This window comes from Pagrus major, chromosome 15, assembly GCF_040436345.1.
Source record: "Pagrus major chromosome 15, Pma_NU_1.0".
Classification (NCBI taxonomy): Eukaryota; Metazoa; Chordata; class Actinopteri; order Spariformes; family Sparidae; genus Pagrus; species Pagrus major.
In genome coordinates, this window is record NC_133229.1 from 2,421,101 (window position 1) to 2,493,189 (window position 72,089).

General features: G+C 39.7%; 2 protein-coding genes across 3 annotated transcripts; both read left to right on the plus strand.

The window, feature by feature from the left end:
* Positions 1-21,418: 21,418 nt before the first annotated feature.
* Positions 21,419-49,172, plus strand: LOC141009627 (rap1 GTPase-GDP dissociation stimulator 1). Its single transcript, XM_073482307.1, has 14 exons — positions 21,419-21,431; positions 29,735-29,839; positions 30,631-30,753; positions 31,341-31,466; positions 31,664-31,792; positions 32,922-33,047; positions 33,576-33,719; positions 40,894-41,025; positions 43,213-43,347; positions 43,778-43,903; positions 45,769-45,908; positions 46,070-46,196; positions 48,209-48,337; positions 49,045-49,172. The coding sequence occupies exons 1-14, from the start codon at positions 21,419-21,421 to the stop codon at positions 49,170-49,172; spliced, it is 1,683 nt and encodes a 560-aa protein (XP_073338408.1).
* A 4,839-nt stretch (positions 49,173-54,011) lies between these two features.
* Positions 54,012-70,147, plus strand: galm (galactose mutarotase). 2 transcript variants are annotated; one of them, XM_073482122.1, is made up of 9 exons: positions 54,012-54,078; positions 54,533-54,720; positions 55,939-56,093; positions 58,256-58,369; positions 58,825-58,917; positions 60,689-60,770; positions 67,239-67,389; positions 67,502-67,676; positions 69,699-70,147. In XM_073482122.1, exons 2-9 carry the CDS (start codon positions 54,534-54,536, stop codon positions 69,774-69,776), a joined length of 1,035 nt encoding a protein of 344 aa, XP_073338223.1. In that variant the 5' UTR covers positions 54,012-54,078; position 54,533; the 3' UTR covers positions 69,777-70,147. The 2 variants fall into 2 exon arrangements, with proteins under 2 accessions (XP_073338223.1, XP_073338222.1); XM_073482121.1 differs by lacking the exon at positions 54,012-54,078 and adding an exon at positions 54,116-54,201 and having other exon boundaries at positions 69,699-69,866.
* The last annotated feature ends 1,942 nt before the right edge of the window (positions 70,148-72,089 follow it).

Below are 72,089 nucleotides of genomic sequence, written 5' to 3' on the forward strand. Positions count from 1 at the left end.
TCAGTTCTATTATAAGTAATCCTATGCATTGTTGTCAATAAACGTATAGGTGCTATGTCAAGGCTGATCAAATAGTAGGAGAAAAAGTCAAGTTGTTTTGTTTTTATAACAGGAACAAAATGCATGATTTAGTGATTTAGTCACTATTTACTGATTTAGTCACTTTATATGGAAATCCAACCTGCTGTGCAATGTAAAGTAATATGAATGTTTCACTAAGCTGGAACTCTTTTCTTATGCAAGGTACTGCAAGGTATACAACAAAAAGCTCAGAAAGTGGAGCTGCTACATACTAAAGGAGGACAAGAGCTATAGCTACATCACAGGCAATCTAAGCACCCAGGAGCTGTTGCAGATGAAAGTCAGCAGAGGGCATGGTGAGTAGGCTTACAGTATTGTAGCTTGGGCATGAAGTGGTGTCATGCTCCTGTGAATAATCTATTTTATAATCCATCACTCTGTTGTACAAAGTTAGGTTTGTATTTACAGATTCTGAACCTTAGAATTAATTATGATTTAAGGTAGTTATTTAGATAAAGTCATGGCTCATGAAAAGTAAAACTTCTGTCAAAATGCATTGTAAAAAGAATGAAAACGTGAAACTAAGTAAATTACTCTGAAAGTGAAATCTTGCTAACCCACCCAAAAAGTAGAAATGGAAATGAAATGACTGTAAATGGTGCAATTCTGATGTAATGGAGGCTATTTCTGGTCAATGTAAAATATGGCCAAAAAGATATAATACTACGACATTGAAGGCTGTTCGAGATATTTGTCACTGCATACAATGAATCCAAAGTTGTGGTGTTATATTGTTTTGAAAGTAAGTTCAAGGTCCTGAAATGCTGTATTTACTGTCAGAGAAGTAATTGTGTTATTCTTTCTACAGGACAAGAGGATTGCGACAGTACTGACATCAACAGCCTGACCTGTTGGCCAACACTGATCTGTCAAGAAACCTCTGAACATCCTTCCTGTATATAGTTGGTTATGGTAATTGTACTGTATATTGTCTAAACAATAAACGGTATACTACTGTTGTAGTGTTTTTTATTTACATGTGTTCCAAATAAATCAATAAACCCACTTAAAGCGTTGTTACAGTTCTCTTACAGGTTAAACCCTACTTGGTATGAAACCTTTATACTGTCAATTTGGATCAGAGAAATGGTCACGAATCTTCCACACACAGCAACTGTATACTACTTGACGTATGTCATCTTGTCTGAGAACATCTGCTCCTTGGCCTCTCGCACTCAGACGTCTACGGGCTCTGCCTCCACTTCCTCGGACACTGCTGGTTGCCCTCCCTCTTGCATGACCACCTTGGCTTTGCCCTCGACCTGGGGTCATCCTCTTTTATGTGATTTGCTTGGCTCTGGCATGTACTCATAAACAGAGTCAACAATGCTCTCATCGTGGAAGCTCTTACATGGAAAACATCATATTATAATAAGTCCAATAAAATATTCACATTTATCTGTGAATCACTGAGGGTAACAGAAACAGAATTTTTAATAGGATACTTTCCAAATCTAGCCTGAACTTGACAGTTTCTCCATATTACCAATCCTAGCTTTAAAGGTGCTATTTGCAAGAAAAGATTTTTGAGTCTCATTCCCAACTCGTCAAATAATGACGCTGTTGGAACCCACATATGAAGTCGTTCATTATGGATTTCAAAATGGACTCTGAACTGAACTCCGTTCCCCAGAACTCCCCAGTTTTAACACCTAGGTGAAAAGACTGCCAAGATACCCAGTTTTGAGCTACTATTGGTCAGGGTGACAGACCCCCTGCTGACCAGATAGTCAAAACTCCAGCTCCTTCCCTTGTTCTTGCTCTTCTCTACCTCTTTCCGTACGGGGCTGCCTGCCCCCAAGTTATCTTCTCTTGGATTCTTCTGGGACCAACAGCTGCTGAGAGGCCCAAAGAACTTCTCCTCACAGCAGCAAGGTCCTGCTAGTATTCCAGCTCAGTTAGCACTAGCAGTTGCGATGCAAAGCTTACTAGCTAACTCCACAATCCAAGGAACGCGAAGCACGTTAGCACTGAGCTGCTATCCCTGTACAGGAAAGGAGCGACCAGTTTCCTCCACCCGCTGTCTTTCATCAGACCTTGCACAGCAAGAACTGCAGTTCAACATTGGGATTACAACCTTCTCCTGCTTGGCTCATCAGCCAAGGAACTCACCAGCACCTTTTCTTCAAAGACTGGTAACGTTAAACTGGACCTATATAGCACACGGCATAGCATAGCAGGGCCAAGCACAGGACTTTTTAACTCTGGTTGATGTAATGCACATGTGTTCAATCAATGTGTTTGTTCACTGTTTGGGTGTTATTGTGATCTCAGGTCACGTTATTGGTAGTTTGCTTTGCTACATGGCTAATCTGACATTAGTTGAAGTATGGTTCACACAGACTCAGGGTCTTTGCATGCAGCTAACCATCTTCTCTAACCTGGCAGCACATCACACACACACACTCCTTCAGCCTGGACCATATCACACCTACGTGTGATATCAGTGAGCTAATGGTGTGAGCACCACCATTGTTTCTTTGTTCTCTCCTATCAAAGAAACAAATGGTGATCCATCATTTTGGGCCTGAGTCCAACCCTTCAATCAGCCATCTTGTTGTCCCTTTTGATCAGCCATTTTGTTTGTAGTCTACCTTTGTCCATGCCATGTAGCGTGGCACTTTGAACCCTAGCCACCATTTTGCTTTTGTTCTTCCAGACACACACACACACACACACACACACACACACACACACACCTGTATATAGTACATGTTACAACAACACAGTTAGATTGTGTGTTTTCATCTTTGTGTTAAATAAGACTTTTGTACCTACATTGCTGTCTATTTAAAGCAACACTAGGTAGTTTTTCGACCTTAAAATAATGTTTCTGAACTCAGTTAAGTGGTAGAAAAACAGTTAATAGGATGAATGGTGACGTCTCTGCAGCCTGAGGGGGGTCGCGCCGGCAGAAACTACACTGTGTAACTTCCCAGAGCGGGTAGGAACATATCTGACGTAAAGGCGTCTAGTGCGACCTGCTTTACGGCATACGTCACACGTTTATTCGTCGGTGGATTTAGCCAGCAGCTACTTGGATTTTTCGTAAACCAACGCCATGGCCGAGCCAACTAAAAAAGCCTAGAAGGTATTGTCTGAGGAGGCGAAGAAAAGAAAAAGAGAAAGTGATAGAACACGAGCCCGGACCAGCTCACACTCGGTGGCGCGAGCTGAAAGAAGAAATGGGTTTCAAGACTGATGGCGACCTAGCCTTGATGCTACTGGATTTGTAAGTCATATATTACATATATACATATTTATTATCTTACCGACTTTTACTTTGAGTTGATTTGTTGTTATGTGGTGTTCATTGGTACAATGTAATGATATTTTGTAAATATAGTGTAACGTGCTACTTTACCTTGTAGGTGGACATGTTTCCAAAAGAGGCTTCGTGATTCGTGTATTCTTTTTCCCCAGGGATGCTCATACAGCGACAGTATTTACAACACTGATAACAGATTATTGCGCTTCTCAACCAGCTGGGGGAAGTAATGAGTCCAAACTACCTAGTGTTGCTTTAATATTGCACAAGAGTGAATGTCGCCAACCCCTACTGTGTCAAGGACTCCAAAATCCTTCGACCATTACTAGCTGTTATGGTAATTTTGGTTGTAGTCATGAAGTTAATTATTAGTCAGAGTTACAAACTGACAGTTTAGTACATTTTTATGAGACTGGTTTGGTGAGTTGGCTATCTTTTCCCTTCTTCAAGGGTGGTGTCCCAAGGTGATCTAATGTAAATTGGATCTTATTATTTATCATAATTAATGATTATCCCTGATAATCATTAATTATTATTGATAGCCAAATTTAACCCAAAATTCCCTATTAATGTGGCATGAAACACTAACGCTGGGTCGGCAGCCTTTAAAGTTTGACATAAGTTTGCTGCTGATCACATGGTCAAAGAAAAAACCTTCTGGAGGAAAACTCTGTGGTCAGATGAAACAAAAATTGAGCTGTTTGGTCACAATGACCAGCAATATGTTTGGAGGCAAGAAGGTGAGGCCTTTGACCCCAAGATCACCATACCTACTGACGAGGATGGTGGTGGTAGTATTATGCTGTGGGGTTGTTTTGCTGCCAGTGGATCTGGTGCTCTAAAGAAAGTAAATGGAATAATGAAGGAGGATTATCTGCAAATTCTTCAGGAAAACCTAAAATCATCAGCCAGAAGATGGGTGAAGTTGGGTGTTCCAATGGGACAATGATCCCAAACACACATCAGAAGTGGTAAAGGAATGGCTGAATCAGGCTAGAATTTAGGTTTTGAAATGGTTTTCCCAAATCCTTGACTTGACTTGAACCCCATCGAGAACATGTGGACTGAAGAAACAAATCTGTGCCAGGAAGCCAAAAGATTTAGTTGACCATCACCAATTCTTACCAGGGGTGGTTAAAAATTCAGCCAGAGGCCTGCTGGAAGCTTGTTGATGGCTATCAAAAGCACCCAATTGAGCTTAATATGGCCAAGGGACATTTAACCAAAAATTAGAATTACTGTATGTATATTTTTGACCCAGATCTGGCCACATTATCAGAAGACCTATAATAAATTCATTACTTAACCAAACTTCATGAATGCTTTTTGTGACAACGTAGTATGTGCTCAGCTCATTCCATCACAGCAAAATGTGAGCTGTAGAAATCATCTCAGCCTTCCTGAATGTGATGAGCCTCCTTCTAATGATGTCTGGCATGTCTTCTCTTCTCAATGGCTAAATTGCATTGTGGGTAGGAGGAAGAATGAGTGGAATAAAAAAATGTAATACCTCTGGTTCTGCTCTATTGATTTTGTTTTTAAAGTCCAACAGTATTATAGGAGTGCAATGCTAGATCAGTGGACTGCTTTTCAAAACCTATGGCCTACATTAGCCACAATGCAATTTAACCACTGAGTGACATCACTGGAAGAAGTTTAGAAGATTATATGCAACTTCCTCTAGAGCCACAAAAAGCTTTATACTTTTCACATATGCAGCAGTACTCCCTGGGTAGAGCTGTGGACATAATTTTATGTGTAAAATGAGTGGAGTTACCATTTAAGTAAAAGTACTTCAACAACAATGTAAAGATACCCCGTTACAAGTTTTTAATAAGCCTACCGAAGTTAAAGTAGTATTCTATACTACTAAGTAGTATAGTTATACTACTACTTTGGAAATACTCAACCAAAGTACAAGCACCTCAAAACTGTACTGAGGTACGGTGCTTGAGTAAATGTATTTAGTTACTTTCCACCACTGAAGCTATGAACATATTGTGAGGCATGAACTATCACGCATACAAACTGTAGTCTATATTTTATATACACTAGGGGACAAATCATCAAACCTCAAAAATGAAAATGTATGTGCAATGTATGTGAACCCCTGTTATTTTAATCACTTGAAGTTTAATCTATCAGATATGCTTTATTTGAAATTTAGAGCATTGAGCAATTATATACAGTAAGTCTTAAATGTACTTAAACTACTCACTCAACCCATCACTCGTTGAGGAGTGAGGAATTTTCTACCTCTTCCCGGTCACAGTCCATTTAAGCTCCATGGTACTTGCTCGTCTCTATCCCATCAAGCTCCTAGTAAGGGATTTGTCTGTTCGCTTAGAAAATAAATGGAGTCGGGACCCTCACACCTTAAAATCTTTACTCGTTTATTAAGTATGGTCACTTTTATAAGTCCAGCATATTCCAGGTCCACCTAACCTTAGCAGAATTCTAATTATTAATGATAATTGTAAACACCGGTGTGAAAGCTCAAAGCATTTCATATAAGAATATTTAGGGCATGCAATGCATTTTTTCTGCACTAATAATTAAATAATAGTCTTTATCTAATATCTTTATCTAAATGGCAGTTTTTTTTTTTGCCTTGTTCAGCCTGTAAGAAGGTCCAGTCTCAGAGTTTTCAGAGAAAGGCATTTGCATCATTCGATGGATTCACATGCTCATCTGTTGATGCATTACCTCACCTGTAGTGCTCTAATTTAAAAGGAGCTGCAGGATTTCGTCATGCCATGGTACACTGATCTCCAGATGATGAAACTGGATGTAAGCCCAGTGCTGGTGTCTGGGTTTGTAATGCATGAACCAGTCCTGTTAACTGTCCTCCATGAGCAGTTAAAGGTACAAGCACTCCCCCTGCTGTATAGAGAGCACAAACAGCAGAAATCAGCCACTGCCCTTCCTCTCTTTTAGCCTCCTGTGGTTTTTGCCTCCTCTGGTAGTGAGCACTGCTTAATAACTTCACTGATGACTTTGTGAATTTTTTTTATTTAATTTAATTATTTTTTGTTTAATAGTTATATGATTTTATCTCAACTGCATTGATATGTTTCTGTGGGTATATATACCAGGGTTCGTGTTACATGGGAGCCAATGGAAGCTGAGCTCCCATAAGGTAGGGTCTGAGCTCCCATGAAAGCAGTAAAATCATATATCTGTGGGGGTCACTAATACATTACCAACAAACATAATTATTATTTAATCACAAATAATGAATTTCTTAATGGTATGAGTATTTTTTTTTTTTTTTTTACATTAATGATATAAATAGGTTAAAAGAAACATGTTCTCCAGAGGAACTACACACCATATTGTTATCAGGCTCAGAAAAAAAAAAAGAAGCTATTACTGTATTTTTTCTTTGCATAAAGAGGAAATAATAAACAGGTATAACAATAAACAATGGATTTCTGTTCCTTTTTGAATAGAATCACTCACACTGTATGACCAAATACCACTTAAAAAACAATAGCATTAATTTACAGCGCATGGCTTTATGTACGGCATGAACAAAAGTAACACAGAACCAATTAACCAAAATTAGCACTTTCTAAACTATTTAACAGTTCACAAAGGTTGAAATAAACTAATTCACTCACAAAATTAGCAATAACATTCACTCACCAGACAAGGTTCACTCTTAGGCACGCACTCCAAACTTGTGAAGGAGCAAGGCTCACAAACTCCTGGTTTCTGTTCATTTTGCAGAGACAGGTGGCATGGGAACAGAGTAGATATCGTTTTAAATATCTAGCCTCACAAAACAACTGCCTCACAAAACAACTAATCTTGCTCGAATTTATGCAGCTTATTGACTGCTGATAGCAAACATAGCAGCTAATAGTAGGTTACTCATGTTTTCCCTGCAGCTCCAACGTGCTTGATAGCTTGTTTTAGATCGACGTACTGCCAAAGAAAGGGGACTTTCTCCACCACACTCTTCATGAAATCACAGTATCTTCATTAAACAAAAGTTAAAAAAAGTGTGTCTGCTCTGGTCTTGTTTGCGCAGAGGAGGAGTATCAATTGCGAATGTGAGTGAGTTAATTGACACAGCAAGCAGCAGTCTGATTGGATGATGCAGTATATCAGCCCAGTATCACATGTACATCACATAAACTTACCTATTTCAGTGCTGTCCTACTCCCATGTAAATGGAATCTTTCCAAATATTGCAAACCAAGCACATTAAGCACATTCACCTCACTTGAAATTACTGTACATAAAAGATTTTTAAATTAAAGATCTAAGATCCTTTTTCAATGTATTTATTTATTAATGCACTAAGTTTGTCTTTTTAATCAAGTCCTCTAACTTATCTCCTGTATGGAAAAGAAAAAAAAAATGACCATAATTTCTTTGCTGACTCTTCCTTCACTACAGTCTCATGTTTAAGGCCTAATAACATGGGTTACACCCTCCCCCCTTAAAGGTGTGTACTTGCTGTTACACCCACTGACTAAATACTGCTTTAGGAGTTGCGTTAAGGACATCATCATAGTTATAACTCTGACTCGGAACAGTGACTGAGCTATAGACAGCAAGGGGTGTCCTAATTGAATGTACTGTGGTCTTTCAGGTTTCTCTGTGCCTCTGAGAACGTCTGGGAGTGGTTTTACCCTCAGTTTCTTGAGTGCTTGTTGGGGGTATTTTTCTTCCATCAAGAACCTTAGCTTCTGCACACTCGTGGCTCCTTTCCACTGATACCTCTTGACCAGGTTCACTGCCAAGCGATCTCTCATCTCTGCTGCTGTCAATAAATGACAGGTCTGAGAAAACAGGAGGCCCTTCATCCGTGATATTGGATTCATCAGAGGGAGACTCTAGCATACTTGGGTGAACAGGTAAGGTTTCATTCCATGTCCCTTGAATGTCAGGAGGGGTTTCAAATGATTTCCCAGAGGATACTCTTCTATACACTTATTCTTGTTTTAGGAGAAGCTGACTCTCCTGATTCTGGGACCACCTCAGTCTCTCTTTCAACAGCTGCTGAGCTTTCTTTCCAGACCAGAGAGCTCTCAAGTCTGTTTGGACTTAGCTCTGTTGAGTTGTCATTTCTCAAAAGCCTCTTTTCACTCTTCAGTTGCCTTGTGATGAAGTATTCCTTCTTTTCTTCCAGATTGACAAGCACAGGATTCACATCAACTGGAGATCCTGTATTTCAGTTTGTCTCTTTGAGTTGTCTTTCCTTGGATGGTACTGGTTCTGACAGGGCCAAGACGCTTGTTTCAAGGCTAGACTGCCTCTTTGTTCTAGGTCTGTTGACAGTTTGCTTCGGGAGCTCTTCTGACTCAGCAACAGGTATGAATCCGCAGGGCAGCAATAGATCACGGTGTAGCGTTTGACATGGACCTACAGGAAAGTTACGCCATGTCTGACCACTAGCTGAATGTCAGGCTCTCATTTGTCAGCCAACTTGGGTTTCCCCCTAATTCAAACGTTCCTCACAAGGAAGCGGTCACGTGCCCCAAGGGTGGAATCAACAACTTGCTTGTCAAAGCGGAGCTTGTTGTGTTTGGCTGTCTTTGAGGCATTTTCAGTGGCAATTCGGTAGCTTTCTTCTAGGCAGCCTTTTAGATCATGTTCATACTGGGAGTGTGACTTCAGTAGACTGTTGGCAGGTAGACCAAATGCCAAGTCGACCAGCAACTGAGGTCAGCCAAACATCAGTTTATATGGGGTGAACTGAGTCACATCACATGCACTAGAGGTTTGACAAACTCTCGCCAATGAGACTTATCTTTGTTTTCCAGAGTGCCCAACATCTGGAGGAGGGTCCGATTGAATCTTTCCACCGGATTCCCCCTTGGATGATATGGTGTGGTCCTCACCTCTTGGATACCAGCGATCAGGCACAACTCTTGGTCACTTCAGGAAAACCATAGTGCACAAGGAAGTTTTCCCATAAACACTTTGCCACAGTCTGTGCCTTCTGATTTCTAGTTGGTATAGCAACTGTGTACTTGAAATGGTCTGTAAGCACTAGTATGTCTTTTGTGTTACTCTGGTTAGGCTCCAAAAATCCATGCAGACCAATTCTAAGGGTCTACTGGTCTTGATGTTCAACAAGGGGGCTGCTCTCTCAGGCAGGGTCTTTCAACGCACACACCGTTCACACGTCTTGTTCTTCTGCTCCACATCTGTGCAAATCTTAGGCCAATAGAATCAGGACCACACAAGGTCCAGAGTCCGCTCTATGCCTAGCTGACCTAGATTATCATGTAAGCTACTCAACACAGTGGCTCACAGTTCAACTGGCAGCGCTAACTGGTGTGTGACCCATGGCTGCGGGAAGTGGGGGTACTGCAGCACCCCCTAGTGGCGAGAGAGAGATTTTTAAAAAATGTATTAAAAATATTTTGCACAATTTAAAAATTCCTTATGAATATTTTGGGAAATGATTTTGACACATGTAGGCTATTACGTGAATTTTGGATTTTAATTTAATTATTTTCAGGCCTAATCAACACAGGTTCACGGAAGTTACGTTGTCAACATCAGGCAGGCTAGTGGTCGCCGAGTAAAGACGTTTCCCGCGCGCCCAATGCTTGGGCCAAGTATCGCCAAGCAGCTTGCCGATGTCACAAAAGACAGAGGGTCCAAGTGTGTTACAGTCCAAGATGTAGTATCATGTATGACAAAGCTCCAGCCACAAACAAGAGCCATGTTTTCAGAGGCAGAAAAACTGATCGAGTTATGTCTGTGCCTACCCATCTCCGTGGCCTCATCCGAGCGCACTTTCTCCGCCTTGCGTCTTTTGAAGACGTGGGTATGCAGCACCATGACCCAGAAAAGACTCACTTGCAAGGTGGCGGGGATGGAGATGGAGAGTGTTATTTTGATCGTGTGTTCTGTGCATAATGGATGTGGAGAGCTGTTAAATAACGTGCTTAAATAGTCAGAGATTATTTCCTTGTGGTGCGCGTAAAAGGATTTTGGAGCTAATAGAGTCACGTGGAACATAAACGTAGATGGTGCAGTGACTCAGGTTCATGTCAGCTGACCAAATCTATTGCATTGTTATAGCGTTATTGTGAAGTTTAATTAATAGCGCATATATTCATCTGAGAACTGATGATGTCTGTGTGTTACAGACCCTGGCTTTGTGCACTGAAGTGTAAATGACAATAAAGTAGTGAATCTCAATCTATTTATTTGTTTTTAAAATGTATTTTAAATAGGCCTATAGGCTCATGGGTTTTTTGTCCAAAAAACAAAACAAAACAATTTTTTCACAGCACCCCCTGTTCAAAATTACTTCCAGCGGCCCTGGCATGACCTGTCCATTTTCTTGTCATGTTCTGTATAGCACTCCATCCCTTAGCTCCAATCACTTCCATTCTCAAAGCCACAAAGCTAGGTCTGGGAGTTCTTGTCTTAATGAAGGAGAAGACTTGTCTCTGGACTGAATCACTCAACATGAAAGTGTTGAATAACTGCTCTGAGTCAGTTCTTTGTTGGTCTCGAAACTCCTTTTCAGTTAAGTGACAGACCACAGGGATTCCATCATCATCTTCCTGCTGGAAGCTGCTGGGTAGAGCGTCAGGATGGATGGTCAGCAATTCCACAGGAGGGACTGATGGATCTGAGGCTGTAGCATCACGATGAGACCAATGGACATTGTGCCTTTCACAGATAGATAGATTATTGCATCAGGAAGAACAACATCTTGAGAGTGAACTGTTTGATTCTCCAACTTTCTTTCCTCGACACAGAATCATTATAGAGCTCTCCATGTGGGCGCCATGAAAGCCCATCCGCATCACGATTTTGAGTCTCTGCTCTGTATTGGAGCTTGAAGCTGTACGTTGATAGAGTTGATAGCCACCTGTAGTTTGTGGCTTCCAACTTGGTGGAGGGCAAAATGTAGGTCACTGGATTACTGTCGGTGACAACAGTGTCTGTGCCATAGAGGTAATCACTGAACTTGGCGGTGACAGCCCACTTTAAAGCCAGGAACTCTAACTTGTGAGCAGGGTACTTGGCCTCACTTTTTGCCAGTCCTCTGCTCGCAAATGCAATAGCTCTTATCCTTCCATCTTGTTCTTTTTACAAGGCGGCACCAAGCCCTGTTGTACGGGCATCAGTATGGAGGATAAACAGGAGCTTGGGGTTTGCAAACGCCAAGACAAGGGCAGTAGTGATAATAGAAGTTACCTGTTTTATTTCATGTATTGACCTATAACCTTATGGTTTATTACACCTTTGTGCACTGTGAATTATGACCTGGCCTAACTATGAACTGTTTGACTTACTTTTATAAAGTGACCTCGCTGATTTATGTGAAAGTGTTTGTACACAGTAGCACTCTGTGCTCCCCGGACGCATGTCAGGTTTGGTGTAGATACATCCAAGGCTGTCTGGCCAGCTGGATATTGTTTTGGGAAAATCTCCCTTTCTCAAGGTATCTCTGAGTGTGCTATAAACTGTAACTTTGTCTGTGACTCTTTGTCAGTCTCTGCCAGGGTTTGTTTGGTGGATGAGGCTGGCCTTTCAGCTGAAATTGGTTAACTGTTTGCTCTTTGCTTTCACCACTTTATTGGATTACTCAAAGACAATCTTGTGTGAATCATCTATTATTTGTTCACTTCTAAATAAGAATTTCCACCACAGATGATCTCATTGAATGCTCTCTGACATTCTGGAGTCCACCTTACTCCAAATGAGTCCTTTGGATGGTAGTACTTGGTAGTCTCTCTCTCTCTACTGCTCTGTTTCCTGAGAGGGGGGTACCCTGCCGAGAGATCGTTGAGAGACTTGATGATCTTGGAATAATCTTTACAAACCGTTGGTAGTATCAAGAAAAACCTAAGAAAGACCTCAGCTCCTTGAGGTTCTTGGCTACTGGCCAGGTCTTGAGGGCTTGTCTTTTCCAGATCAGTCTCGACTCCATGTTGGGACACGATGTGACCCAGATATTAGATATCTTGAAATTTTTTTCTGGAGACGGTTTCAATCTGTACTCTTTTGGTTGCATCCTTTATGGACTGTGAGTTTAGTTTCCTGAAGTCGATGCACAAACGCACAGAACCATTCTTCTTCTGAACCAGGACAGAAGATGGGAGATGCAAATGGGGACTCTGATTCACGAATAATACCGGATTCCGGAATCTAGCAGCTCTTGAAGGTGTTGCCTGACTGCATCTACATCCTCTAGATAGTTGGGTCTAACTCCCTGCTTGAAGGGAGTATCATCTTTGAAGACCTCAGGCATGGAATTGAGCTGTCCCTTGAACTGAAGTGGTAAGGGGGAGTCATCATAGTCAAACTCCACATTCCTGGTTTCAGGGGTATTTGAGTCTGCAGAATGCTCTTTTGCCATCCCCTGCTGAACAGCGTGGATCTCAGCCAACACTGTCTTGGGAGGAATTGTGATGTTATTTTGAGTCTCATTTCTTAGCAGAACTGGCACACGGTAAGGGTGCTTCACAGGCGAGATGCACAGGGAGCTAGTCACTAGCAACCCACCAGGAAGGGAAGACCCAGAGGGAGCCTCCACAGGAAACCATTTTTAACCATGAGCACTGCTCACATGGACTAGCCCGTCAATGACGACTGTACTACCTGCTGGCACCACTTCTGGGGCATTTCCTTGCACCTTCACCCATCCGAGGGAATCAGTGCCTGCTTTTCTTCTTCGCACTTTCAGGATTTTCCAGAACAACTCTGTAGCCAGGAAGTGATGATTGAGGGCGGCATCCATTTTTATTTGACATAGTTGGAGTAGAGGTCATTGGTGCCAATGAGGATTTGAGGCATATTATTAACATCAGGGACCACCAACACCAAAATGGGCACCTTCAGTCTCTTTGCCCAAAAACTCATTTAGGAACATCAGGTTCAGTTCTATATACCCAAGGTAGGGCACTGCAACTCCATTGGCACCCTCTACTTCTAACTCTACATCCAATAGGCCATCCAGAGATTTCAAGCAATGATGAGGTAAATGAAGTAATAGAATGACAGTGGAACAGTGGTGACTTGAGACCCCATGTCTAGAAGACAGTTGAATTCCTTCCCTTCAATAATAATTTGAGCAATGCATTTTGTTTCCACTAGTCCTGGTGGCCATCTGGTGGATGATTTTTTAGCATAAGCACACTTGCTAGTCACTCTCTTGGTTTCTCTATGGCACTTACTTTGTTTCCTAGTCCCTGTTTGCCCTGTGACAGGGGCTTCTAGCAGTTCAACCTCTGTTACCTTATAGGAAGGTAATATTGTGCAGGAAATTACACAAAAGGAGGAAATGTAAAGCAACAGGACACATGAGGGGAAAACTTCAAAGTAAAATAGGAAATCACATAATACAAACAGAAATATGACAATGGAAGATTTAAACCAACCAACCACAAACACAACATGTTACCAGAATTCACACCTATTATTCAGACGTAAGCGGTTTCTTGACTTTGTATATTGAGACAGAATTGAATTTTGAATGATCTGTAGTGCCAAGGCTACTTTGGAGTCACTGAGTGGCTACTAATGGTCATGCACATGAAGGCATTCTACCATAGCTTCAGCTTTCAGCCATGGTGGTGGTGCTTTGTTTCAAATTAAACTCTTTGTTGTGATCTGTATTATATGCAGTACATATCCTCATGAGAACAGCTGGCTGCAAAGACTGTCCTCACAAGGATAGCTACTCCAGTTGCTCCCCTCCTGCCCACACAGACATAGAGGCACAGCTTTTCACATTCACAATGGTGTTCTTCAACCCTACCATTCATTTATTGGCTTTTGTTCTGAAACATTGTTACATTTTCCTGTCACAACCCACAGTAGAGTGTGCAAAGTGTGTTTGAGTCACCACTCCCTGCTTTGTATCTTGGCTTCAGCTTATCTCTGCAACTGATAATCTACTGATGAGCTTTGAATAGATTTAGAGTATTAAGGAGGGAGTGAAGACAGGCAGCACAGGGGGAGAGAGAGTGAGAGAGAAATGTGAGTGAAAAGGGAGGATACAGAATTTAAATGGGATGGGGATAAGCGATGACAAGAGTTAGAGGCAGGAGGTGAGACAGCAACAGATCGAAGCGAGATCGAGATTCATATAAATAACTTTAAGGCTATACCCCATTTAAAAAAAAAATCATAATTAATCTTTATTCCTTTTTGCCTTCCTCCAATGAGTTTTGCTTGCTTAATCTTCACAAAGTAGTTGGTATGCAGTTCGAGACTACCTCTTACCCTACATTGTACATACCTACTGTACTCTTACCTTACCCCACCCTACTACTGCTTCTACCAACAGGTATGTTTCAGTCAATTTGGGCAATTTCGCATCCTTCATAGCTGGTATCTCCTCTATTTCCTTAAAGCTAGGGTAGGAAGTTTTTCTTGAAGCATTTTTGTTATAACTGTTGAAAATCTCTTAACATTCTGAGAGCAATCAAAAATGAGGAAACCTCAGGAAGAGCCACAGAGGAGGGATCCCTCTCCCAGGACGGACATGCAATAAAGTACAATAAGGTACAATAAAGGGGACAAATAAAGTATTTTCAATTGAATTGAATTGAATAGATGTCTCATATACAGAACAGAACAACAAAATCACATTTTACAAATTTCATTGACAGAATATCTGGTACATTTTATATAAAAGATGTAAAGTGTGGATCCAGGAGGACGACTAAGCAGGCCGAAGCATTGCCAAGTGGTGCCCGGGCCACACGACCTTCTCTCCACTGTGGTGACCTGGAAGAGGGCAGGCCATACAAGATAATTAGCAGTAAAAAAGAAAACATCAGAGTGAAGAGGCATCACATTTTACAGAAATACAGATATAAAGTAAAACAAAGTTAGTAAAACAGGAGAGCAATGATCCAGTGGAGACCAAGGTATGATGATCCAGATCCGACAATATTTGAGGCAGCAGGAGCCAGGAGAAATAGATGTTCCCAGGGGCCCATGGTCCATCAGAAGGCTCTAGCTGCAGCATTCTGAATTATTTGAAGACTTTAAGTGCTCTCACGCGGCAGACCCGAAAATAAGGCATTGCAATAATCCAGCCTAGACGGAACAAAGGCATGGATCTGGATTTCAATGGCTTGAAGCTCATGTGAGCCCAGGTAATCAGCTCTTCAAGGCCCCTCAGAATCCACCTGCTCCGTGGGACAGATGTTGTTGTCACTGTCAGGTCATCCATGAAGGCCCTAATGGGTGGCTGTCTCACACTGGACTTAGTGAGGGGCCCTCTGCACTGAACCTCAGCAGACTTTACCAGCATTTTAATGGCGAGCGCAAAGAGGATCACTGAAGTAGTACATCCAGTGATTATTCCCTTCTCAAGCTTGTGCCACTCTGAGGTTGTAGACCCAACAGAGACTCTCAGACTGAAGCTGTTGTAGTTGTAGTTGTTCAAGATGAGGTCCCTGAACTTGACTGGGATATGGTGCTGATTCAGTGCCTCTTCGACCAGCTTGTGGGGTATGGACCCATAGGTGTTTGTGAGGCCCAGTGGCAGCACAACCAGGTCCCCCTAGTTCTCCCAGGCTTCCCTGGTCAGCTGGATGATCACATCTGTGTGCTCCAGACACCCCAGTACTTTCAGGATCCCTCCTTTCGGGACCATGGCGTCAATGTTGGAGGTAGTCTTTCAGATGCCTGGCAAAATGCTGAAAAATATCTTCCCCTCAACACTGAAGAGCAAGATGGTTCTAAACTGATTGATGTTATTCAACTCTTCCTCCCTCGGAATCCACACCCCATCTGTATACCTCCACTGATGGGCTACCTTGCCCCTTCTCCAGATCACCTTCAGGATCCTCCAGAGCCTGTGAATTAACTTTGGGCAACTTTAGATATCCTTTAAGGTACCCCACTCACTGAGCTTGCTCTTGCCTTCTTCAATACTTCCTGGACCTGGATCAAAATCCAGTGTTCAGATGGCTTAATCAGGGTCTTACAGTGGCCTAGGTCTTGCTCCCTGGATTTATCACTGAAGGTGTCTCTGAGGTAGCAGTCGATTTCAGCTCTGGAGCAGGTGAGCTGGCCACTGGCCACAAAGGTAGTGCACTTCCTGGCCCTCTCCTTTCGCCACCTCCTATGCCACTCAGCTTTCCTCAAGGTTGTGAGTCTCTTAATAGAATGCTGCACAACTCAATGAAAGGACCCCTCTACTTCTCCCTTGCCTCTTTGAATTGCCGACTCAAGCTCTTCAGCGCCTGCCTGAGCTGGTGGATCTTCCTCACCCTTCTGTTCTTGGTTTAGAGAAGCTTTGCTGCTCTCTCTCCCCCAGCCCAAATCTCTCAGCTGCGAGGATGATGATGATGGTGGTCATCGTTTGGAGGCATTGATCAGCTTCCCCTTTAGCTGTTGCTTCCAAGATACAATCTGCATCCTTGTCAAACTGGAGCCACACCTTCTCCTTGCTACCTTGGGGCCATTTTATACAACACTGTTCTGATGGTTTGCATGGGTCTGGGTCTTGCATCACCTGGAGTTTCCCAGCACTGCGAGGTCCCATAAAAATTAGGGTTAGGGTAGAACTAGGGTTATGTTGCCCGCTATTGCTTCGGAACGACCTTCAAATTCTGGCCATAGAGTGGAGTTTTTCTGTGTGCCCAATGGGAAGTTATTATGGAAAAATATGTGTAGTGATTAATAGTGAGAGACAAATACATTTTTGAGTATTGTAGCAATACAATGTTTTGTTGATTTAAAAGATAATTTTGCAAGTCGAGAAAAGTCCAGTTTGTCCTAAAGATAGGTTTATCATGCAAGACAATGTGGTTCACTGAGCAGTTTCATACACAACTACATTGTATTATCCTCACCAATATGGCCGCAACCTTGGCATTGACAAAGTATTAAGTAAGGTGAAAATCACAGTAAATTTCGCCATATTGACAGCTGCAGTTATGTGTGTAACCCTTCTACCACCGGCTTGTAAAATATGGAATCACTTTATGTGACAATAAATAAAGTACTAATCCCCTTAAAATTCAAATAGGTTATCATATGGTAAAAGGGACATCTCAGTGTAAATAAACTGTCTAGGGTAACTAATATGATTCTCACTCTCAAGTAAATAAATTTAGAGGCTGACAGGATTTCTCTTGGTTTTGTAAACCTTAATAAAATGTAAACACAAATATGGAAATTACCTCAATAACTTAAACACCAAGCAATAACACAAACACACAACATCTCAGCTTGTTTTGTGGTTTTTGTATTAACAAATGCACATTAAGGCAAAACCCTTGTATGGAAAATAATAGAATGATAAAATAATAAGACCCTTGTAATTTTAGTAGTTTGTTCAACCTGAGTGCACTCTCTGTTTTAGGTTGTTATTTGAGCAAGCTTGCATTCGGAATCATTGGCATATGGGGACTTCCGCAGAGCCGGCCCTTGGCATAGGCTGTATAGGCGAATGCTAAGGACGCCGTCATCCATGAGGGGCACTGCAAATGGGGGGAGAAAAAAAAACAAACTATTTTTTACCAGTGCTATTACTACTACTGTATTATTTCGAGATATTATATAAGCCCACAGCAACATAACTTCATAGCAAAGCCTATTAAATAATGGAGAGGCCTTTTTTCTGGGTTCCTGGCTGGCTCGTTGCACTGTACCTGGGGGGCGGGGTTGAGAGGCGAGCTGCCTGAATCTGACCAGGCCGTGACCCCAAGACCAAGAGAGAGATTTATTGATACTGTAGCGGAACCACAATGTCCAAAGATTGAAACCATCCGGCGCCCAGGGAAGGAAAAGAAGGAAAGAAGAGGAAGAAAAACGTGAAAAAGAAAGAGGTACAGTAATGTCAATGTAATGAAGTGAATGAAATTAATAGTTTAATGCATCGTAGTTACCGTTGTTGGAGCAGAGTGTTAACTTGCTAGCTTACTTTGGACGATAGTAGCATTGTTTAATAATCAGTAAATAGCTAGAGTCGACGTAAGTTAACGTTACTCCCACCTTAAATTCATCAGGGACATTTGGAAAGTTACCGTTAGGCCTGTTCAGGTGTTATTTTAACCTGTTGGCTGTGTTTTCCCTGCTTGTATGTCGGTTAAAATGCTATTAGTTTTCCATCCCCTTTATAAGTAATAGGGTAGTTGTAAGCCTTTGGTTTATTGTGTCACAGTTTATGTTTGTTAAAGCTTACATCAGTGTTGCAGTTAAAGTGTATTACTGTTAATACTCCATACCTTAGCTTTCCCATATCATTCATAGGCTACAAATATATATATACATATATATATATAGGTGTATATATATATATATATATACATATACATATATATATATATATATATATATATATATATATATATATACTGTATATATATTAATTTCACTGCACTGTACTGCTTTTTGCACTCTGGTTAGACTGAATTGCATTGCAATGACGATAAAGTTGAATGAATCTCATTGTATTTTCATTATTAGTCTATATTATCCTTATGTATAGCACACACCAAGCATCTGTTTTTTTTTATTAAAATGTAACATCCAGTGGTCACATATACTTCTCTTCTCTCTTCAGATGCACTTTTCAAATATTTCACCATCACCCCCAGTGACAGAGCATCAGGTGCTCCTGTCCCCTCTACCTCAGCACAGCAGAGTGACAATATTCTTTAATATGTTTGTGCAATGCCTTATTTATATTGTATTTTTAATTTATCACTTGTTTCTTTCTTCAGTTTTTATTTGGTGTGATATTTTTGACTTAAAAGAAATAAAATCTTGAATACATACATGCAGTTTCTGTGTGAGTGTATGAAAATTGATTGTGAAATTGACTGCGATGCAAGGGGGTGCCAGCTAAAATCTTGCCTAGAGCACCAAATTGGTCAGGGCTGGCACTGGACTTCCGGTATGGTACAGGAGCAAGCGGCAGCATAAATTGGAGGCTCCCAGATGGTCTTATTTCCCCCCACAAGAAGTTACATATAACCTACTAGAAAAGTTGATAGTATAACATGAAAGGGGGGAACAAAAGGCAGACCAGAGGAAAAAAACGCAACAAAACTTCTAAAAGGACAATTTTCCAACGAAAAGTGAAGACACGGGCGATAGTGCTAACTCGCTAACGTTAACTGAATATGGGGCTATGGAAGCTATTCAAGCTAACATCATTGCTGAGATACAGGCAGTTCGTTTGGATGTGAAGAAAGAAATCAACGAAACAATTGGGACACTCAAGAACGAGATGGCGGACTTCCGAGGAGAAATAAACCAAAAACTAAATGGTATTGTTTCCAAATTGAAAGAAATAACAGGAATCGTTTGCGCGCTTTAAATTTGGAGCTCATAAAGAAACGAGATTATAATACCTCCGTATGGGCAATGGTAACAGCTCCTACCGCAGGAAAATCCCTCTCATGTTTCTCTGTCTGAAGCAGCACCACCATGATGAGCAGCAGGATTCACAGCCTCACCAAACAGCATGGAAAGTCCGTCCTCAGCAACTGGCACACCCCCGCGACTTCGGCTGAAGCTCCACAGGTCTGCGTTGGCTCCGACATCCACACAGAGGAGAAACGCAGGCGATGTCTCTTCCACGATGGCGACGGCTAAGCTAACTCAGCTAGCTCATGTTGTAGCAAAAAAACACACGCTCTGTCTGCAGCAAACAGTCCCAAACTCACTTGCTTGATTGCGTGGTAACTGGCAAACAGTTCGCAGTCCAGTGTGAAGGAAAATAACACGATAAATGCAGCAGTCTGTAACTATTCTCAGTCTATCTCTCGACTCTTTCTCTACGCCATTGTTCTCTCGCAGAAGCGCTCCCTTCTTCTCTTCCTCTTCACAGACAGGTGAACCGGAAATATTACTCTTCAAGGTCATTCTTTCTCAAACGTTACAATAGTTACTTTTTTAGGTTTTTAACATACATAACAAGCCATGAAATTTAAATTTTTTTTTAAAGGCACATATTTAACTGTAAATTATTTATGCATTCTAACTTCTCATAAAAGTCACGTTTACCTCATTAACATGAACTTAACCATGACAACTGAATATTATTCAAGCATCTTATTGACTTGAAATAACCACACCTTTTGAAAAGAAATATAACTGATATTTATCAGGTTATTACATGTGAAAGGAGAGTTAGTCAGTTCTCTGAGCTCGCTAATACAAGGTACTGGTTCTATAAAGTTTTAGTTATGGGTTTCAATGAGTGTTGAACGACTTACAAAACTGTTGGCTGGGTAGTCTTTCTAATAACATATTTTCACACTCATATTTCATTAGTTTTATGACAGACTGCGACTTTCTCAAGATGAAAAATTGACAAATATGTGTAATTACTGGCACAATTCAAGAGGAATAAAAAAATATTTGTCTCCATTCACTACCAAACATATTTTTCTGAAAAAAAGTCCCATTGTGGCCCAGTGGAAGGGGAGTGACATTTCCTCACTATTTCTTACAAATAACACCTTTAAGTAAATCACTTACGCAGACCCCCTTCTTGTCACATTCCAACAGCCAGTTTGTCCCAATCATTTAAAATGAGGTTTCTTGAAAAGAGCGGGAAAAATTTGCCACCCAGTTAAATATTTAATTTGTGCGCCATGATTCATGGTTATTATATTTAAATAAACATTTGAAATAATTCATTTTTTATTTGTTACCATGTTCTTATGTACATTTGAGATTTTCACAATAAAGCTTATTTTAATTTGTGAAGAGAGAGAGACAGAGAGTCAGAGAGAGAGACAGAGAGTCAGAGAGAGAGACTGAGCTGGGAAAGGAACAAATGAGCAGGATGTGAGCGCAGGCGCAGTGAGTGCAGAGCAGGAAGGGTGGAGGGAGAGACTTATATATAGAGAGAGAAGGAGGCAGGGAGAGCTGGATAATGGGATTGAAGGAGCGAGAGCAAGGAGTAGAGAGAAACAGACGGAGTGAGAGACAAAGTTGGGGTACACCTGACCTTAAGAAGGGAGGGTAGCTCCTCTGCTAGCCACACACGCACACACATTTTCACACACACACACACACACACACACACACACACACACACACACACGCACACACAGGCAGAGGCAGTGAGGCAGGCAGCAGAGAGCCTGCCTACCAGCAGCCATGACAGACACTGGTGAGTACCTGCAAATCTAACATCCCCTTCTGTGCATGTGTGTGCATGTGTGTGTGTGTGAGAGAGAGATGTGTGTTTATATGAGCGACAATGTACTGTATAATACCAGCTGTTGTTGTGTGATTAGGCATCACACATCAGGGAATCTGAACGTGTGTGAATGTGTGTATGAGAGCATTAGATAGATAGATAGATAGGTAGGTAGATAGATAGATAGATAGATAGATAGATAGATAGATAGATAGATAGATAGATAGATACTCCTTGGGTTTAATTTTTTAAACGTCCGTTGTTACTATATCGATAGGCTAGTGATTCATCCTTTATCCAAAAGGGTGGCTGTGATTGAATTTTCGGTGATTTTGATATTTTGAAACAATGTTACAGTAATTAAGTACAACATAATAAATTGTTTTTTGTATACATTAATTTATTTGATTAATCATTTCGGCAATTTAAAAATTTCATTTATTTTTTTATATATATTTTTATTTATTAATTCATGAACATTTCCAAAAAGTAAAGGACAGCAGGATCAATTTAAATGTGCATGTTTAAATGTTTATTAAACTATACTTACAGATCAAGTAGTGAAATACATTATCACAGCATATCCTACAAATTAAACTAAAGTTACTAAATTAGTAACTAAATTAAAACTTAAAGTTTACTACTTATAGAGGATGACTAGCAATGCAATAGCCTCATTTTATTTCTCTCTTTTCATCTGACATTGTTCCTTTCTTCCATCTGTCCTCTTTGTCTCTGCCTCTCTCTCCAGTGGACGCTGGGGGTCAGCTGCAATGTCTTTGTGTAGTTGATAAATATGAGAACTTTACTTTAATGATTTGTGTGAACTAAGATGATCTTGTATACACATTCTGTCTTTTTTTAATTTGTTTTTTACTGTTGTTTTTGCATTTTTAAAATCTTAAAAGGCAGCAACAGTTTAGTCAGTGTTAAAAACAAGAAATCGGTTGAATTTGGGTTCATGGCAGTCACAGGGCAAACGCACTGTGCGGAACACAACGCTTTCCCTGACACAGCAAAAAGTTGTCGTGGCCAGCGCAAGCCATTGGAATTTTACTTACCATTATTAACTAAGTCAGGCGCAAGCTATGTAGGAACTCTAACAGGGTTTCCCTCTCACTGCAAGGATGACTGACTTTCCTCTTTTCCTTTTTTCTTTTGAAATACATTCATCCATCCCCAAATATACCTCTCAGGTTTGCATAAAGTGTAATCAGTCCAGTATCCAGTAGTACCAGCACTTATTTTTTCTACTTTATACTGAGTATAAAAAATATAAAAAATAACATATTAGGACAACCAACAAAGGTGGTATGTAATATTACAGCTAGAATGGCACACAATAGGACATATACCTCTGCCAAGGTTGTACTCGCACATAGATACTAACCACCTAAATATGCCTGATTTTTTTAATCAAGATCCATGCATTATTCCCTGAGAAATGAACAAAAATCTCACAGTGTTAAAGAAAGTGAGAAAAAAAATCCTGGATCAATCCCGTTATCCAGATAATTAATGGGGTCTATTGTTATTCTAGGTAACAATAGTATAATGCTAGTTGACATAATTTGTAACACCAAATATAATCACATTACCATAGTGGATGCATTGAGCATTTACAATGCTAGACAACTTGTAAAGACAGCAAGGCATTTTCTTCTAGGTGATGGATTGACTACCTCCTCTTTCCATGTATATCCATATCAATTATTTAGTTTTATCTGTTATCTAAAACTAGTTGCATGCATCATATTGGAGAAGCCATTTATTTAAAATAAATGTGTCAAACAATCTTCTATAATGGGTTTTCTCCTGTCTTCATTGAATTTAAAATATTTTGGCTATACAGTTGGCTGTAGGCACATCAAGGCAATATTGATTAAATGTTCGTATTTCAATGTTGACCCTGATGCAATGTTAGATTAATGGGGTTTTTTAACATATAACTGTCACTGCTGTAAAAATGTTGATTTAAAGTTGTTTTTTCAACCTCAACCACATAGCAACCTATCTACATAGTGATAACTAATTAACAACTTTTTCTATCTGAGAAATTATTTAATGTTGGGAAGGGGAGAGACGAATCCCAAAGATATCAGTCTTTCTGTTTTCAAATAGTTAAGCATTGGCTCAACTCCCTCTTTTTTGCATTGCCTTAAATGTAAAGTAGCCATTCGATATTTTCCGCTTTTTTGGGTGCAAAGTGCAGGGTTGCACCACTACTCAATGTCACACTCTCAGGAACATTTTGCTGTTTGTCTCACAAGGCAGTCAGAGCGCACTGTTTGGCTCAAGAGTGGAGAGATGGAAACTATTCAGTGGCCAGTGACTGTCATGTAGGCTGAAGACACCCCACCAGCCAACATCAGCTGTTGCTGACTGTTATTCAGTTGCTAATCTGAGGCATAAAGACAGCATCCTAAATGTACAGCTTTAAATGATGATGATGATGATGCATATATGTAAGTTAATGTAAGTGCACATGCAGGGTTGTTGAAGCATCTGTAATAAGGAGCCTGGCGACTCCCTTGCAGCTCTCTGTGGGACTGATTAGTGAATTATTCACCTGCTTTCTCGTCAAACACACATGGAAGCACATGGACACATGCACATGCTCTCTCTCTCTCTCTCTCTCTCTCTCTCTCTCTCTCTCTCACACACACACACACATACACACACACAGGACATGGGGGTTAGATCCTGACGTAACAAGCTGGCTATCAGTCTGATAGCCCCCTCCACTCAGGCTATTTTCATTCGACTTACAAGGGATTAGCTGAGGTGATTACCATCTGCAGGTCTCTTCTCAGTGTGTGTGTGTTTGTTTGTGTGCGTGTGTTTTTGTGTTTATGTGTAATGCATTGTATTGTATGCGTATTTGTTTATGTAGCTTCAAGGAAATACTCATGTCAACATCATTGATATTGGACAATTCTACAAAACCCCACATTAAATTTATCTACAGCTCTTTTTCAATTTCTGCACATGGCAGCTAGGGTTTGGTTATGGTTAGGGGAAGATCATCGTAATACCAAATAATTCACGGCTAAGGTATTGATTCAATTTAAACATGTAGCTTAGGTTGGCTAAATGCAGTGGTTACTGTTAAGGAAAAGGCAAACTGTCTGTGACAGGCAAACTTGTGCATCAAAGTCAAGTGTGCTTCATTCCCTCTGCTTTGCTCCATCATTTTGAGTCCCTTTCACTGAGCACTTTAAAGCATTCATCATGTCCTTTAGATGTTATGTCTGCCAGCAAATTGTCCAGAGCCAAAAAGCTGCCTTTTGGTCAGGTAACAAGGAAGCAAACAACACCGTCAGAGCAAGACTGAAAACTGATATCAAAGCTGGCATCAAGGAGGCAACTGTAGTGAGACCTTAACACCAACAGCACTACAGATATGTGGCAAGCGATTCAAAATGTCACAGGCTACAACAGCAGGAGAGCCCCAATCATGTGTGGCCATGTTGCCGGAGGGCCGAATACATTTTATGCTCGCTTTGATCTCCTCAACAAAGAGTCAGCTGTAAAGTCTACTCCAGAGGACAGAGGAATATAACTGTCCGTATTGTAAAAATGTGTGCCAATCAGCTAGCTGATGTCATTAATGACATTTCTAACATCTCACTCTCACAGGAGACTGTCCTTTCCTGCCTCAAGACAGCCATCAATATTAATATATTATATTAAAAAAAGAAAAAGTCTGCTGTGTCTAGTCTTAATGACTACCGCCCTGTGCTGTGTTGAGAGAGACTGGTTCTCCAGCACATCAAACACAACATCCCTGCCAGTATGCATTCAGAACCAACAGATCCACAGTGGATGCCATATCTACTGCCCTTCACTCAGTCTTCACACACCTGGAGAATAAGAACTGCTACGTCAGAATGCTGTTTGTTGATTTCAGCTCAGAATTTTATACATTGTCGCCCATTAAGCTGATTGGAAAACACTCTGGGCTTGACTACCACACTCTGCAACCGGATATTGGACTTCCTCACAAGCAGACCCCAGCGAGTTTGGATTGGCAGTCACATCTCCTCTACGATAGCGCTCAACACCGGAGCCCCCCAGGGCTGTTTGCTCAGCCCCCTCCTGTTCACACTATGCAGCCACGGCTGCGCTCCCGGACATCAAGGGGACCTACTGTTAGTATGCGGATGACACCACAATCATCTGCCGCCTTACATACAACGATTAGAACTCATACCAAGAGGAAATCAAAAATCTTGCAGAGTGCTGCACAGAGAACAATCTAGATTTATAAAAAGGAGGCAAAGACACATACACCTGCCTATATCAGTGGAGCTGAGGTGTAGCAGGTGAACAGTTTTAGGTTCCTCAGAATTACCATCACAGAGGTAACATCCCTGTTGGAAACCAACTAGCATGGTTTGTGCACGGCCCAGGACAGAAAGGCTCTGCAGCAGGTGATTAAAACTGCCCAAAACATCTTTGTTACCCATCTACAGAGCATCAGTGATATGGGTGAAGTGAGATGTCTGGACAGAGCCCAAAATATACTAAAAGACAACACTCAACCCAGCCACAGTCGGTTCACCCTGCTGCCATCTGGAAAAACATACAAATGTATCTTCTGCCATACAACCAGACTACAGAGCAGCTTCATTCTTCAGGCTGTGAGACTCCTCAATTCATTCTCCACACTCCATTTTGTAAAATAGACAGTTTTTTTCGTGAATGTAGCATAACAAGGACTCAAACCTAGTTTTGTTTTTGAAACCCTAGAGGTGCATGAAATGACAATACATTTACTGTACGTTGTACCTTGTATAATATATGAAATATAATAGTAGTACACACACTTCTCAAGAAACCTAGCCCTAGTATCCAACCTCTGGATTTTAAAAATGTTATACTCCTTGCTGAATTATAATGTTCTTCAAAACTTTCTCCAGCTTTACAAAAACAAATCTGAAATCATTATTTTTGTGTACATGTACACAATACATTGTATTTGTACATGTAACATTTTGGCTCACTGTCTTCAAATATCAACCCTGCAGCCAGAGACCTGGGTGCAATATTTCACAGTGACCTTTCATTTAAAAAACAAGTAACAGAAGTCGTTCAATTCTGTGTTTGTTTTTATCAATTATCAATGTCTGTCTTGTGACATAATGGGGACACTGTTTCCTGAAGTGTCGCTGAATGTTGGCACTGGATATAAAGAGTAAGGTGAAGAATTGTGCAATATAAATGTAATTCCTGGATAAATTTGTTTGATTTTAATCATATTTAAATGAATGCATCCAGCAACCATATTACATAAGTGTGTAACCCATCAAGAGGTCACCAGCAGGGTTATAAATAAAACATTTATTCATAAAGGTGACACTAGACACAGGTAAAGGTCTGTGGGTTAATAAAAATCAGAAGAGTTAAATCACTTTGCAGCATTATTGGGCCCATCAAATTTCATGGTAGAGATTATAGTGAGGAATGTCAAGGGGCTACAGTGTGATCAAAATCAAAAAGATTGCTCCTTTGAGGGGCATAAATGTACTTTTTGTTATATACATTTCATGTCAATCTGCCCCTTAGATTTTGATATTTCCTATATAAAAGTGATTTCATGGCCTGATGTCACTAGGGGAAAGGTCAAGGGGTCACAGTAAACATTAGGATGGTATTGAATGGAGTAATGTGTTTCTCAGGAGGAAACTCATCATTGGGATTATCAGTATCCGCACAAAATTTCATAGAATCAGTCAGAATCAGAATCAGAATTAGTATTCCTTTATTGTCCCACAACAGGGAAATTTGTTTGTCACAGCAGCCAAAGGACAGAATATTTACAAAAAACAATAACAATAGCCAAAAATTAACAATATAAATTAAAAAGGTAAGAAATAGAAGAAGAAATCCTTTCCTGTAGCTGTAAAGACCTTTTCTCCTGGACTGAGTGTTGGACCATCCTATAGTGTTGAGACAGGGCTATTTTCAAACTATTTTGACTCAGTCATTGTCAGTAAGCTTGTATGCACTGATGTCTGCATGGTTTTAATTTATAGGTGACCTTTGCTCAGATATCTTGTTTTAGGCTACTGTTGCTGTTTCTTGCTACATTTCACTATAAGTATAACCATTAAATGTGGAATAATTTTTGCCCCCTATGCTCAAACATTTATTCTAGGGTAATGTATTAGATAGATACCAGCTATTAAACAACAAACAAGATATGTGACAATGCTAGCTTGGGCTTGTGTATTACATATAACACTTTTGGATATCCTGTGCAGTTGTTTTTGCTCTGGTCTTAAAGCTGAAACTTTTACTGTTAAATAGATACAGAGTTCTGATATTTATATGTGCCCACATGGCCCAGTTGCACAGTGGAGAAAGTAGACAATGGTAAGTCTAAACTAAAATAAGTCAATCCACTTTTTGCTTACCTACCATACCATCACAGCTTTCATGACATATAATGTTTTGAGATTCCACAGAAGGAGGTGGAAAACATTGGTGGACAGGGAGGAAATAAATGGATGGATGGATGGATGGATGGATATTGGTGGAAAAAATCACAATTGTGTATTTCAACCTGACACACAGTGATTGACTCTTGCTCCAGGTCTAATTGCTGTTAACATTTTGTCTGACCAAACTACAATAAAAAAACATTCATTTATTTATCAGTACAGTCTTGTGCAATGAAACGCAAGTTATGGTCACTTTATACTACTCACAAAGCAGAAATGATATGAATGGATAAATAATAGGTCACAAAAATAAATCATTATTTATTGTGTAGTGCGGAGGACGGATTGAGTAGTCCAACAGACTGAGGAAAGAAACTGCTCTGTAGTCTGGTGGTACGGCAGTTTACACCTCTGTATTACTTGCCAGATGGCAGCAGGGTGAACAGGATGTTCTCTAGTATCCACTGTGGATAGTCACAGTGGCAAGTCTTCTGGAGTCAGAGGAGATCAAAGTGAACATAAAATGCTCATCTTGCACTGTGGCCTCACACATGGCACTCCTGTTTTTGTAGCCTGTGATGGTCTGGAACACCTGCCACATATCTTTGGTGTGGTTAGTGTTGAGTTCTCTCTCCAGTTGCTATTGATGTCTCAGTTTTGCTCTGGTGGTGTTGTATGCTTCCTTGTTACCTGACCAAAAGGCAGCTTGTTTAATTCTGGATTGAGCCGTCTATCCTCTTTCACCCAGGCTTTCTGGCTAGTGAATAATATTGATGTATGTATGATGTCACGGATGTCGCATATTCCTCAAAATTGGTGTGGTTTGCATGGGTGGCAGCTTCTCTGAACATGAGCCAGTCTATGCAGTCAAAACAGTCCTGTAGAGCTTCTGTAGTGTCATCTGTCAACACAGGTTTTTACGGATGGTTTGACCCTTTTAATCAGCAGGGATTAAGAGTGCAGGAAAAGCAGGGAAATGTAGTCTGATAGACCAAAATGAAGATGGAGAAGATCTTTGTAGCATCCAGGAATATTTGTATAAACATGATCCAGCTACAATAAAAATACCATCTGGTTGTTTTTTCATATGGCTGTTGGGCCCCTCACACACTTTTGGAATCAAACCCAGGCCACTGCTGAAGACTGCATGCTCTACCAGGTGTGCTAACACATGGCAAACATCTAAAGACATATGACATATGGAAAACATGTCAATCCACTTTATCTGTGTTGGAGCATCACTGATATATCACTGATATAAACACAGGTCTGCCTCAGGAAAACAGTCTGCCCTATGTAATGTTGCGATGGAGCCTGGTCTTTTTAAAGATATGGGCCCAACAGTCTCTGATTTCCTCTTACTGAGTTAGTCTGAATCTTATTCCACCCATTTTCCTGTGACCAGGCAGTGGGCTGCGTTGAGAAATAGCCTAAGGTCCAAGCTGAGTTAGCTTAGTTCTTTTACCCCTCATTGAGCATAGCATTAGTCTAATTGGAGCAGTAAAGTTGCTCTTGCAACATCTGATAGGCATCAGCTGTTTCATTTACGCTTTACAATGCCAATTCACAGCTGTGTGGCTATCAGCTGCCTACTAACATCCCATCATCATAACCTGGAACTTCTCACTGTTGCTCTGCTGATGCCCTCTTGCTACCTCCATTTATTGCCCCTCCTCCTATTAAAATTTATTTTTGGATATTTTTGATTCAACTAATATTTGATTTTTATTAACATGGTTATTCAGGTGGGATAAGTAGGACTTTTGAAGCTGGCATATTCTTAACTTTTGTTGTTTTTGGTGATGCATGTTTGTTTGTGCGTTGCAGACTCCCTGAGTGAGGCACTAAAGGCTATCAGTGTAAGTACAGAGCTGATTGAGGAGGAGCTCAAGCCTCATTTGGACACAGTGCTGGCTGCTCTGCTGGAAAAGAGTAAGTCATATAACGCGCCTAAACATGCACACACGTGCGCGCGCACACACACACACACCTACCTTCCATCTTTTTTAGGATACAGAATACCTTTGTAACATTGCTGGCTTCATCTACTAAAATTATGTCTTTTGGCGCTCAAACAGGATTCTGTAAAATAAATGTTCTGTAATATATGTATTCATAACAGTTACACTTAACTACAGTGCTAGCAGAAAATACTGATATGAAGTGATGTATTGTATTGAAGATTGTCTGATCTACCCTGCACAGTAGATTCCCCAATGATTTTTTACATCAATGTCTTCATTCCCTAGATAGAATACACAGTCTGAAGTCACCCAAGCAGAGTTCAGAATGACAAGACATGACTTTCACTTCATTCTTGCTAGCATGCTTTAGCATTGTACTGGTATAGCCTTACAGAAATGTTGCAGGTCTGACCTTGGCAGTTTGACTTTTAAAAGAAACTTGCTTTTCAGGCATGTGGGCATTTGTAAGATTGCCATCATATATATGTAACAAGGTGCATGGCCAAAGAGTGCTTTATATTACCCTTGATTTTGTGTGGAAAACCCTTACACTGATTACTAAGTGTAAGGGTTGGACCTGTTGCCTGTTGGACTGTCACTGTCAAGTCCAAGTGAAAGTCTGATGGTGGCAGGATTTTACTGTGCAAACTAGAAACTATTATCCAAAAGTAACTTTACATACTGTATTTCTAGTATATGCTTTGACTGAATATCCTGCCATTGTTTTAATTCTGAACAAATGGATTTGTGTGTCGATAGAGAAAGATGCTGCTGTTGAGATTGCCAGGAGCGGTATTCTACCCACACTGGCTCAGGCCTTACGGTGTAAAAGCAGCCTGAGCTGCCAGGTGGCTCTGGTGGTGGCAGAGATGGCACGGGAAGGTAGGATACTGCTTATCTTCTATGTTTACAATATTTCAGCCACAAATAATAAAATACAACTATATTGTTGCCTATTGTTGTCATTGTTGACAAAAGGTCCTTTAGATGGCTGGGCTAAAGCCTCATCTCATATGACATGGTCTTTATCAACAGATGGAGTTTGCCCATTTGAAATGGAATTGCAAATGTTCAAATTTCCTCTTTCTTGAGGACTTTGAGGACAACATACTTGTTTCTTTACCCCGTGGCTTTTCACAAGGTTCATGGTGCTAATTTCACACATTGAGAAGTTTTTGAGAAGTCACATTCAGACTGAATTAAAGAAAAATGTTGAATGTATGTAATCAGCGCATAGAATATTTTTCCAGCATAGTGTTTTTTTTTTTCATTTTTCAAATGACTAAAAGCCATTATATGTAGAATTATTCTGATAGCTTGTATTTTTGTTTGTAAAAAAAGAAATGAGTCAGTCAAACTTGGTCTTTGTGTTGCATTCACCATGCATTGCTGTCTGCCACAGTATCTGGGTGTGGTCACAGGTTGGACGGAGGTTAAGAAGGAAATTTCCTCCTGTGTGTGTTTTGTAGCATCAGTTAGGGAGCCGTGCATTGAGGCAGGCCTGGTGAAGGTGCTGGTTCCCCATCTGAACAGCAATAACGAGGAGATGCTGCTGAATACTGGCAGGGCCATCGGACGCATCTGCTTTGACAACTGTGAGTTGTTCTGACAGCGCTGGCTCAGTCAGCAGGGTTCACTGATGACGAACAGTGTGCTTATGAGGCAGAGCCTGCATTCTTCTGAAGGCTATGAAGAGTGATGGACTTCAAAATTAAATTGATGAATAATAATAAAACTGTGTTTATTTCTGTCACTTTATCCTTCATCACTTTTTGTCTGACCTCCCACACAGCATACCAACAGGACCAGTTAGTCCAGAATGGTGTGATCCCCAGACTGGTGAGCATAATAAGGGAGTATCCAGAGAATGACCCGCTGGTCAACGTCTGCCTGCTGGCCCTCTGTAACCTGGCTGACATGGGTAATTATTTTATTTGTATTATTATATTATTATGATTATTTGTAATATTATATTTATTTTATACAGCTGTGATTTGAATGACATCTTCTCAGTATTGCAAAACTATCTTCACAGCTACAGGAGCCCTCTTACTTCTTACTCATCTCTGAGTGGCATTTATATATTTTCCATATGCTCTCCTGGGTTTCCAGCACCAGTCATGTAAAACACAGCCTCTAGATTGCTTACATTATATCAGGGCGATATGCAGCATTTTTCCTATTATGGATACTCCTATGTTGTGTGTTCAATTTCCAAAAAAATAAATTAATTTTAGAATGTGCTACTTTGGCTCTGATGCAGCATCCTCTCTCCGTCTGTAGTCCGTGGTCTCACACAACGTCCTGTCCACAACACTTTCTGATTAGTTACATGTCACAGGTAATCACCTATCAAAACTGAATAATTTGAATCTACAAAGTAACTAGTTAGTAATTTTATCAAATATACATACAGTGGAAGTGTAAAGTAACAGAAAATGGAAATAATCAAGTATCTTAAGTACACTACCTGTGTAAATTGTAGTTAGTTACATTCCATCTAGATTCTAGATTTTGAAAGATTTTTATTTTACTGCAAATATAAATCAGTTCCAGAAATCAGTTATCATATCCTTGATTACTAATAATCTGTAGTGGTATTCGCCCTGAAAAAAACAGATTGGCTGTTGCCCACAACACAGGCACAGTGAAGGCTGGCACATTCTACCACTCAGTATTGTGGCTGTCAGCCTGTGTCATTTTTAAACTGATTGTGTACAGCACCAAGAGAAGTCATTGGGAAGAACAAACAAAAACAAATATAGTCTTTCAGTTCATTCTTCAGGACTTCCCCAACTCATTTCATTTTCTTGAATATGTATGTAAAACAATAAGCCAGAGCTTACACAGCAATGTAACCAGGGAGACCAGCGCTGTTAAAAGAAGGCTCAAGTCAAACTGTTTTCCAGAAGAAAGCGGGAAATCAACCATTTAAAAAAGCTGTCGTGTTTGATTGGCTGTAGAGTCAAATGTATAGTGACTTAAACTGGTGGTCAGGATAGTTAGTTACAGTCAAAACTGTCTATAGTTATAGAGCCCTGTGTTTTCAGATTCTGCGCGGGACGCCCTGGCAGAGCAGAGCGTGGCAGATGTGTTGACGTTTCAGCTGAAACGGGCGCCTGATGCAGAACGTCGGCATGTCATTCTGGAAATACTGGGCTCACTGGGCGAGAGTGGTAAGACCTGCATGATGTTTCATCAAGGAGTCTGGGAGAGGGAAGACTTAATGATGAAACTTTGGTTTCATCAAGCATGACTTGATATTTCAGCTTAGATCTGTTTTAAACCTCTCATATTTAGATTAAGAGAGTCAGGCTTTATGATCAACCACCAGTTACTTACCTAGTGAGTATACTGAGGTAGTCAACCATTTATTTTTTTTAACTCTGTGGTTGTGGTAAACTACATTGAAAAACAAAAACAGAATCAATGGTCAATCAGGCAGTAAAGCCCAGACAACAGAACAGACACAAAATCTTCCTTTAGGAGGACAGAGGAAGAAATCTGTTCGTAGACCAGCCTAATAACATCGAGACGAAGGCAGATTTAGTCCTTTTAGTCCGGACAGCTGGAACTCTAAAGCAGTGACCAGATGGAAGTAACTCACAGCCCATGAACATAGTATGATATGGACATAATGATGATAATGATGGTGAAATAAATCTTTAAAAAGTAAATCTTGCCTGGTTGTGTTGTGCCACCAGATACACTAAAGCTGCAGTTTGCAGAGTCAGGAGTCCCTGAGGCTTTATCAGAGATGATTCGGGGTCTACAGGGAGGTTCTGACCCCCACGACCTCTGCAGCATCAAAATCGCCTCCAACCTCATAGTGTCCCTGCTTTTAGGAGGTGAGTGATGCAACTGCAAAAAGCATTTGTGTGTAGAGCATCGACTCTGTGTCAGACAGAATAAAGACACTAAGACAAGTAAATACACCACAATACAGTGATTACACAATGAATTTAAATTTAAATGTTTGTGCTGTTTCAACCTTTTTTTACCCACTTCCTTCACTTATTAGTCCATCCTAGGGTCGCCTCCAGACCCCTGGGATGAGACCAGCCCAACTGGGTTAAGAGCAGCGATGAGTGGTAACGAGTTACATTTACTCTGTTATACTTACTCAAGTAACTTTATTGAGTAAATTGTACTTTTTGGAGTAGTTTTAATGCAGCTTAGTTTTCTCTTACTGAGTAAAATTTTTTAGAAAAATCTTTACTTTTACTCCGTTACATTTGGAAACAATGGTGCTACTAGTGCCGCTACATTTATTTGTTACCTTGTGCCATCATGCACATTCCGTTAAGACGCAGATGGTCAGCTGGTCCCAGGTCTGCTGGTGCTCTGTTACTGATCCTACCACAGCCAATTTTTAGGGATAAATTAGTGTGTCTGTTGTGGTAATACGTTTGATTATATATGCAAACAGTATATCATGCTTCAAAACTACAGTTCCTGCTTTCTGCCCTAATCTAAATCCGAGGTGGGCAGATCGATCCCAAAATACTGATACTACCGATATTTCATAAGCCTTTATAAGATCGATTCTAGTGTCAGTTGGATCGATACAAAGGGATTAGTTTCAGTTTCTCTCTTCTGCATTGTGCCCACACATTTATATGTCATCATCGAGAGTAGAGCTAACTTAAATGTTCCATTAGCTTGAGCACGTGAATATGAGGGGCCATTAGTGACATACTCAGAATGACCGCTCACATACTTATATGAAACCAAACTAATTTACATACACAACTGAAAACCACACACACATACAGGTGAAATGCTTTTACACACACAACTAAAACACTCTCACACAAATAATTGAAACTGTAACACTTACATACACAACTGAAAACCTCTCCCACACACTAGTAAAATGCTCTCATATAGTGTTGTGAAAAGCTCTCAAAGCTGCTTCACAGTTCAAGTTTCTCCTCATGCAACAACTCTTAAAATCACGTGATTTGTCAGGGAGTCTGGGGATACTGTGGTCACTAGTTCAGTGGTTGAAACAGACACTGTGTTCAAAAATGTCTGCTGCTAACATTGGCAGGTTAAGAGAGACCCAACCTGTAACTTACATAACAGTGAATCACATGGAAATCTGACAGTCGTTCTGACAAATCTTCTTGTTGTTCCATGGAGGATGTCAGTTGAGTAGGCGGTCCTTCAATGTGGCCCAGGACACATTTCCGTACACAATGCTAAAAGAATGTGATCACATGCATCCCAGACCATCTTTGAATGTAGTTTGATTGGATCTCAAATGTGTCCTCTATGCATCTTGGGGGTGTTCACACCTGTGCTTACAGCTGTCTCCTTGTGATTGGATCACTCAGGAGGCATGTTAATACAAGGTCTGAAAAGGGCCACAGAAGGAGGAAAAGGTGGCAAAAGGTGGTACCACAGATGCTCCAGTTGCGAAGGGCAATATCTTTTTCTAGCTTGGATGGCCCTTCTTCTTCCAGTAAAAAAACAGAAAAACATTTTGAGTGGTGGCTTGTCCAATTGCTCTGCATATGTAACATATCTACAGCAATTTACATCAGGGAAATACTGAATAAATTGTTCTATAAGAGAATTTACTTCTTTATCATACATGTTCTGCCCTCTAACTAGGGTTGAATACCATTCACATTTGAACTGATACTGCTTCCTTTTATTGGTACTTTATTGTCTCTGAAAACTTAAAATTATCACAGAGGCACTACAAAACTTATAATAATAATAAAAAAAAACTATCTGCCTATGTCAAATGAAAGGGATATTGTTATGATATAAACATCCAATTATTAACAAAAAAACAAACAAATGAATGGATGAAACACTGACCTAAGTGTTAGACCTCCACAGGCTGGGTGTGGGTAACTGTGACATCACTATTTTGGCGTGGGCGCCAACTGGGACGACTTCAGCTCTTCCTTCAGTGGTTGTGGGAAAAAACAGTATTATGGTAGTTGTCAGAAGTGTGAGATATGTAAGTTAAATTAAACATAAATTAACTATAACCTCCTTCATAGACAGTTACGGTTACTGATCAAACAGACAAAACTGATACATAATCCAGGAAGGACAGCTGATATTTGGATATAAAGATGCAAGTTAGCTGCAATTACACATCCTGCCATGACTTTGGGAATACGATAAAAACAAAAATTGAAAGTTCTGTTTTTCTGAATGAAATACGGTCTAATATATATTTTTTAATAATTAAGATTTGTTTTTCTTTGAAAATGACGTGGTAGAAAGACAATGTTTGTGAAACATTAAGAAAACTTTCCAAAATTACGGTCAGGGATCGACCTCTTAGGGGGTCCAGGGAACATTCCCCTACCCTTCAGGCAACCTGTGGAACGTTCCCCATGCGTTCAGTTGTTTGCTGGGATATACATATAGTATCGCCTGGCCCTGAATAGCAAAACACATTCAAATCATCCTTTGTATTTGAGCATGCAAGTATACAGTTGAGTGTAATGTGGGACAACAAATAAAAGATTTTAAACTCCGACTTTGTATAATTAAGTTTTTCTCCTTGTGTTTGATGTCCATGTACCGAGGCACTCCCTCATAATGCCGTGCACATTCTCTGCTGGCTGGAGCTACAGCTGGCAGTAGTATACTGCACTGCTTGCTGGATGAGAAGAGCTTTGCTCGGTGACAGCCTAGCGTGTCCACACCTCGAGTTGCCACGATTGGTTGAAGCCTGATTGGTGTCACATTAAACAGGGTTATTATGAGCTCTGTTAAGTTATGCCACTGCTTTGGTTTGACCACATGCAGGCTGCTAAGCACACATCAGTTGGTGTTTTTCCATTACATTTTGTCAGCCTGGCTCTGGTTTGACTCGGCACATCAGCCCAGCATGGCAGACATTTGCATTACCATAACAACAGGGATACCTGCTTGAAGGTATGTCTTTCACTGACGACTTGCTTGAATTGTATAGTGGTCAGAGGAACGTCTGTAAATACTCTTCCTCCTGCAGCACTATTGAAAAAACAAACAAAAAAAAACAAACAAAAAAAATGCTAACAAAGCTCTATGAATTCAGTGGCAAACATGTTTAATTTCCCAGAAATTCTTCACAATAAAACTCCTATTTTGTTATTTAAAAGCTTTTACTATGATGCAGCAAAATCAGGAAATGCTGGGTTTTCACCAACAGTAACTTGACACAACTCCTGAAACAGCTGAAAACAATGAAAAGGTAAAATACAGGTCCATCCCAGGCGCAGCTTAGCTCTCAGTGCAGTAAAACGGTTGATGGAAATGCAAATCAGCGTTGCTATGTACAATACAATACAAAATTATAATAAATACCATACAGAATATAAGATAAAATATAAAAAAAAACAGAAAGGAAACAAAAAGTTAAATCAAACATAAAAAATAAAAGTTGCAAGGTGTAATAAAATAAACCGGGATTGAATCAACAATGACAATAGCTAGATATATGTCAAAACATATTATAATCAATGTTGTTATTATTGTCATTACCACCCTCAAAGCACTGTGAGTAAATGTTTCCTATTTTAATTGTTATTTTAATGTGTTAGGGGTAAGAAATAAAAATAAATAAATAGATAAATAAATAAATAAATAAAAGGAATAAATTAAAATAAAACAAAAATAAATCAATACCAGGTCACATGAATATAGTTGTCAGGGTTGCTGTTGTGTGCAGTTTGAACACATTTCTGATGTGAATCCCATTTTAGACATTTTTTGCCCAGTAAAGTGAATTCTATGAAGTATCTTATATACTTATATCTTGTATAAGTAATGCCCCTTCCGGTTTTCTTGATGCGACCTTAATTCAGAAAAACTTTGTATGGTAGTGAATGGAGAACGACAAATAATTTATCGACAATCGTTTGAATTGTGCCATGAACTACATGTATGATTTTTGTCAGTTTAAAAGATGATTTTCCAAGTCACAGTTTGTCATAAAACTACTGAAATATAAGACTGTGAAAATATGTTATTATAAAGACTAAAGCCAACAGTTGCATTAATATGGAAGCTTATTGCTACCACACAAGAAAAACACTATCCTGTTGTAATGTGAAAACTTTATTGTAAAAACGTGATAACTTTCACATTATAACATGATGATTTATATTGTTACTATATCTCATTTACATGATTTGATAAAGTTCTACTTCATGCTTGGGTTGAGACAGGGTAAGATTTTGCTGTTATTGAGCACGGTGGATGACATTGTGATCAGTATGTGTACAGTAAAGAGGATTTTAAAATGCATGGGGCTGTACTTCACCGTATTCACTTTCACCCACCTCCACCCCATCCCAGAGATGATTTTTATGTCTAAATTGAGGAAAGAAATGGGGCGATACCTTGATGGTAGCGTCAGATCTTTGGTTACACCCCGCCTTTCCGAAACCCCGCTGTTCCGAAAATAGACTTCCATTCTTCGTAATGGCGGGGTTTCCCATTTTTTCTAAAGACCCCGCTATTCCGAAAAGGCTATTGGGGAACCCCTAACCCTAACCCTATTGGGAAGTAATTAGAAGTTGAAAGTCGGAACAGCGTGTTTTTGGGGGAGGGTCGGAACAGCGGTGTTTCGGAGTGGGGGTGTTTCGGAATGGAGGGGTTTCACAATAGAGGTGTTTCGGAATGGAAGGCTGTCCCCCAGATCTTTGTTAGGTTATGTAGGAGTGAGATTTTGGTTGTGTTGAAGAGTGGGGCTGATCGGGTCCTGGTACAACAACAAATATTCAGATGATAACAACATAGCAGTGTATCAGAGACCACAAATAATTTTCTGAATTGACATGCTTCAGAGAGTGGTGTAGATGGCAGATTAGAGGGCCCTTCTCCAGCAGCTGCTGGAGGCTTCTGCAAAAATGTCCTGAGTGCATCTGGACAGCTAAAGAGTAGATTAGCCTGAGTATTACTGTATGTACAGTATTACAAGCAAAAACATGTAGCTGCAGCAGACAGAGAAGGACAAACAACTGCTGCAGCCTGCTACTAGCACCAGTGGTTCAACATCACAAATTATTACCTACTTGTGATTATGCATTAGTAAAATAAAAGAGGTTGCACTACAACTAAATAGTTACACATGCCCAACAATATGGGTAATTATTTGTCCATATTGGTGAGCGGATTTCAGTCTAATACTGTAGGTAGGAGGAGGAACACTAAACAGCAGCAGCAGTTAACCAGACAGCAGCAAGTCAGCCAAATAAGTTAACAGGCTTGACATTTAGATGATTCCTAAACATCCTTAGCAGCTAACATAGCTTCATTATTTAGCATTATTAGCTAGTTTTGCTTCATTTCAATTTAGCTAGCTAGTACAGATGAAATGTCTTTATACAACATGGTATTTTTTATAATGATATAAAAGACGACATACCTCTATATTGGAACTCTTTTCTCCGTTTCTAAATTCTGAAGCAGTCGGGCCTGTCACTCGGTCTCTTTCTCTCTCTCTGACCTGAGATGCACATTGCGGTGCCTCTCCAGCATGTGGCGCTCTAGGCCACCGCCTATATGGCCTATGCCAAGAGCCGGCCGTGCTCTTGCAGCTCTTATGATAAAACCCCTCTTTGTTTTGGAATGAGCTAAGAATATTTGATTGAATTGTGATGATTTCAATTTATTGTGTTTTGTATAGTGTTTCTTGCTGTCTGCTTGTAGTTTTGCCAGGTGATTCAGTATTTTTTTATTTTCTTTGGCTGAGAACCAATTCCACGGACTTCCACATTACAAATTTGAGAGATTACATTTTAAAAGCAATAATATAAGTCTGAAATTAATGTTGATATGAGTGTGTGTGAGTGTGCGTCAGGGGTTATGTCCTTGTTTCTGTACAGGTACCCATCTATGTATAGTTTGTCCACAGAGTTACTGCTTTTCTTCCTTCTGTCATCATCTGTTTCCATATTGAGAGTAGCTGTTTGCGTCTTGGCATGATTTGTTATTGGTATTGATCACTGAGTCCAAGGTCCATTCCTGTTCCCCAAAAGTGGGGGTTTTGGTGATGTAGATGGTGTTGGTGTACCTGGACTGAGAGTGAAACCAGCTGGAATCTGTTGTTGCTGGGAGTGGAGTTAGCTTTGCCCAGTTTCATGTTGGTTGTATTGTCCTTGTTCATGGTGCAGATTCTGTTGAAGTACTCGTCGATGTATTGTTCCAGGTGTTATAGTTTGAAGTGAAAAGGGGTGAAAGGATGAAGAAAAATGAAAAAGAAACAAAAAGGTTTTAAGTCTGAGGAGAAAAGTTTGTTTGGTTTGTAGTCTGGCAGCTGGGCGCCGCCATCTTCCACCGCCACTTTCTTTGCAGTTAAAGAGTTTGCCCTGTAATCCAAACTGAATGTGCAGAGAGTGATGACGGTTGTCTCTATGCCCCATGAATGTGTTGTTTACTAACTAACTGTCATCTTAAAAAAGACACAGAATAGAGTCCAGAAAGGCAGACAGGCCAGGAGCTAACCATGACACAACAAAGCGGACCAGAAGGCTATTTACAGTATAATGACTATGTCAGCCTTATACATCTAGATCAGGGGTGCCCAAACTATTTCCCTTGAGGGCCACAACGAAAACTAAATGGCGGGCCACGGGCCAAATGCAAACACCTCTCGTACTGTCATGTATTGTTAAGAAGCAAAATGGTACAAAGATCCAAAGTTGCCCTAATTGACTGATTTCCTGTGCAAAGTGTCACTCTGCCTGCCATGCTAAGACTATTAAAAATAACTGTTAATTAGGGATCCCACATATTTAAATAGTATTTTTACCAACAGCACACTTTAGATATATACTGTATATATTTGTTTAGTTGATGCAAGCAAATATCTGGTGAACTAAACTGAACCTTAAGGCTGGCCAACTTTGGGCAGCCCTGATCTAGATAATGTGACCTTTGTGGGTGGTAGTGTGACACAGGCAGAGAACAGACCATTATTGTATGTCTCTGTATGTGTTATATGTCTGAAAGCAGTGTGTGTGTGTGTGTGTGTGTGTGTGTGTGTGTGTGTGTGTGTTTCAGATGAGTCCATGCAGAAGTGTTTTGGTGAGGGATCAGGTCTGGTGTATCAGGATGTTCTCTCCTGGCTGCAGAGCTCCAACACCCAGCTGCAGCTGTCTGGAGCCCTCGCCATTGCCAACTTTGCAAGGAACGGTAAGATTTTTGTTTGAAAAGAATACAGAGTGTAACAAGCTCTCTGTGATATCAGACATTGGTTTTAGAAAGAATATTCCCTGCCAGACAAATACACCCAAAAATATTCAGTACTTATCTTTAATGCAGCTACAAACTTTATTTTTATCATATGAATGGGTCAGTTTGGGTTAATTTGAAAAGTGTAAATTGTAGTGAACAACACATAGATAATAATTATCACAAACTCTAAACTGTTTTGGTTCTGTCTCACTGCTTATAAATCATAATTTACAGCAGGCAGCTGTTATTGAAAAAGCTTTGATAAAGCCAAATGGTGTACAGGCACAGTTGGATAGTAGCTGGTGATTGTGCAGCGTTTAGCGGATAATGAGCTAAATATTTCCCCCAGTAGTGTGTAGAGACCAAAAACAGGGCTAAAAAAAGAGTGAATTGGATTTACATTCATTAGATGGACACAAACACTGAACAATTGCTGGTGTTGCTCCGTATCTGCTGGATGTGTAATAAGCACCTACTAACAAGTTTGCCATATGTATTTATAAGCTATAGCCTTTGAACTGTATATTTCAATGTTGTGCTTGTTTGTTGCTGCCCCCAAGTGGACAAAAAATCAGTTATTGCAAATTTATACCATGATCTGAACGAACACTTAATTTTGATTGGCTGCAGGGTGTGAATTAATTCCTGATAAATGGACACCTATAATGTAACAAGTAAGTATTGAAGCTGTCTTTTCACAGTTCTAAATTAAAGTGACTACGAGGAACTTTTAAGTGTTTATGAAACAGTCTCTGATTATTATAAATGACCTGTAACAGCAAACGAGACCATCAGTGAAAAGACTGCTATTTTTATATAGTAATTATTAACGCCTGTGCTCGGGTTCGATCACATATATCACATATAAAATCACATATAAATACATTACCTCATCGCAATCCATCCTGCAGTCTCACTGTCACTATCTTCCACAACAAATGTACGCACCGCCGGCACGTGCTAGCAAAGATCTTTACAACAGATCGGACCGCTTTTGTCAAAAGGGGCCGTTAGAATCAACAAACACTGAAAGTTCCTTGTAGCCACTTTAATGTGCTATAGTCTGTAAATAAAATGAGTAACAACAACAATGCTGAGTGTAGTCCTTTAAGTGCATCATCCTCTAAAAACTGTAGGATGGCGTCTGTAACACACAACTGCAAGAGGTACCCTACACTGTCCCTCTGAACTGACTGATACTTTGTATCACAAGCCATCGTTTCACATCCCATTGGCTATTCAACTCTCTGCTTCAGGCTGTTGCTGTCAGTCCTCATGGACTATCGTTTGTTTGTGAAAATCTTGATTTGGGGACAATGACATGACTGACTAGCAAGCTAGTGTTGTTAAAGATACCGTCAAATTTTATTTTATGTTTGTAAACCGCGCTTAAAGTTATTGACTTGCTAGCATAACATTAGCTTTCTGGATTATAGCTGAGCCAAAGAGGTCTATGAGCTGAGTTTATCCCCTGTTATTAAGTCATATCTAAGTTCGCCCTATTCACTGGAGTAGTGAACAATGTTTCCATTGCATAAGAACCTTATGGGATGATAATTATTGGTTCAGCTCTATTCAAAGCCTCAAGTTTTGCCAGGGAAACTGAGACATTGCATGTTAAAAACTTTGTGTGGATCACAGAATGCATGAAAATGTGATTTGATGTGCTTCTGTTTTTTTCTTTGCCCAGTGACCATGGTATAAGCACGATAATGCCCTTCGGGATGACTATTTTTAGGAATTATTGGATAATTTAGAGGCCAGAACCATCCTCAACAGGCAGTTTTACTCCACAGGCATAATCCCTTACTAAATATCTTCTTAGTGTTTGTTAATCTCAAAATCATCACAAAGACAAAAGTATTTATTCCCTAACTTCTTGTAGAACTTTTTTTTTTCATTTTATATTCCAAAAGCAATGTCCAGGATATTCCCATTGATGTCAATACAGCTTTCTTGGCGCTAAGGCTGCATTAACGCAGCAATGTGAATAACTGCTGTGAGGGATTCAGGCTTTCTGTTCATCAACTGGTTGTGCTAATCAAATTAAACATTTTTCATGGCTACACTTTGAAGTGGGATATGTAATGTAATACAGTAATCTGGTTTTAAGGTGTCTTTGTTGGTATGCTGTGTTTCTGTCAGACAGTAACTGTGTGAAGATGCTGGACCTCGGTGTGGTTCCTCACATCCTGACCTTGTTGGAGCAGCATGTCGATGAAGGAGACGTGTCTGTTCAACATGCTGGACTGAGCGCGCTCAGAAACCTGGCCATTCCTGGTACTGATTAAAGCAAAACAGCAGACATATGGTTCCACTGACCAAATACAGTACATACAAGTTATGAGTTGAAAGTTTAACGCTTTTTAAAGATCATATACATATTTTCACACCAAGAGACACATAACAGTCACTGAGGCATCTTCAAAAACCTACTGAAACAATTCAGATGGGTGTTAATGGGCAAATGTCAGAAAAATACTTTACATGGGTAAATAAGGAAAAATGACGAAAAATGTAATGCTTGAAAATTAAAGGCAGCAATATAAAAATACATGTTATCATTCAAATTGTATTTAAAATGACAAGGATGCTAAAATTAACCTGAATGAGTTTTGTCCTTATAAACAATACAAAGCAGCACATACAAACACAGACACTGCTTACATTACATTGTGAAGTGCTTCAGTTTGACTTCAGTGTCTTCCAGCCACCAACAAAGTGCGGATGCTGGAGGACGGAGTGACAGAGAGGATAAAGACTCTGCTGCGCTCTGACATGCCACCAGTTCAGTTCAAACTTCTGGGTACACTACGCATGATGGTGGATGGACAAGGTGAGCATAGTGTTCAAAGACTGCAAATATTCATGCCTGCCACTAATTGCATTCATCATTTAAAAGTAATGGATTTACAGCACAATCACACAACAACAAGTACAGCTAGTCAATAAGTTAATAAGATCCAGTGGAGCATGTGATGGTGTGGTGTCAGTTTTGATGGGCGCTGTGGGAAACCTTTGTAAATGACAAAGGGTCTGGGTTTGTGTGTGTGGTAGATGTTACAGTCTGAAAACAAAAGGAGAAGGATACAAAAGAAAGGAAAACAGAAAGACAGTAGAAAGATAGGAAACAGATTTTGGTTGGTTTTGTCAGAAGTGGCCACAGGACCCTTACCGTGCGAGGAAGATGGATTCTCGAGATCACCAGATCACGCAGCAATCCCTCTTGCCAGGCGATACACTCTACAGTAGTTCGGACCAATCACTCATAGAAGGAACTACTGGCAGGTACACGTGTGGTTTAGGTGTGATGACAGTGAAAAGCAACAAGAGGTTAGCATAGGATGTTACTATTGTAGACTTTTCCTGATGGAAAAGATGTTTTCGCTCTTCTCTAGACTGACTGATAAGCGCTTGATTTACCAACTGGCTCCTGTTACATTATGTTGATCATTGATCTCATTGGTTGAAGTTAGCCAGTGAGAGACAATGATGGACAATAATTAATCCAATCACTTGCACAGATGGTTTTGTTTAACAACCTATCCTGCACATCAGGTTATCAGGGCCCCTCTCCGCCAGCATCAGCACAGCATGAGACGGGTCAGGCACAAAGGTCGACCCAAAGAGGGGGCTTCTTTAATCCCCCCACCATTCCTTTTTTACTTCATCTTATCTTTTAAGAATTTCTTATTTCTCCCTTGCTGAAAGGGACTTGTGGGTGGTTTGACCCAGACCGTCTACAGAGTGCGGCCCAGGTAGGAAAGATGCCATGTGTCCCTCTTTGAATAGTCCTTTGGGGCCTATTCATTGTGGGTTGAAGTTAAAGAAGTTAAATTATAACTTTTACTCTTTCTTCATGCTTTTATCCATCCTTTTATATGTTCTCCCTTCCCCCTAGGACACCTAGCCTCTAATTTTCTCAATTAATCGATTATTTTATTTAAGTTGTGATAAATGCCTATCACAAGTTCCCAAGAGGAGGCTAAGAAGTTTAGCATGGAATCACCAGACTAATTCACAAATGTGTGTTAATCTGGTCCCTCTTATTTCATTTTTTCGATTTTCAAGGGGCATTATCAGCGAGCACAGACCTACAGTAAATGTCTCTGGATTGGATAGGATACATCCAATCAGAGGCACCAAACGTGTCTTCTGCCAAGTGATGCATGCAAGTTGGGGCAGTTCCTGGTTCCTTTTCTAGCAGGAAAAAAATGGCAGCCTGGTCACAAACGATCTTGCATTACATCATACAGTACACTAAAATGTGCTTCTGAAAAGATTTGAGTTGAGAAATAGAAACAGAATCTTGATTTATAAATGATCAGCACTGCCTGGTTTGACGGTTTGAGTTGAATTTTTTGAGCCTGGTACACTGCTAGACAGACCTGCAGACTGGACGGCATTGGGTAGACCTACAACCAATTAGAGTGGCCAAACAGTCCTCTGTCATTCATCATATCCAACCCCACCCATATAAGACAAGCGGTTGTGATTGGTCTGATACAGGCCAGGCCACATGGAAATCTGCTTGAATGGGAAGGGGATCAGACACATCTGTCTAGCAAGGTGTTGTTTTGTCCAGTCCCGGCGGATAAATCCATTTAATTCTAATATTTCATCTCAATATTTTCAACCCTAGAGATAAGACAGGTGTTTTAAATGTATTTTTCGTTTTCTCCACTTTGCTGTGTTTGTCAGAGGAGGCAGCCTTGGTGCTGGGGAGAGATGCTGTGCTGCTGGCTCGAGTCATGGAGTGGTGTGAAGCCAAAGACCATGCAGGAGTCAGAGGAGAAGCCAGTCGCCTGTTGGCTGCCTTCATCAGACACAGCCGCAGCCCTGTGAGTCATTTTATTCTGATCTGAATGTTAGTATAGGTTTGAGCTAAAACTTGCAATTTCTTTCTTCTTGGGAGCCATACCCAGTTTGTTGAAGTTTAACTTGTATATGCATATGCACACACTACAGCATCTGTAATGGGCTGATTTCCTCTCTCTGACAGGAAGTTGTCAGTGCTGTAGCCAAAGCAGCTGGGGTTCGGCAGCTAATCTCCATGACAACAAGTGAGCATGTCATCATGCAGAACGAGGCCCTGGTTGCCCTGGCGATAGCATCTGCCATTGACATTGGTAAAGTACTTTATGAGACTATGTAAATTCCTAAATTGAGTTCTTGGCACGAATTTATAAATTATGTCAGAATCACTCACACTACAAAGTTTGACTGGAACTAAATGTGAACTGTCAACCAGGTTGAGAAGTGTGCACCTGTCTATCCTTTCATAGTAGACCTGCCTGGAATACCACAGGAAGAGCTCTGCAGCTTTTATAAATCCCAAAGGAGTAGGACCAAGTTTGATAAATATGGACCCCAAAGTTTTTCCATAGACTCCTTTTTTCAGAGAAACAGAGCTTCAACTGTTAACATACTCACAGGCTCTTGCAATATTTTTGACTACCAGCGAGCCAAATTTTCGACTGCGTTACTTGCACAAGTGTTTTTTTTTTACAAAAACAAATTCCAACTACATCAACCATAATAATTGTATGTATAAAAGGTAAAGGCAACTCAAAATTGTTCACTTGTAACTAAACTGGAACACTGTTCCTTTCTGCATGTGGCCTTGGCTTACTCTTTCTCTCTGCAACAAATACACACAAATGCAGAGCTTGTTGTGTCAGTCATGGGATTTGTTGAGATGATTTTGACTTTATTTAAATGCTATTGAATTCCCATACCATCCTGCTGTTTAATCCCTGTTGAGTTTATTTGATGTTTTGTGTGACCTAACATGTTGTGCACAGTACATCACATGTGTACCTATATAATATATGGATACAAAAGAAACATAAATGCTTTTAGCTTTGAACAGTTGAAGTAGTTCATAATAACCAACTGATATTTATATGCACTGAAGCCCAAAAACAAAATCAGGCGAATTCTAAACCGTTTTAATTCAGCTAATGTATACATGGAGCGAAAGAAAGAAACTGCTTGGTGTGAGCAGTAATCAGCACCACAGTGGTTAAACAGCTGCACCTCTGACTAAACAGGGTTTATTATTAGCCCAGGACTAAAAATAAACACTTTCAAGGCCTTTACACACCAAGGACATGACAAATAAATTACATGACTATGTGAAATAATCGCCTGCGAATATGGTGCATCAAAACTATTAACACCAGCAGTGACGCAAATTTTTAAAAGTATGCTCCAATATGTTGATGAAGGTTCTCAGTCTTCCAGGTCATGGTATATCTAGGTGCTGTATCGAAGGCAACTGGACTTGTTTCAGTTTCTATGCTCCAATATGCAAATAAGTGACATGGGAGCATGACCGGCTCGCTGAAAGGTATGATATGACAGGTCACATTCACCAGGTTCATCTCAGCTCCAGTGTTGTCCGTTAAGATGCAACTCCCACGTTTGCGTGCAGATGAATATAACAGCTTCCGTTCCCTAAATCCCACATTTACAGCTGTCTGTGCAGAGAGCAATCTACTCATCCTAAGTCACCTTTGACACATCATCTTTATAATTTTGTGTCCTTTGTCATACAATACAGGCTGATGACAAACATAAACAATCAACAGTTCCAGTCCACAAATGTCATGAGTTGAGACATGACATCTGTTTGGTTAAACATGATTGGTTGATGCCTTCATTCGTGCTGCGAAAGGTCAGAAAAATGTATCTTGATACGAAAAAAATGTGCTTTTTGCTGCATCATTTTTACTTTCTCTGTGAAATAAATAAATAAATTATTGACGTGTATAATCGCACAAAAAAAAGTGTAAAGGCCTTTAAACATGTATAAGGCTCTATGGGCTTAATGTTCCACTAATCTAATGTGTGAGGCAAAGAACCACCTGACACAAAATGACAGAGGCAAAGTATCTGTATAGTATTGAGAGACCAGAGAAAGACTGCATGGGAAGACCAGGTGCAGCCAAATGTAATCAATGCTCCACACTAAGGAATACACAGAACCAACCACCAACTGGTTTGGTTTATTTTGTGATGACAGAAATTTGATAAATCAGTTTTGCGTTTTGAATGAAATAAAGTAATAATGTAAATTTAGAAATGCATTTGTGTGTGTGTTCACCTGTGTGTTTGTGGGTGTGTGTGAACACTACAGAGTCTATGAAGGATCCGTTTAGAGATGCTGAGCTGCTGCCCATGCTGAAAAGGATGCTGGAGGATCCTGCAGGGGCAGTCGAAGTCAAGTTCAGTGCTTTAGGACTCATCTGCAGCCTGGCTAACTCCAGTATGTGTTTGATTTTACAACACACATTAGCTGTGTTTCCTTAAAATGTCAAGCGAATTTTAAGCGAACTTTTGAAAGTTTGCAAAAAATCAAAAAAGTCAAAATGTGAATCTGGTGCGTTTCCTTAAACTGTTTTGAACAAATGAACTAGGTTACGTAAAATGTAATTTCGTCAGAGGATGACGCGGTGTAGGCTACATGGCTATGTCACGTGTGGATGTGTGAGTAAACAGGTACCAGACATGTTTTCGCAGGCAGCGGAAACAGCTGATCAGTCATGTGAGTTGAATGTTCACTACGTCAGAGTTTATTCGGCAAATCTGTTTCCATCAAACATTTTGCACATTAACTCTGATTCGCAAAAGACCAAAACCACCTCAAGTGAGCGTTCAAACTTTTTTGTGAATTAGAGGAAGTTTTTGTTTCCATAAAAATTCTAATGTGATATTCTTCAAAATGCACATAAAAATGCTGTATGGAAACACGGCTGCTCACAGCAATACTGTTCCACCGTAGATTTTTAAGCTGTTGCTGTTCAATTTGAGGAAAACTGTCATGAAATATATGATATATGATATATATATGATATGGATGAATCATATCCAAGATTGGCAGGCCTGAATATATCTTAACTGCACATTTTTACCTCCACTAGCTGCAATCATCTCACACTTCTCTCCTCTTCTTTCTATCCTTGTCTGCTCCAGGTGTGATGAAGGAGGAGTTGAACTCTGTGAATATTAAGGAAAGCCTCAGTCAACTGACGGATCATAGCAGCAGTAAACTTGCCTCGCAGGCCAGCTCCATATTGACCATCCTTGGCGACACCAGCTAAACCAGCATGCAGCAACAAAGGATGTAATCTACTGTATTGATTTATCCAGATTATCTACTATTACTAAATATTAAACTGGCTTTTACATATGTCACCGGTTTTGTTGCAACAAGACTAAGGCTCTATTTCCCCAGTAGCAGCCCCCAGGGGCTGCAATGTTCATAGAAGCATTAAACAACAAAATGAGTTTCAGTTCTTTAAGGCTTACCGAAAGTAGGAATGAAAGTGTACATTAGTACAGTGAAGTGTTAGCTCACAGGGAAAGGCCATGAGGTCATTAAAACCAAAATGGTTCATTCAATCAGGAGCATGAATGTACTCAACATTTTCTTTTGTAATCTACCATATATGTGATGGCCCTATAATCTGATGTACAAAGATGGCATTTTGGAGTGAGGGAGGGAAGGTCAGAGTGTGTATAGAATGGGAAGGGTTTAAGTCCAGGGAACATGAACACACTCAGTAAATTTCATTGAAATCTGTCCATTAGAAGTTTTACATTCCTTGTTCACAAACATTGAGTACATTTTGAGCTGGTGGTGGCAGTAGAGGAAAGGTGAGGAGCTCTGCAAAAACAGAGAATTATCTTCTTGGGACCATGAATATTCATAGAAAACAGTCTTAGGTGTTCAAATTGACTTGCCATGGAACAAAAGGTTAATATGGTCCTGACGTCATTCTGTGGAGACTGTAAATAATCATACCAAATTTGACTGTCATCTGGACAGTAGTTGTTGTGGTGTCTTGCTCTTGACTAAAGGGATGGTGATAGGACAGATGGACTGAGGTTAACTTATTTGGGCCCCACCAGTCGAGGTTTGAAAAAAGTAAGGGCAAATAATGGTCATGGCTCATTCCGTGTCAAATCAGATTTTTTCATTTTTTTCCCCAAACTTTTTGCACATTCTATTTGACACGAAATAAGAAAGAACTCTGTAAAATATTTCCAATCAATTTTGAGAATTATTTTTATTTATTATGATCTTTTTATCCCTGGGTATTTCGGCAAGCCATTTTTAGGGTTTAATATCTTCAGAAATATAACTCCTAGTAACCATGAAATTTGGTAAGGGCACAGACAAGACACTGTTTAACAGATCCAAATGATTGAAAATTGGTGGTTTGGGTTTTTTTTTTATAAAGCACATCCTCGCGCTGTAATAATACAATAATGCAATATTTCACAGAATTTTTTTTTATGTGTTAACTATCATGCACATGCAAATCTAAAATCTACAAAAAACCCTGATTTGATATGGAATGACCCTTATCCTTAATGTTTTCTAAATTGAAAAGAGGCGAAAAATGTGACAAAAAGTGAGAAGCCATAAGTATCAATCCAAGGATCCATGTAAAGTAAAATAAGTTTATTTGTAGTGCATAGTAACATTTTCACAAAACAGGTGACGCATAAAAGTTTGGGATTGTGTAGCAATATTGATTTATCCTAAAATGTGGCTGGCTAAGATTGTTGATATTAAGTAAATGTACAATGCTTTGGGCTTTGTAAATCAATGGTGTAAATTTACTTTGAGACCAGGGTATTTTGACAGACTGAAACATGGACTTCTTCTATCATCAGAATCTGTAGAATATAACCAGCTCATCAACCAACATCATAGCATTTTGAACCAGACGGTCTGTAAATCACCGCAATCATTCAAATGAAGATAATCATGCAACTGCATTAACAAGTAATAATCTGGATGGCATGACCTAGTGCTCGAACATTTATGGTGTTTTGGATGCTGTTTCTCTCTAAGGCTCCTGAGCTCGTCCAGTAAGAGTTGTATTGTACATAAGTGGGGGATGTCTTTATGAGTATTTGCATCATCGTCACTGTGGTAAGAAGTACAGTTTTAAACACGGTTTAACGCAGCCTCAGACTTAACATATTGTTGCTATCATGTCATATGTGATGGATGGTAGAGATTAGAAAGATTTAAATGTTTACGATTTGCAAGAATTCAGATCAGGGGACAACTGAAGATGGTTGTATATAGCCTATGCAGAATTGGTAGTATAAGGGGTAAAAATACTGTGTATTGACAGTGTAGCATTTAATAACATTGAATGATGGACTTTGGCTGATACAAGTAGTCCAAAGTTGTATAATGACTTGGTTACTGGTGAAACGTCCAAACAACTGTCCAACCCAAAGCCTCGGTATTTGACGACCTGGGAATGAGACTCATTTATCAACTATCTTTCTCTAGAATTGTCTACCATAGCTTTAAGCTTTAGGGAATGTTGTTGTGTTTAAAAGAAACCAATGTAGCTTCTGGTATCTCCTATAATCACATGAAAGGGAATCTTGTTCTGTCTAGCCTCAAGTCGTGTTCACATTATACTTGAAACCCATGGCTCTTTTGCTGCGCATGCAGGATTATTGAGGATAGTGGAGTCTGTGTGAGCTAACTTCATTGGCAAGAAAGAATTTGCTTATACTTTGCTTTAGTCTCTACTTATTTGTAGTGTTTGGTTTCTAGCCCTGCTGCAGTGATTTAGAAGCATACTTTGCCTTCAACCACTGGCTGTGCTCACAAAGGCCCCTGCAGCTCTGAATTAAAATAATCAAATCTGAAGTGCAGAAAAACACACACCACACACAATAATGGGGGTGATGGAGGCTAAACAGTGGTAGAGTGTGTGGGTGAAGGCCTGCAGTGACATTTAAATGAAAATGTCCATGATAACGACATCAGAGATGATCAGTATGATGTAGGTGAATGATGAAAAGCATAAAGAATATTTTCAAACTTTTACCTGGTAATTATTTTGTTTGGTCTACCCAACTGACCATTTAGCAAGTTGCTTGCACATGTGGCTCCAGCCTAACAGCACTAGCTAACTGTCTTGTGTTAAGGAAGCTTTCTGTTTTATGTTGTACAGCAAACATAACAGCAAGTTTTCCATCTGACAGAAGAATACTGTAGAAGCACAATGTAAAGAGGCCACATGCACAACAAGCTGAACTACAGCCATTTGTATATACAGATACTAAAACTCTAATACAAGTGTATGGTAGTGCTCTAAGCAATTCAGTGTGAATTTATAGTTGGCTAATCATAAGGAAAGTGTGAGCATGTGTGTTCTACAACATAAATAATCTGGTAATGGACATGAGCTCTATATTTAGTGTAGCCTATTATCTGTAATATCTGTCACATATTCTGTATGCGTATTTATTCTGTATATACATGACTAGATATCACTTGACATTTGTGAACAAACCTGTTTATTTTCCAGGAAGGGAATATCTGACATTTTTTGAGCTTTGTTCTAGAGAGAGCAGAATAAAGTTATGCAATGTCTTCCCCCAATTGGTGTCAATTATTTTCACTTTAATACTGTTCAATATACTGACATATATAGGGTAAAGGTGATTAATAATGTGTTTTTCTCATCAGATCATAATTGGCTCAGTGGCTGTCTGTTTTGAGGGCAACATTTTCACTCATTAATGAGATGCTTGCACAGTAAAGCATGAAGTTTTTATCAACCAATGCCTGTGCTGGAAGGTGTTTTTGGTACCTTTACACTGGAGATACTTCTTTAACTGTATGCAGTAGACCTCGGTGTCACAAAAAGTCTCCAAAAGTCATACTTGTGTAAAAGTAAAGATATTGTGATAAAATATTACTTTGACAAAAGTGAAAGTAACCCATACAAATAGTACTAATAAAAGTCTATCTGATATTAAATGTACAAGTAAAAGTGAATTATCAATATATTACCATGTATATACTGTACACTATGGGCCAACAGATTATTATTATTATTATTATTATTATTATTATTATTATTATTATTATTATTGTTATTATTATTATTCTTCCTCACATATCTTACAGTGTGGCATTGTGGGGGTTGACCTTTAAAACAACAACAAATTCATACAAAAACAAGCCATATGAATTCTTAACGAGACTGATTATTATGGTCACACAAATCCAGTGTTTCTAAATTCCCATGGTAAGAAATGTAATTACTTGTTATATTATGTAATAATGCAAAATATGTTTAGAGCAAAATCAAGGTCACTCTCAGACTGTGTACAAAGGCTTTTCTCAAAACAGGAGAACAAATATGATCTGACAGGTGTTTGTACAAAATGCTAAAAAAATATCAATATAAACTCTAAAAATGATGTAATTTACCTTTTGATTTTCAAAAGACTGTTTACAGAGCTATTTTCTAGGGTTACAAGTATGAATGACGTTTGTTTGTTTTGAGTTTGTTGGATTGTTTGTTTTCTTTCATATTTAGGGGACTGCAGAATGTGTAAGCATTTTGCTCCTGCCTAAGCCTGCTCAGTCACTAGGCATTCAAATCAAATCAAATTAAATCAATTTCATTTATATAGCAAAAAATGCCAATCACATTGCCTCAGTGAATGGCATCCTTTATGCTTAGACTCAATTCAAAAAAACTTTTAACAGGGAAAAAAGATGGAAGAAACCTCAGGAGGAGCCACAGAGGAGTGACCCCCCTCCCAGGACTGACAGACATGCAGTAGATGTCACATGTACGGAACACAACAACAAAATCACAGTTTACAAGTTTCATGGACAGAATATCTGATACAAGTAAATTATATAAAATATATGTGAAGAACACTTCCACTCCACCGTGGTGAGGCCTTCTTCATTCATAGACTGTTGACTTTGTTTATACTTTATACTGTTCATATTCATTTTATTATAATAACAATATAATGTCTTTATGGTGATTAAAAATACTGCTGCTAGCTACTACTGCTAGTCTGTTTATGTTTGATAGCCTGAATCTACACACTCCAGCACAGTAGGTGGCGATATGCAGCCTTTAAGTTGGTTTGCGATCCACGATACAAGCCCAAGAAGAAGAAGACCGGATGTGTTCTGAGTTGTTAAACTATTTTCAGGTGAGAAACGATCGTGTACCACAGGAGTGCACTTACAGGTGGCTGACGATTTGTGAAATTCTTTGAATGCAAGGATATGTTGGCTGTCAACACTTCACATAGTAAACACCAGTGAACATACCGGTACGAGTGTACACTGTGTGTGTGTGTGTGTGTGTGTGTGAAGCACGGCACGTTAAAACACATTCTTACTGTTGCTGTTTGGATGATTGATGATATTTAGTGTATGTGCCGGTAAATACGCTGTAACACGCTTCCACAGACACTCGCAGAACAAGGCACACAGACGTCTCTACAGCCACCACACACTGGAGTCAGACACTTACACTGTAGCTTAAACATCTGAGTCTGGCTCAGAACATCGTTGATAATCCTGCCGGCTGGTACAGGTGAAACTCGCGCTGAAGGACCACTGTGTGAAGGTGATGTCCTGTTGTGCTTGTTATGGTTCCAGGATGACTCAGATAAGCCATCAGCAGTGGGGGGAGGGGCTCGGCCAGGGCAGTGTGGACCTCTGGGTGCTGCAGTCCTCCCAGGTGCGGGTTGAGGTTCTCACCCTGGGTGCCATCATCAGGTCTGTGCAAAGCAGAGGGAAGGATGGTCAAATGGAAGACATAGTCCTGGGCTACGATGACCTGGAAGGTTGGAAGGCACATAACTGTTAACGAATCAAAATGAATGAAATGGTTAGACTTCAGAGGGAAGTCAATATATCCACATAACTAACAATTATTTATCAGAACTCTCCTTGTGTTCATATTTTTTTCAAAGTACCAATAGTCATCTCTGCAAAGTTGTCACAATATTGATATCAAGGTATTTGGTAAAAAATATGATATTTGATTTTGTCTTATAGTCCATTTAGGAAGCGCTTCAGAGGAGATTTAAGAATATAGAGATTTATATTAAGTATTGCGATATTGCCTATAAATATCACAATATGATTTAAAGGCCATATCACCCAGTCTGACCGAGACTTGAAATATTTTAGGGAAAATCCTTTAATTGTAGAACTGTTATGTCAAAATTAAAGGAACCGTTCACCCAACAATGAAAATTCATTCTTTATCTACTCCTTGCCTATGATGTTTTGTGGTCCACAATACATTTCTGGAGCTTCACAGCAAAACAGCGTTGCAGCATTCTGCTAAACAACTGAAGCAAAAAAAAACATGAAATGGCTCCATACAGCTCATCCAGTGTAATCCAAGTCTCTGGAAGCCTTGAGATGCCAAATTGATTTGAGAAGACATTATTTACACCCTTTTTAAGACAAAATCTTCACTGTAGCTGCTAAGCTAAAAGTGTGGATGCACAAGCTTGGCCTTGTTTCGAGGGTGTAAATAATGCCTTGGTTTTTTTACATTTTAAAGTTCCCATCTACTTCAGTTGTTAAGGAGAATGCTGCAATGCTGTTTAGCTATGAAGCGCCAGAAATGTTTTGTGGACTACAAAACTTCACCTGACTTTCCATTGGCATAGGGGTGAGTAGATAATGACTTGATTTAAATTTTTGGATGAATTTATCTTTTGAGTCACTTTTGTATTAAGAGTCCCTATATGTTGCTCCCTGATTTTAAATAGAAAATGTTTGCATCAGTATTCAGGGTGACTCTAAGATTCCATATTTTGAAGGGAGTTGGCTTCATCTTTATTTAGCCCAAGGTTGTTTCAGGTTTTTATAATTTATTAAATTATTATTATTCTCATCCTCATATTCTCTATGGTGGTGCTCTATGAAATTGCATTTTATAGAAGGAGAGATGCTTCAGAAAAGCACTGAGGGAGAACAAGTGAGGTTTATGTAAGACAGACATTATTGAGTGAATTTGAATAAAAATAGCCTGTGCTGTGTTGCAGCTTATGTGACAGATAAGCGTTACCTGGGAGCCACGGTGGGTCGTGTGGCCAACAGGATTGCAAAGGGACGCTTTGTAGTGGAAGGAAAAGACTACCAACTAGATGTCAATAATGGACCTAATGCACTGCATGGGGGGCTGCAGGGCTTCAATAAGGTGAGTATGTTCTCGTGTATGATCAGCTTCAATTAGCCTTTAGAAAGCTTATAGCAATTTGTGTAGAACCTCTGTGGAAAAATACCATTAGTTTTCCCTCTTTGTACTTGTCTCACATAGGTTTCACCACCCAGGTGCTGATAAAATAAGATAAACCCTTATTGATCTGCATCAGTTTTTGCAATTGAACAATAAGGGAAATAATTGCATACGTATAGAAAGTAAGAGAAATAAATGACATAGGTACTGTATATACCACTAAGTAGAACCTTCAGAAGAGCATTTGGAGGGCGCACTCTAGGCCATCCATACAGTGTCTCAGCATGTTTGACCCCCAAAGTCGAGTTTGTTTGACTAGTGTGAGCGCTCAAGCACAGTACACTTCCTTGGCCCTGGTACAGTTGGAAGAGGTATACTTCGGTATGGTGCGGTTGCTCAGCATGTCCACTTTGCACACCTGAGCACAAGCACGGGTGTGCAAAGTGGACATGAAGCATAATCAGACGTATTACTCCACCTTGCACAGAGTGCCATCTGTGACCAAAACGACACAAAATAAGCCACATAGAAGTCAGTAAAGTCATGTTCTCTGTGTTGTTCTCAATTGTGCTGCGACCACGTTACAACATGATGACGTATGTACAAGAGGTAACCATGCTCAGGCCCGGTTGTGGCTGGAGCAATGTGAGTGCAGGCCAGCGGGGGACTGGGGAGGAGGGACAATTACGCTTCTGCACGATACGGAGCAACTAGGCCAAGTGTGAGTGTGCCCTAACAGGTAAGGTGACGATGGGGCTGCTTAAGTGGCTGGCGTACACATGTCGTGGGTGCGAGGGCCCTATGCCTGTTACCTAAGTCTTCTTCCATGGTAACAAAAACAACAATTCTTATAGTCAGATGATTATACACTAATGAAAACATCATTATGAATGAATATTATATTCCATTTCCTCCAGTAGATCCCCATAAATCCCACACACTGGAACTTTTTAATAGGATCTGTTAAAAGAAATGTTCCTGTTGAAAAGTAGAGGCTAAAAGAAGTCAGAGCAGTCAAAGAGATAGTAGCCCATTAGTCCCTGTTCACACATGGGACTAAAATTCATCCTGCCTAATTAGGGCTAATCGATGTTTAAATTACTATTTGAAGAAGTTGCATTGGCTGCACTGAAAAAGAGGCAAAAGACTTATGAAGAGTGAGAAATGAAGCTCCTTTATGTTGTTTAAGTAGTCTCAAAATCTGTACCTTACATAACCCAGCATGGGAGCATTTCTGCGACACGTGCAGACTCATAATTACAGTAATAGCAAAGTATATACATATGTAAATATTGCCGGCCGACGTGGCCTGTCTGTTTAGAGCTTATATGTTCACCCAGTTGGGTTTTCTCTGGATGCTGCAGTTTCCTCCTACAGTAAAGTAACATTAAGGTAAATTGGCAACTCCAAATTGCCCTTAGGTGTGAATGTTGTCTATTTCTAATGCTGTATTTTCACATGCACTGCTGCACTGAACCTTTCTGGGCACCATGCTGTATGTGTGTCTGAATCAGTTGAACTGGACATTAACTGGAATTAACCCTACCAGTTCTATAATAAAAAGTCTGTGTAACATCCTATTAGGGAGGAAGACTTTATATAAGGATAAGCTGACTGAGGTAAATTTCTAGTATCGCGATAATTGTTAATACCCACACATGGGGACTTAAGATAGTTTTCTTTCCAGTCATTGCAAAATCACTATGGCTGAAGGCTTGACCTGTCCATTATAAAAAAACATGGAAATGGATGTGTGGAAATACTGTGAAAAGGACTTGAAGATGAGGTGCCCAGAACCTGACGGAACCTGAACCTGACTGCTTCATACTCTTTTATTCTTGCCTATATATTGCTTTCCACTCTTCCATTGATACAAATACGTCAGATACATGCAGTATTGATATTGAGGCACATGAACAGGATTCTCCAGACATTATCACCCATTATCGCCATCCTCCACCTCTTGCCCAGTCTAAGCTGGGTTTGGCTCCAGCCCCCTGTGACCGCCAAAGATGAGTCGATAGAGTTAATGTAATGTTATTAATCTTTTGCACCAATGACTTCTTCTATTTTGTAATCCTATATGTATATATTGTATAATCTTTATGTGTTTGTCTCTTCAGGCTATCTGGTTTGCTACAGCACTGGAAAATGGTGTACAGCTGCAAATGACAAGTCCAGATGGAGACCAGGGTTATCCTGGAGAGGTTCAGGTCTCTGTCTCCTATAACCTAGAGGTAAACACACCAGGTTCAATAATTTAAAATGCTGTAGCTGTCACTCTCATCATCACTCTCAAACATCCTAATCATTTTTCTATTTTCTAGCTGAAGTTTACATTTGCCTGGGATGATCTGACTGTGTTCTGGCTCAAGAATCACTCTGTTTAATGAGCCCCAAAGCATATTTTGGTCAGCACAGAGCTCTGGAAGCCAAACAACTTTTGGTTGAATTAAACAACCGTAGATGAAATGGGTCCCAGATTTGATAGATGTTAAATAGAAATGTGTCTTGCATATACCATACTGATTTTGTTGGCAGTTTAGTTGTTTTACTGAATTTAGAGAACTTTTTTCTGACTCTTCAGATAAACAGAAGATGCACTGTTCTCTAGCCAGACATTTTATTCGTTTTGCAATTTAATAAATAGTTTGCAGATATCAGTTCATTAAAATTAAAGTTATGTGTTCAGGGGGACACACTAACTGCTGAATACCAGGCCCGGTCGACCAAAACTACCCCCATCAACCTCACCAACCACTCCTACTTTAACCTGGCTGGACAGGTAAGGGCACATCATCATCCATCACATTAGTGCTGTATTTGTTGTAGAAAAGATGGAAGAAATACAGCAAGAAAGAGAAATATTGAATTAGGCCACTCTCAATTCACCATTGCTAATGATCATCTTAAGGTTTTAAGTTTATTTGTCACTCACTAAACATAACAACAGCAACAGTGATTTTTACAACAATGGATTTTTAAAAATGTTCAATAAGCAATAGATTGAAAAAAATGTGCAAATACAATAGATCAGTAGATAAATAGATGGGTAAAGATGTATAAAATGTGCAAAATTTGTGGCTAGTTTAGCAGGGGCCCCGGGATCACAAATTAGTTCAGCTCAGCTCAACAGGTGGTGTGGTGTTTATATCTTCTTATGATATACTAAAACTGACAGTTGTGCACACAGCACCACTATACTTCTCAGGCTTGAAGTACACAAGAGAGAAAGCTCATCAGTAACGAGTTGGTGCAGGTTATGTGGCAGCTCATTAGCGTTTGTGTAGCCTGCAGTACGAAGCCTCATTATGATCTGCTGCTCCTGTTTGCCCTGTTATTACATTACACTGTTAATACAAACTCAACACTTACTGTATTTGTTTCAAATTCAAAGTCGTGTGTCAGTGCACAGAAATCCTTTTCAGGGCTTCATCGTGAAACGTTATCAGGAATGTGTTGTGGAAAGCTCAAGTTGCTGACTTGCAAGGTTAGCATATGTGAATACTTGAAATGTCACTGCTGCCATCTTTTCTCCAGTTTCACTGAGCTGAAATCCTATTCATTTATTATTTTGATGTTTTATTTTAGACGAAGAAAAATTAAGTTGAATTGTTTTGAGAAATGAAAACACGACATGTTGCAGTTGCCCTAATTGACTGCTGCTGACATTCATGGGCTCTCATAATGTTCCTCTTGGAAGTCTAGTGTGACGTCTAGTGCGACATCTAGTGGTGAAATTTGGTATTACAAGTCGGGTCCACTCTTGGGCCTTATATCAAATGGGTTTGAAAATGTTTTAATCGGCCCAGCTCTAGTTTGGATTGGTGGCATGCTTTTATGATTCTCCTGGATTTGGTCCTGTACACCTGCTGTAGATGTCGTGTAGGCTCGGGAGAGCACCCCCTGTAGCACTTTCAGCTGACTGTGCCACTCTTTGAGGGGCTTGTAGTCCTGCAGAGTGCTGTTTGACATGACAGTTGTAAGCTCTTTAAAGTTGAATTACAGATTCAACATGTTAAACAGAACTGAAACTGAAAATAACTGAAACAGTCAAAACAAACAAATAAAAATATCAATAATGACTGCAAACACCTCAGCACCCAGTGCCTCCTCACCAACTCGTGCATTTAATGGGCGATTTTCAAGCTATTTAGTTTTAGCTTTATTTATTTTTTATTTTGTTTTTTTCAGTCCTTTATATAATACCGCCTCAACTTAGTGTTGGTCAAATGCATTAATCACCAGCAACAGCAGCCTTTTGCTGACGGTCAGAAAGATAGTTAGAGTTAAAACAGTTGTGTTCAACTCAGGACACAATGAAGTCAACTCAGTGTTTCCAGAGAGGTAAGTGGTTTTAAAAGCAATCTATCTATTAGATTTAGGATTTCCTATAAACAAGTGTAACATTTGTCCTGATGATGGCACTAGGTTTAGGTCGGGGGTCACCGTGTGTGTGTGTGTGTGTGTGTGTGTGTGTGTGTGTGTGTGTTTGTTTGTGTGTGTCTGCGTGCTTGCATGTGTGTGTGTGTGTGTGTGTGCATTCGTTCGTGTAGGGTGCAGCAGATATCTATGACCATGAAGTGTCCATCAGTGCTCAGTCCTACCTGCCTGTGGATGACACATCCATTCCTACAGGTAAAATATTCACATCACACATGTTCTCTCACAACAAAATGAACCCAGCAATGGGAAGTCATTTTTTTAAACTGGTGCAAAGGGACAGTCGTCCTACATGAACACAGGCAGAGGTCGAGTCATACAATACATAGGCTTAGAAACAACATGCATCGTAATGTGTACACTCAGTCAGAGGAAACATGAGAAAGCAAGATGAAGAGAAAATAGCAGCTCATACTTTTCCAAAACTTAAACTTCTTGCTTAAGGTTGAAGCTAATTTAAATAATACCGCCCCCAATAAAAGCAATTTGAAATAAAAGTGGTTAAAGTACCAAAGGTAAAGAACAGTGCAGTAAAATGATCCCTGTTTGTATTGTGGCTGTCCTGTGAGAAAAACATCTCTAAAAAGTCAGCTTCTTACTTTTTAGCTTTTTGACAATGTATTTCCCAGCTAATCAACATGATTTCAAAATAGTTTATTTAGCTTTTTAAAATTCTACTTTTTAAGTAGAATTTTCTGAACCCATAAAAGATGGAACATTGTTATCTGAAAGGTAACAAGTAACTACAGTTGTCAAACAAATGTAATGGAGTAAACAGTACAATATTTGCCTCTGAGATGCAGTGAAGTAAAAGTATAAAATTGGATAAAATGGAAATACTCAAGTAAAAAACACGTTCCTCAAATTTGTACTTAGGCACAGTGCTTGTGTAAATGTAGGAAGTTACATTTCACCATTGGCTACAGCTCTGGAATATTTCTGTAAATGACAGCCCTGCAAGCTATAAAAGTTTTATTTGACAATTTTGAGACCTAAAGCTGCAGCTATGGCCTGTAGGCTTATGTTTACATTGTATAGCCAAAGCTATGTGTATATAATTGTGAGAAGTGGGCTAATTACCAGGCAGCAGAGCCAAAGCTCACTTATATTTTATTATTTTCCAAAATTTTATATTTGTGTTTATGCTAATATTCATTGATCAAAATTCATTGAGAAAATATTCTATTCAATAACTATGAACCATGCCGTTTTCAAGGAGGGAGGACTGTGTCAGGTGTGACTGTGTGGCAGTGGCAAAGATTTACATGGCTTACAGGTCAGACAGGAGGGCCTGTTATCAGAATTTTGCTGAGGGCCCCTAGGAAGATCAGGACCGGCTCTGTACTCAGCACAAATTAACACAAGTTTCCATTGGCTGTAGGACTTTATCAGGATTGACCCTTTTTCTCCGATCCTGCTTGTGACATTTATGGACAGAATCTCAAGGCACAGCCATGGTGAGGAGAGTGTCCAGTTCAGGAACCTCAGAATTGCATCTCTGGTTTCTGCAAATAATGTGGTTCTGCTGGCTTCTTCAGTCTGTAACCTCCAGCAGGCACTAGGGCAGTTTGCAGCCGAGTGTGAAGCTGTTGGATGAGAGTCAGCATCTCCAAGTCTGAGGCCATGGTTCTTTACTGGAAAATGGTGAATTGCCTCCTTGGGTTTCGGGGGTGTAAACTGTGTTTACCAAAACCTGTTTTATGAAGTGTTCCCAAGCAAATGTAGTAATATCCTTCATATACCCAACAAAGTTTGTTACACATTTTTGTTTTTGCTCCTGTTCTTTAAAAGTTGAATCAAAAGACTTTTTCTGTGCACAGAAAATACTTATTTCTCTCAGATTTTGAGCACACATTTGTAAAAATCTGATAAGGAGTGACATATCAAGATGCTGATTAAACAGCATGGTTAGTGCACAGGTGTGCTGTGGACAGGTCCCAATAAAAGACTTACCTCAAAAAATGCTTTTTATTAGGCACTAAAATATGGACTTGAGATAACCAGTCAGTGTCTAGTGTGACCACTACTTGCCTCATGCAATGTGACATCTTCTCATAGAATCGATCAGGTTGTTGGCTCACGGATTCACAATCCATGCGCAAGGTTTTGTAAGTCTGGGCTCTCAGATTCACAATCCGTGCCCACAGATTTTGCCCTAAAGATGATGACAACAGCTCCGTTTGACTGTATATGAGCAAAATGCTCTATTTAACTAGAGGAGGAGCGCTGCAGTGTGTCTCTGTGTGAGTAATGTGATGTGTGGATCTCAGTCCTCCTTGTCTGTAGCTTATGCCTGCCCATACCATAACCGCACCTCCACCATTGGGTACCCTAAACCAGGATTCATATGTGAAAAAAACACTTCTCTAAAGTGCCAGATGCTTTCAAAGTTGAGCATTTTTTTGCACTCAAGTTGGTTACTAAGATGATCTGCAGTCACGTCAAGACTCGTAGGTGAGTTTGATGAGCATGCAGATGAGCTTCCCTGAGAGTTTCTGACAGTTTGTGCCAAAATTGTTTTGCGTTTTGCAAACCAGCTGTTGCATCAGCTGTCCTGGTGGCCAGCCTCAAAATATCCTGCAGGTGAAGAGGCCAGATGTGGAGGTCCCTGAGCATGGTTTCATGTGGTCTGTGGCCAGTGGCCAGTGAGGGTAGTTGGATGGGATGTACTGCCAGAAACACGGAAGGCAAGTTGACCTTTTTTGAAGTAGGCCTATCATAGTATGCAATGTGTTCAGTGAGTATAGCACTTATCGCTATTGTTCATCAAAAATGCATCTACAAAGCAAATCAACTGTCATTTTCAACCTTTGTTGACAGTGGATAAGAAAAAAGTTATCAGGGAGTAGTTTTATAAAGTTTGTGGGACTAATGGTACATGGAGCAGCCTCAGTGAGCTGTTCAATAAAGAGCTGCAGGCTTTCACACCTCCAACTTCTCAGTGAGTTAGCCAGCTCCTTTTCTCTCACTAATCCCCCACAAATAGGTGCTTTTCCTTTTTTGCGTTGACAACAAATCCTCTGCCATCATCTTGTTGGTCAACTTCTAACTCATTATTTGATGAGTGAAATATGACTCCTGAGATTCGTATTTTCTACATTTCAATATGTATTCACAATTGTCAAAAATCGATTTTCTGAATGTTGATTATTGTGATGTTGACAGAACGAAGAAGGCGGAACTCAACTGCAAGGGTAGTGCAGCACCCAGACAGTTTACAGCGTGCACACACTAGAGTTATCTTGAACTGAAGTTCAACTTCAAACCAAGCCTCCAGGAAGAGCACCAGGCTTTGAAGCCAGTTTTCGTAGTGGCCAAACCATGAAATTACATCGTCACGTTATGCACTGTGGCCCAAAAAGACTTTTTCCCATAAGCTACCATTGTGAAAGAAGGGTCTGTAAAACAGTGGATACATTTTTCAGTGACAAAGTCCCTGCAAATGACTTGTTTCACTCTCATAATTTGAGCCATTCGGTCCAATAACATTTGGAAAGTCTAGAAGAGCCGCACGATTAAATTATTTTATCCCCATTCAGGTTAGCTGAGCACTAAACCAGAAGTTAGCTGGATAATTACCTTTCCGAGATGAACTTGAAGCAGGCCACATATATGTGAACACTTTATATGCCGCCATGAGACATTACAATGTAATGTTTAAGGAATGAAGCAGCAGTCAGCAGTAACAAACGAGACCATCTGACAACCACTAACAAGCTAGCAAACACACACCGCAGCATTCAACACATTAAACTCTAGTGACGAAAATAACTCAGAAGAACAGTGCAGCAGAGAGACTGCTCTCACTGCTGGACTTATAATGTTAAAAACACAGCAGAGCACACCCCCCTTATTTTGTTCCTCACATACAGGCATGCATGGTTTGAAATTAATTAATTAATGCGATCAACTTTTTAAATGAAAAGCTGCAGGTCATTTATCTTAATTTGCAATTTGAATCGAGAATTGATTCAAAATCGGATCGGCCACCAAAGAATCTAAATCAAATCAAATCATGACATTGCCAAAGATTCTGTGAGATTCTGTGCTGTGACTCTGCTGCTGGCACAGCACAGCAGATGAGTTTGTTATTGTAATGTCTGTTGTCTGATTAAGTATTAATTAAAAAGTAAAATGACGATGGGGTGGTGTTTCCCCTATCCTGCTTTGCTAATGATAAGGTCACAAGGTGCAGGAAAATAAACATTTTCATCTTATGTGTAAATAACAGTGAATAATGGACTACATTTTGAATTAGGAATCATATAGTCATATGGATATAGTCATACCAAAAAATCAAAGTCAGTCTTATAGCTGTCCAGCCTCTACACACTGTGTTAATCAGAATTTCTTGATATCAAACCATGAAAGCCTGAGCTCTACTTCCCCAGATGTTGTCTGTACTTAACAAAATATTTTCTTCTGGTAAGTAGAATACTGGTGGCTTCCTCTCCATCTTTACCTTTTTACTCAACAGGAAGCTCTTGTCTTTCAATACTACGCTCCCTGCTGCAGTCTTTCTGCCTCTTCGTCTGTCTTTGTGTCCGTCTTTGTTTCTATAGAGTGCTGAAGTCACGCCGCTTCCGGTTTGCCCCATGGGACTTTTGTATGGTGGTGAATAGAGAAAGACAAATAATCTTTCGATCCTGTTTGAATTGTGTCATGAACTACACATATGATATTTGTGAACTTAAAAGATAATTTTTCAAGTCAATAAAGTCTCAGTTTGTCATAAAACTAATGAAATATCAGACTGTGAAAATATGTAATATAATCGATGAATCAGATCTCTTTAATGACATGCAGCATGGAGAGAACACCCACAAAGAAATAAAATAAATTACAAAATAACAAATAAATTCTACATATTCTACACCCATCTGCTGATGCACATCCTGGCCAGAGAGACAGTGGCTACAATAACACTTGCACTGTAGATGATAAAACAGTTAAAGTTATTATTTCAATTAAAGTTTGCTCTGAAACACTCATTTGGAAAACAATTTGGAAAACTATGATATGACATGGTTAAGCATCAGAATACAATGACACTGAATGTCAGTCATTTGAATGTTTTTGTTTTGGGGTGTACTCCGTGCTGATTAATGCAGATACAGAATAAGTGTGCACACTGTATAATAATGGGTGTTATATAAAACACAGGTCAATAGTCTGTCAGAACACTTTAACACATCGCCTCTCCTGAATACGGCACATAACAGAGTGATAATCAGGCATCAGAGCAGGTATAAATTATACATGGTGGAGGTCCTGTCTGATCATTAATGTATGATTTAGACAATAAAGTTCAAGCTGGGAGAGGTATTTTGAGGTAGAACTTGTGTTTTAACAATCAAAGTGGAATTATACATTGGCTATGTCGTATTGTCACCACATATATGAAATAGCATTAAGCACTTGTTAATGGGCATACCTCCATTGAATAATTAATTAGGAGGAAAATTAATCGCACCTGTGCAATATTCATGCTGTCTAATCAGCATCTTGATATGCCACACCTGTGAGGTGGGATGGATTATCTCGGCAAAGGAGAAGTGCTCACTAACACAGATTTAGACAGATTTGTGAACAATATTTGAGAGAAATGGATCTTTTGTGTATATAGAAAAAGTTTTAGATCTTTGAGTTCAGCTCATGAAAAATAGGGAGCAAAAACAAAAGTGTTGCGTTTATATTTTGTTCAGTGTATTTATAAATAGGTATATTGACACATTTAAATAGATGTGCTCTGACCATTTCAGACACTTACCCCTAGAGTCCACCGGGACTATCACAGCAGCGTTATGGCTGCGATACGGTTGCAGGAGCTCATCGCGGCTGTTGTAGTCAGTGCTATGTTTCCATCAGCTGCGCCAGGGCACGTCTTCGCAGCTCTCCGCTGTGCTTCACGGAAAATGCGCGGCAAGTCACAAACCTTTAATCTAAAATTTGTTTCTAAATTCATTTTCAACGATTTGTTTGCAATTTTGTTATTAATTTAAACACAGCCACAAATCTTTGATCCATGGCGTTCATGGCTGGACTGTAGGCTACAGCACAACAAAGTCAGAAATAACAACAATAAAGACAATTAAAACAGACAAAAATAGAAAGCATTAAGTACGTAGCCTACTCACCCATGGTAGAATCACAAATCAAGGAGAATGTGATGAAATAAGCAAAATCTCAGGAGGTCTACTGTATCAGCCGGCAGCACGCTCTGCTTCCATAACGCTCTTGGTGGGATATGCAGTCGCGTGGAGGATGGAGCTAATCAGCGTCACACACATAACATCATAGACACATATTGCCCCATGGAAACCAGGGGTTAGGGTGAATAAGGAGAGGAGGAGGGTGAAACACACTCAGACAGAGGTCTAATGGGCTATTTTTTTGGAGGTTGTTTGCAGAGCAAACAAAAGTGCTCTCCTCCAAAGTTGGTGGGATGAGGCTGGATTTCTCAGGTCTCCATAAGGTCAGGGGTCATGGGGTCTGTGTGTGTCTCTGTGCACTCCAACACAGGCACAGAGGGCCTTTCGATTCAACCATGAAGATGTTTATGAAAGAACTTGGTTTCTTTGTATATTCCTGTGTTGGAGCCTCATCATCTAACTGATGTTCAGTGATATACACTCAACAATCAATAACCTAATCTATCCATAGGAGAGATCAGAGAAGTGGAAGGCACGCCGTTTGACCTCAGAAAGCCTGTTCTGATTGGCCCTCGGCTGAAGGAAGTTCCTGGTTTCGGGTTTGACCACAACTTCTGTTTGTCATCACCAGGAGAAGCCTGCACAGAGAGGCGCACTGCAAGGTATACTGCAGAAGTTATTTTCCCACCAACACACTTCCATATACACAGTCACACACATGCAGTAGAATTGTCTTTCATATAATCTGACAGGAAAACTTTCTTCATCTCTTAGAGTGTGTCACCCAGCCAGTGGGCGTGTCCTGGAGGTTTCTACCAGCCAACCAGGAGTCCAATTCTACACTGCCAACTTCCTGGATGGCTCAATAACTGGAAAGGGCGGGGCTAGATACATGAAGCACTGCTCCTTCTGTCTGGAGACACAAAATTGGCCTGATGCTGTGAACCAGGTATGATGATGATGATGATGATGACGACGATGATGATGATGATGATGATGATGATGATGATGATGATGATGATGATGATGACGATGACGATGATGATGCAAAGACACTCTCTATACATAGTTGTTGTATGGAGTGATATGTTGTTAACCAACTGGATTTTAATATATTATTGAGAAAGTTAAAATTGCCTTTTTTAAATGTGATTTAGCTCATAATCTAGGAATACAGTTAAAGCATTAGTAAATGATTTATTTGACCATTAATGAAGCCATTAGTTACAGCTTTATAAAGGTGCCTTATGAGAATGGAGTGCCATAGTTTCTTGCATGCCAAGCAGGTTTTCCAATCAAAAAAGAGGCAACGGCATTCATCCACGCCAAGAACGAGGCAGACGGACACATGCTAATCACCATCAGTACAATCACAAGTGAGGCTTAATGTAGTGTCTGGGCAGATACTAGATAATGATGGCGTTTATTGTGTGCTTTAAGCTGCATTTATGTGTGAGTTTTGTGGACTGCCGAGTCCAATTTGCTGCTGTTGCACACTGTAAAACATTGTTATTGCTGTTTCCTTTTTCTTTGTGCTCATTACGAGCTGATTTGAGCTTTGACGCTGTGTCAGCGCACTTTCTTTATCAAGGAACAATGAATTTTAGATCAGTGAATGTGGTTCCTTCACCAGTCGCCACATGCTTGTTTGTTTGTTGCTTGAGTTACTTTAGTGTTTAGTTTAGTTGCTGTAGCTGTAGTTGAATAATAGATGTTTGTTGGTAAAAGTGTATTGATTATCGATCAATATTTCTAACGTTAAATTCTTTTTAACCGTACAATGCAGTTTTCTGTGATTATTTGTGCACATTATGTGACAGCTGGTTGTGACGGTCAGTGCTCGGATTCATTTCCTTCACGGTTCCTCTAATTTAAAATATTTACATTTAAAAGATAACATCCTTCTTTTGAGACAGTTTTCCCATTTGGTTATTGGTCCATGATTCCAGGGTGGTGCCCCATAATTATTAATTTATATTCATAATCTTATTATGATTTTTGTTAATTACTATTTGTAATTATTAATTGCTAATAACCACTCCTGCACTACTAGTGTACCCAACAGAGACCAGAACCTTGGTTTTCACAGAAAGTTGTTTGTGGTAAAGTATTCTGAACTAGAGGTTTGCTTGGATACGGTCGAAAACCATGGACATGTGTTCCTAAGGTCAGGAATTAATCTCTACATACCACAAGTAACTTCTAGGTTTATTGGTTTGCACCACTGTATTGAGTCTACCATTTACAAAACCCAACCTTTTTTTTGCAGTAGAATATCATAACGAGATTGTCAAATTATTGTTTATATGTTTTTTTTTTTATGAATTGAAGATGAAACATGTCAGAGATAATTACCTACAAGGTGTCCATTAATCAACGATTTGGAGGCCAGAACGGTCCAACCTATACTTCATAATCTGATCACTTGTGTTCAGATGGACAGTGTAGGCTACTTCCTGCAGCTTGTGTGTTGCAGAGGCCATCCTGTGGTGATGCACTGAAGGACTACACTGTTGTAAATAAGATATTACAGGTGTCTGTATATCAGGGTTTCATCAACACCCTTCAGCCATTCAGAATTGAGTATTCACCCGGACCTTGGTGTAAATTTGGAGATAGAAGGCTGTAAGGATAGAGGGTGCTGTATATTGTCCAAATAGTAAAGTAATTTGCTTCTCTGAGGCAAATTAGTGATTTGTGTTTTTGGCGTATACAGTATGTATAAAATTGAATTGACAATCAGAAAATCTCCTTCAGCCTCCTGACCTCAAGGGGGATGTTGTTTGTGCTTGACTGAGTCAGAGATATAACTTAAACTTGCATGTTAAGACAATTTGAATGAAAGGTTCTGACCTCAAGGTTGAGAAACTGTGTTCTACAACTCTCTATAGCTGTGTAAACAGAGCTACAAATGCCAGCAAAATAAAAATACATATTGTGTGTGTGTGTGTGCGTGCGTGTGTGTCTTCAGCCTTCATTTCCTGACTGTCTTCTGCGTCCTGGTGAGGACTACCAACATGTCACTCGATTTACCTTCACCACTGTCTGATGCGACTTCAACCAACAGGAGGACAAAAAGAAGAAAGCTGGGAACTTTTAAGTCAAAAGTCACATTGGTCTACAGCACAATCATGTACATGTACTGTTCATGTTCAGCAGCCACTGCATGGGGCAGTTTAAAGCATTCCATTTAATTTCCTGAATGTGTAAATGTGTCATTTGGTGTAGATTTTTTAATTTGAAGAACTTTGTCATCATGGTGCTGGGAAGCGATCTGCAGGCAGGCTGCATAATTACAGCCTGTATATGTAACGTGATGGGCCGTGACATGAAGCACTGTTAATAATAATGTGATTTATGATCATGTGCAAATTCATTCTTACATCAAATAAAAAAGTAATAAAGAGTTTAAGCACCCCAGCTTGTTACTGCCATTTGTTCCACTGTGTTCATTAGCATCAGATTGTCTATGATTGATTGCAGTCCATCTGTCCTGTTTATGCAGTATTGTACAGTATGTATGTTATGTAACATTGCAATGTGTGAGTCTTTACACAGGCTGAACTATTCCTAGAACACTAGGTGAGGAGGCAGGTTTGGCTGAGAGGGCATCCTACCGCTCAGCTAAGAGACATGATGTGTTGCTATGGCAACCTCATCCATCAGTCAGAGAAGCTTTTAACAGCTGAGATTTCATAAAATGTAGAAGTTGTGAGCCTCATTGCCCTAGAGCTGGAGAAAAGGACAGAAAACTGATCTGATCTGATTAAAATCTGGCTGTGTGGCTTCCAGACTTTTTTGTTTGACTGTAGGGAGTGTAGTGTGAGACGGCCTGCACCATGAAACAGCCACAGCTTCATCTCATGCAGGAGGAGAGAGGACTGCTAACATTGTGACAGACAGAGAGGGTGGGACACTGACAACACCAACCTCTCAGGTAATACACTTTAGATGGGTTATTTCCTACCATGAATTAGCTCTTCTTTGGAGTTTCAGTTTGCTGCTATTTTGTAAATAATACAATATTACAAAACTGAATAATTATTATTAATGAACATTAATAGTTAGTAAATATTGCTGCCTAAACTGCACACTGTGAGGGTATTGGCAGTGTTAATTTTCAAGTCTCTGAAATCAATTCTACTACAATTTTCTTAAATTTAAAAAATGTTGTGTGTTCCTATGTCAGTAATTATTCTAACATTAAACCCTTTTACCACATTTGTCTCAAATGATTGGTTCACATTATTAAAGCTGGAATTGATAAGATTGTAGAAACCAGTAAGACCAAGCTAATTTTGAAAGTATCTAACTGAAGAAATCCCACCTCCTCCCTCCAGAACACATGAACACGCACTGCCTGACATCAGCAACTGCCCCCTAACTCTGCTGGCCAGCTGGGAGATGTGTTTACAGCTAGTTCGCTACGTTCAACAAATTCTCTTGATTTTGAATCTAATAAATGCATAAATAATAGGGATGTGCGTCTCTCCCTTATAAGACGATCTGATACGCATCTAGATACAGGGGCTCGGATACAATTCAGGGATGATACATTTTTAATACAGGACAATTTGGTATAATTCAATATGATGCAATGTAATACAGTTCTTAACATTTGTTTCATGTAGTCATTCCCTTTCTATTATAAATTAAAATAAGCTATTTCTATAACAGTTGCAATACTTGGGGTTCCCTGATCTTTTGTATATATGTCTGCTATACTTCATGAAAGACCAGGTAGCCAGGTAAGGTATTTTTGTTACTTTAAGGCATGAAGAAAAAATGGAGGACAAATGTCATTTTGAAACCACCTACAGGTTAGTCCAGTGGAAGTCTCTATGGGCCGCCCGCACAACACAGAAGATCCAGATATTTTCATACCTGGGAAGTTAAGTTTTTTTTTTGCACCAAGCAGCTTTCATAGTAATGAATGGGGCCCTGCCTCCACTGCTGGGTAACGTCCTTGTGTCTGCCTTTTCAGACATCTTGCTTTTGTTTATTCCTCACAAGCATAGATCCAAAAGTAATAGAGACGTGCTTACATCTCTAATGTTTTTGGTTTCATTTCAGTGAATCTTTTTTTTGCGATCAAATGTTATTTTTATTTTCATTCAATCAATACAAAACATAAGTATACCATGAAATGGCAGTCTTTTCGCATACAAAAACAATATTCCTAAGACATAGGAACGTGCCCTAGGATATGGTATGACAAAGGGAGAGGGAGAAAACAAATCAAACAACCACAACAACTAAAAGAAAAAAAAATGAATAAATAAAATGTGCATTGGAGGTCCAAATAACAAACCAGAGAGACAAGGTGGGGAGAAATTGAAAAACAACATGGCAAAAGTACACA

What these genes read in the sequence shown, in the direction of transcription:
- LOC141009627 (XM_073482307.1), top strand. An exon ending in GGCTGCTCTGCTGGAAAAGA is followed by an intron (nt 29,840 to 30,630) that starts GTAAGTCATATA and finishes GTGTGTCGATAG; the next exon opens with AGAAAGATGCTGCTGTTGAG. An exon ending in TGCCAACTTTGCAAGGAACG is followed by an intron (nt 41,026 to 43,212) that starts GTAAGATTTTTG and finishes TGTTTCTGTCAG; the next exon opens with ACAGTAACTGTGTGAAGATG.
- galm (XM_073482122.1), top strand. Translation starts at nt 54,534, where the DNA reads ATGACTCAGATAAGCCATCAGCAGTGGGGGGAGGGGCTCGGCCAGGGC. An exon ending in CTGTCTCCTATAACCTAGAG is followed by an intron (nt 58,370 to 58,824) that starts GTAAACACACCA and finishes TTATGTGTTCAG; the next exon opens with GGGGACACACTAACTGCTGA. An exon ending in TGACACATCCATTCCTACAG is followed by an intron (nt 60,771 to 67,238) that starts GTAAAATATTCA and finishes ATCTATCCATAG; the next exon opens with GAGAGATCAGAGAAGTGGAA.